Here is a 72,089-nt window from a genome sequence, read left to right on the forward strand (position 1 = left end):
GTGTATGTCTTATAAGACAGGAGTGCATTTCAAATTGTGCTGGGTCTACATCCAGCTTGTCTGCCATACATTTAAAGCTGAAATCACTCCAGAATTAGCTACAGCTCAAAAGGAGACACATAACTCACTTTACAAGGAAGCATACTTTGATATACTCTTTCTTAAGACAGCAGGGATAAATGACTTGTAGGAAGATACCATTTGCAGGATGGAAAAATTATGTTGCAGAGGCTAGAGATTTTCTAAAGCTTTATTATTGATGCAATGAATCAGTATTTGCTACTCAATGTAATCTTGGCAGCACGGCAATATGCTTTTTACTGTTTTGAAAAGAAATGGAAATGCAGAGTAGCTGTTTTATCTCAAAACAGCATCACGTCAATCAGTCTTTTCTTTGTTTGTTTTGAAGGAGGTGTATATGTAGGGCTGTTAGATGACAGGTCTCAAAATATATACCGAGTATTTTACCTTTGGAAGGTGACTGTTGCAGACCAGATTCTGCATACTACTGTTTTCATTAAAACAGCTGAATATGAAAAAGAAGAACCTGCTAATCTTGCTCTCATCCATTGGTTTACTCCACTCCTTTCCTTGTTCCCAATCCTAATAGATATTATCCCATGAGATCCCTCGTCACCTCTGTGTTGTTGACTGAATCCATCAGCTGAAAACATCTTCCTACCACTAGATGAAGAGAAAAAGAGTAGGAATTCTTGCTTGAGAATTACTAGAATTTACAAAAATCAACAGGATGATGACCTGCAGTGGGAATGATGCCACCCAAAGTGGAAGAAAAATGCTTCAGTCCTTTCTCACACAAGGTTTGCAGTGGTATCATTGAAAATTCTACTTTAGCAATAGCTTGTAGAACTGACACATAAAAAAAAATCCACGGAATATAAACTGAATTTATGACATAACAAATAATATTTAATATATAGCATTGAATGCATACACATCAATACCAGTGCCGTAACAACAAAACAGAACTTGTAAAATTAGCAGCAGTTTTTTGCAAGTACAAAAATACACATTTTTTTCAGAACATATATAATAGCAAAATTTAACAGGATATATTATACAAACTCAAAGCATTTAGATAATGCATTACTCCAATATATTATATGATGTAGGACACAGACAGTGAGACTGAGTGCACCCTCGGCAGGTTGGTAGGTGACAGGATGCTGAGAGGCGCAGTTGACACAACAGAAGGATGGGATGTCACCCAGAGGGACCTGGACAAACTTGAGAAGTGGGCCCATGAGAACCTCAGCAGGTTCAACAAGTCTAAGTGCAAGGTGCTGCACCTTGCCCTGGGTCAGGACAAGCCCAGATACAGGTAAAGACAGGGAGGACTCACTGAGAACAGCCCTGCCAAGGATTTGCAGGTGCTGGTGGGTGAGAGGCTGCCCATGAGCTGTCAGTATGCTCTCAAAGCCCAGAGAGCCAAACGTGTCCTGGGCTGCATCCAATGGTGGGCAGCAGGGCCAGGGAGGGGATTCTGCCCCTCTGCTCTGCTCAGACCCCTCCTGCAGGGCTGCATCAGCTCTGGGGTCCCAGCACAGGGAAGACAGGGACCTGCTGGAGTGAGTCCAGAGGAGGACCATAAAGAACATTAGAGGAATGGAAGAACTCTGTGAGAAAACATTGAGAGTTGGGATTGTTAAGCCTGGAGAAGAGGAGGCTTCAGGAAGACCTCACTTAGGCCTTCCAGTACCTTAAGGGGGCTTATAAAAAGAAGGGAGGTGACTTTTTATACAGGCAGATAGCAGCAGGACAAGGTTTTAAACTAAAAGAGAGCAGGATTAGATTAGGAAGAAATTCTGCTCAGAGAGTGGTGAAGCACTAGAACAGGTTGCCCCAAGAAGTTATGGATGCCCCATCCCTGGAAGTATTCAAAGCTGGGTTGGATGGGGCTCTGAACCTGGTCTAGTGGGAGGTATCCCTGTCTCTATGGTAGGAGGTTGGACAAGGATGCTCTTTAAGTTCCTTTCCAACCCAATCCATTCTGTGGTTTTATGTTTTAATGTTGCATAATAAAATTACATGTGTTCTGCTTGCAATAATACATAATGCCATTTACAGCCATGTTAAGAAACTATTCACAACTTAAACATGAACAGAACAGCCAACAAAGCACAATAAATGAAACATAGAGTTGCAAGGTGTTAGTTACAAGATTCAGCATTTCCCTTTACATATTTTTGGGCTTACTTTTTTCTTTCTTTTGCAGCGTGAAAGAAATAACTACACCTATTGAACATACTGTATAAACATACAGAAAACAACACACTCCTTGGAGGACAATGAAGGTCATATTTATCAGTTTAGAACAGTAGTATAATACCACAGTTATGGAAGCTATGCTGACTTTGCACGCTACACCAAAAGCACAAAGGACTGGGACTCACATCTGCAAGGCTCAACACTCGAGTGCTCAAGGAGAGAGGCCCGGCAGGCAGCCCGCTGCCCTCGCAGGGTCAGGGAACAGGACACTGGCCTTAGTTACCTCCTGGGTCCCTTCCAGATTCTCAGGAGATTTCTGTTTGCTTGCTTTTCAGCAATTTGTATTATTCCTGCAATGTTCCTGCAAAGCTTCATATTGGAACATTACTCAGTTTCCTAAAAAAAGAAAACCTGTGAGTCCAGGGACTGCTCAATTAAATTTGAACAATCTGGATGTTAAACTTAAAATGAACACACATCAACACCAAGGGCATTTTCTTTATGGTGTTTATTTTAAGCATTAAGATTCCTCTGCAAAAAGCTTTGGTCAGTCTCTTCAAACTTTGGATTGCTGTAATGCTTTTCTAGACCTCCTCTTTGATCATAAAGTCCGTCTCTCCCAGTGACTTTCAGAGGCAATGGCTGAAGGCCAGGCTTAATGAAACAGCCATCGACTCCATCAGTAGGTTTCAGGAGTGCTGACCTGCTGCTGGGCCCCACCAAGCCCCTGTCAGCCCCAGTGTCAGTAGGTTGTGGAGATGGTGGCACTGTGGAGGGTGGAAGAAAACAGTCATCAGCCACAGCAGCAGCAGCATCCTCGTGTTTCTTTAGCAACTGGAAAGTGCTATCGAAAGGGGAGGAGGTTTCACTGAAGGTAAACAGAGCCTGGTCTGAAAACTGGGAGAAAGCACTGTCCAGGGAGCAAATTGATGACACAGATGGAGATGTCCCAGAAGAAGACTGGCTAAAACAGCTAAATCCTGAGCAAGTATTTAATCCCTCTGGCGTTGGAGGCAGGAGACAATGAGACAGGTCTTTCCCTTCAATGTTTTTGTTTGTGTTGTCACTTTTACCGACCTCAATCCCTACAAGCAAGCTGTGATTGCCGAGCTTTTGCCTCTCCACCTGCAACGACCGGCGCTGGCAGAGACACTCTTCATCTTGGTGAGACAGGACGACGTCACAGCTGGCTTTGCGCGCTGCCTTCTCGCGCCCAGCATTGGCACGGCTGGAACTGGAGCTCTGGAGGCCAACTGCGGGCTCGGAGGAGCGCCGGTGCCTCCTCACAGTCTTGGGAGCACCCGAGGTAGCTGCGGAGGGGAAACCACTGGAGTAGGGAGACTCGTTTGAGTTTTCTTGCAAGGAAAACTTCGGGCGCACGTCGTCAGAAATTTCCAACTGCTTCAGTTTGGTTTGGCTTTGGATTTCATCCACCTCCGTCTGCTCCGAATCGCCGTCGCTCAGAGTGAAGACAGACTCCCTGCTTCTGTAATCCTGATCATGGGTTTTAATCCAGTCACTGGAGGAAGAGTCAGCTTCATCATTCGCCTCATTTTCCAGGCTGTCATAGGAGGAATCATTCTGATGGAGAGAAGCAACATCTGCAAGGACAAACCAAATGTTAACACATCAGTGACTGAACCGCTCTTTTGACAAGCAGCTTCTTTGTTTTCGCTTTTTTTCCTGGCAAGTATCCTTTAAGGAGCATTTGCCCTTTAAAGAATCTTCAAGCAAAAGTACTAATAATTTCATAAAAAATTACTCTCTTAATATTGAACTGGAGAAGCTAAAGTGAGTACTAAGCTACTGTTAAGTCAAGAAATATAGGATAAAGGCACAAATAAGGGTTGGGGGGTTTTTGTTGTGATTTTGCTTTGGTTTGGTTTTTTTAAGTGGATAGTAGCCAATCCAGCTGTAAACAATAATTTAAATAATGCATATATATATGGTAATTTATTTATTTTTGTTTTAATTATTGGACATTGAAAGCAACATTTAACCTTTCTTTCATTCTTTTAGACAAATGAAGAGAACGGGGTATACTTCTTACCTCTACTTCTTCCAGAAAATACAATATTTTTAATAGCAACACTGTGAAGTTTTAGGCTCACCTTAAACAGCCACCTCATTTGCACTGAGCAGTGCACACCTGGTCCCTATCCTGTACCTGCAATAATTGGAATTGCATTAAATTTCTTTTGCTCTGGGTTAGGCTAAGCTGCCTTATCTCACATTTGCAGCAGACACAGTTCATGCACGGGCAGTCACCATGCCTCAGTGCCTGCCTGACAGCTCGTTCAGTTGCTGTGACCTGTCACGGGGCTGAGCTCTCACTGCCAGCTCATCCCAGCACAGCAGATCCCACGTGCTTCACTCCTGGGGTGGGGGAATGGCCAAATTTCACCCAATCTCTCTGGAGGCAGAGCATGAGGAGTTTGAAACAGCCACATACAGTCGGTCAGACATGCTGACACAAGTGCCATTACCACTTTCGGTACAGGCCACCTGTGACAAAATTTATATTACAAAAATGCTGTTTTAGAAATACTTTAAGGAGAGAACAAAGCTCCAGTCAAAATCAGAGGGTTGGAGAGAAAAAAAGCATTAATTATAGTCTGGAAAACTCTGTCAACTAGTCTGCCAAACACTTCCAGTCACCAGTTCCATGATTTTTCTGTGCTAGCAACAAAATCTGGATGTCCCATTGAAACTCTGGAGATCTCTCTCTTTTGATAGTAAACAGACGCTTTCAACCCTAACATGATGGTGACACCTGTATTGCGACCATTGTCGATCACTGATCTCCTGATATTTTGAGAAAACACAGGCTAGATTTGAGAGGAAACCTTCACTCATTTTTATCTTTTTTTTATTTTCTTTGTTTCCCCTCCCTCCTTTTTTAACTGTAGTGGTTCAGATGACCGGTATAGGAGCAAGAGTCTTTGTGAAAACATTTTGTGATTTGATCCAGATCTATGGTAAGTTGAATCAGTGACTATGACCAATTCTTTGGGGAATTGAATGGAAAGAGAACAGAGGTATCTGGGAACACACCATGAAGAAAGAACAGCATTCTTCCATGGAATATACCAATCTTCTGCCTGCCTGAGTTTATCTGTCTTAATGGGATCAAAACATCAATCTGAATTACCTGAGCTGTTCTCTCTCTTGCATGTCATCAGTATTTCTCCAAAGAGGGAGGTAATTTCATCTCCAAAAATCCTGCAGCAATTCTCAATGAGGAACTGTACCAGACTAGAAATCTGCAACAAAGCAATGAGAGAGAGATATCAAATCTTCTATTACTCAACTCAGGACAAGCTCGCCATACAGATGAGGAACAGGAGCAAATTGTCATCCATGAAGGCAGCCAGGAACTACTCTCTCGGTCTCCTGGGCCCGATAAACTGTCCTGGTACACATCCTTATAAACATCTTTTCCATTCTACTCTGTCCTGTTTTGAGGTCACCACAACCAGAGACCTTGATGAGAGAAGCATTTTGCTGGACATTGCTTTATGACCTCTCTCCCCTTCTTCCAGGAAGGTTATGAGAATGGATTGATGAATGTTGCTGGAGCCCTGATAAGAGGACAAGTCCTGATTTGAAGAGGTACTGAGTGTTCTCATGTTTGCAACCACCAGCCTGGTTGAATGGGATGAAGGTTGGTTGGGTTTTCTGCTACACTGAAGTGTTTCTCACCTTTTTAATAAATTCACTTTCTATATCAGGAGTGGAGGACACAGGAGGCCAGAGCAGGCTGGGTGCAATACAGACAGCTAGATTAAAGGCATTCATCTGGTTCTCTTCAGATCGCATTTCTATCCCATGCAGTACTCCAAAGATGTAACGCAAGAGAACAACATTAGCTCTGGGGAGATGCTCTAGTAACCTGAAAGCATATAAAACCAGAATTCTTCACATTAGTGACCACTTTCCATAGATACACACAAGTCAAAATAATGGAAAGGTCAGAAATGTTACCATGCAGAAACAGGGTAACATGGTCCACTAATTAAACCAGGAAGGGCATCAAAGAGATTGTTCTTGTTAAAAAAAATTGCAACTTGAATATTTGTGATCCTGCATTCTGGAATACACATTTATAGGAAAAGAATGTAGAGAATATAAATAACTACCTTTGGATGCTTTTTATCTTCTCTTCATTATTTCCTTGATCCAGCACAGAGACCCACTTATCACACAGCTGGGATGATAAAATACTGCCTGGGATGTTGCGAAGAAAATCCTTATCAAGAGAAAAGAAGAACAAAACACGTGAGCAGCTGTTCTGGGGCATGTGAGGGAATAGGAATAAGATACAAAGATACAAGAGGATGTACCAATAGGACAGCACTTGCTGGCAAGTATATTGTTACATACAACCACCAAAACCAGAAGAAAATCATCTGAGATAAAGGCACTAAGGATTATGCTTGAAGTGATTATTTTCCAGCCTTTCTCTACCTTTTCATGTCAAAATAGAGGTATTTGAATGTTTCATCTGATATTGCTGAACTAGAAAATCTGCAGTGAGACCAGTTATTTTGATGTTGCATAATGTGTGTCTTTACCTATGACTTCACTTCATCCGTAGTCCCTGTTTCTTCTCCTCATCTGACAAGCTCAAATACCTCCAGACTATAAGCACTCCAAGGCATCACTACCTTCCTTCCCCTAATCAATGGAGTACTCAAACTAGTCATTGATAGTCCTGCTATTCCTAACACTTCAACCATGAGCATGGAAATTGTTGCAGTTTAGGAAGAAGGCCAAATCCTAGCTTCCCAAAATAGCTAGGGTGAGGGAAGCTATGATGCTTTTTTTGCACAAAGAACATTGGTTTTGACATACAAGACTGTAAAATGCATGGAAAAAAGAATCCAAATATTTATGGCAACACTATAAACTCACTAGGATCTGCAGTGTAGGGTAGTACTGATATGTAAGGAGACTGGTCTGCAAACATGCCTTTTAGTATTTCATTTGCAGAGAGTAACAGGACCAGGCTGTAGCAGAGACCTCAGGAAAGCTGTCAGCAAAACAAGCTGGCTACTCCTCTTCCTCATCCTAATTCAGTGGTAGCCTCCTGTGGAGATCCTCACCAGGTTAATGTGCCAGCCCATTTTTGTTAATTCAGTCCACCAATTCCTCTTTGGGCCTGTCCCTGGAGAAAAGCCCCCCCTGGTTGAGCACAGGATCTGTGCTGCTCTCACCCAAAAAGGGAGACAGGAACATTCTTCACCATACCTTAAACAAAGATGCTGTCACAAATATGGATTCACGGGCCAGGTCCACTTCAGTGCCTGAATCAAGCTTCTCCTTCAGCTCTTTGAATGTTTTTGCACTTCCAGAGCGTCTGAAAATACCCTTGGTGGAAGGCCCCTCTTGGTAAAGGAGGGAAAGCATGTCCTAAAAAAATTAAAAAGGCAAAAAGGATTTCCCATAAATATATTTTATTGTCCAGTGCCAATAAAATGTAGTTTTGCCATTTTTTTGCCACAGCTGAAAAGCTTTTAGTCCTAAAAACTATCAGAAATCAAACACAAGTCAAGGCTCACTCTCCAAATCTTGCCAAACTGCACAGCAAAGCTGTGATTTGGGGCTCTCCTTACAGAAAACATCCCCTCAGAAATACTGTGCGGCCACTGCTGAGCACTAACTTTCTTCATGACCTTCCAGGACCTGTGCAAGTTTCAGCCAAGTCATTTAAACATACAAATGCTGTGGTATGGGAAAAGGAGAGTGATTTATCGAATTCAAAGCTTTGCATTTGACAGCAGCCTCGGCCAGACACTGCTTTGCAGAAAGATATGAGACCCTCACTGCTCATCACTGTAGTTAATATTATCACCAATCACAGATAGAATTCTGTTTCACTGTTGATATCTGAAAAAAGGAGAGATTTTTATCTAAACTAGAAAGTGCTTTGTTTGTTAATATATATCTGCACTTCTACAGCAGACCAGAGTCAGGTTTTTACCCCTTTGCTGCTTGTGAGCAGTATCAGACTCTGCAAGCAGCTCAGGGCTGTCAGCAGAACCAGCTCTGAGGCGAGGTGCTCCTGCTTGGGAGGTCACTCCAAGGGGGATAAAGCTCAGCTTGTGGCTCCCTTGAAGCCAGTGAGGCTGCATAGGATTAAACAAGCAGACAGTTTAGTACAGAGAAGGGAAAACAAGCAGATTCCAGCCTAGCTTTTAAAATAACAGGAGGGACTGATATTTTCTGTTAAATAAGAAGAGGAAAACAAGGAGAAAAAGAAATGCTAAAACTTCTGAGACAACATGTTCAGGATATTTGCCAGATGCTTAGTTCTCTGCAGTCTCCTGAGGGCCATCTCTCAGACATGCAGGTCAACTCTTGCAGGCCTGCTCCATGCAATGTAGAATCTGTCATGGTTATCTCTTTGAAAGGGGAAACACGTGCAGACAGTCTCTGGGATTATCTGTACGCACACAGTGGCCTGAGGACCAAGTTATCAAAAACGATGGCAAGAAAAGGGACACGGAGGGGGGGTCCTGGGACACTGCTCCATCATCATTAAACTGAATTAGTGAACAGTAATGGATAAGGAATGGAGCTTGGGGACTTTCCTAGTCTGGGCTATAAGGTGGTTCTTCCGGCCACACAGCAGAGCAAGTAAGTCTAATGGAAGATATTACTTTTGCTTTTATTCTTTCATGTTTCTTTCTCACTCTTGCAGAAGTCCAAGATCAAGAATTAATGGAAGTGCAGATGCTTTGGAGGAGCACCTTCATGGCAGCAGGACTCATGTCAGCATTTTCATTCTCTTTGCAGGAATTTAGAGCTCTTCCTCCAAAGCAGGCTGAGTCCCACAAGAACAAACCCTTTCAAAATACATTTTGAACAAAATATTCACAAGATAAAAATGGGAAGCCCCTATTAAACTAACAAACCCAGATGAAGTTGCATGAGTGAAGCTATGGTGCAAGACAATTCAGTGACGCAATGGCTAAAAGAGAGCCCTTCAGCTGTGAAAGCAAGCTGCAAGCTCTGAAGCAGTTATCCAGCATGCCTGCAGCATTCATCCCTGCTATTTTTTCTTTTGTAGGTAAATCCCATTCAGCTCCCCAGTATTCTATTCTCCAGAGATGCTGCATGAATTCAGAGGTTCTGTTTTGTGGTATAAGCACAATGTTTAAAATTCAAAGCATGAAGTCTACCAAGCTGTGATTCTATGCTTAGTAACTTTGGAGATTGTTTTCAAATAAAAATTTACTATTATTTATGTTTTAGAGAAATTTCTGAGATGCAGCATTGGCTCATCTCTTAAACAGAGAGAAGGAGAGATCAGGTGATCATAGCCATACAGAGTCCATCTCTGGAAGGCTTATTAAATAACCTAAATAATGAAAATGCACACTTCTCTTTCAAAAGAAAACACTATTAAAAGACCTGAAACGTCCTGGTATGATTCACTATTCAGGCAGTGATAAAGCAGAACATCAAGCACCAGCTCAAGAGACAGAACACCTCCTCCTGTAAACTGGTGTGACCCCACTGATTTCAGTGGGGTTCTGGCAATTTCTTCCAGCCAGAAGTCAGGCTGTTAGGATGAAGGACCCAATCCTGCAGGGCTCATTCCCACTTTGTAAATATAAATACTTCATCTGCTGTACTGACAACAGGGCCTTCAAATGACCAAAAAACATGCCTAAATTGTGCCTAGGAATGGGCTCTAGGACAACCTTTTTATTGGTCCTAGGCTGGTTTTGAGAGCACCCACAGCACCAGAGCTCCCTCAAGATGGGATGAAAAGATGCTACTGCAGCCTCCAGATCCCCACCTATTTTTATAGGGGTGCTGTCAGACCAAAAATGAGGACTCAGGAGTGCTTGCCTGCCCTGGAATGACTTCAAGAAAGGCTCTGAAATTACCTAGTTATGGGCAGGTGGCATTTTTATGCATGCGTGGGCTGCCTATATGGGACAGCGGATGAGACATTTATGGATGTGGGGATTTTACAGAGATCCTGGGAGTGGTTTAAAAAGTGTGTGCGAATGTGGCGTTTATTTACACTGTGTGAGTGAGGATTAGGGAACCAGCCTTATAGCGTGGGCTAAAAAGGAGAAATAGCCCAGAGCAGCAGACTGATCACATGCATTTCTCAAGCTGTTATTAACTGGGCCTGACCACAGTCTATGTAAAAAACCAAAATTCTTGCTGGGAATCACAAATGAGGTTTCCCTATGGAAACCCTTCTGGTTTCTTTGCTTGGGTAATTTCAATGTCCCATTTACAAACATATCCTCATTTACTACACAGAGAAATTCCACCACTCTTAAGACCCAACCCTGAGCCTGGGACTCACCAAGAGGGGTTTGGGCAGGTTGTCATCCTCACAGATGGTTGTTAGTAAGAGGCCAAAGAGCTTCCCAGGAGCAGCAGATGTTGAGGAGAGGGGTGCATTGTCCAAGTGAGTGCCTGGGCCACGCCAAAAAGCCCAATTTATGATAGATCTTTTCCTTTTAAATGACTTTTGGCTTAAGTCTGGGGAAAGAGAAAGGTGTTTATTACGAGAAATGCATTTCAATTCTAGTGCCAGTATTTGGGTTTTGGTGGTTGCTATGGTTTCAAAGGAAAAAATGTCATGAACTCAACAAACTCCTTGCAGCCAGCTAAGCCTAACCCACCATGTACATACCTCTGTCTGTGTGTTTGTGTGTGTGTGTGTGTGTGTGTGTAGAATGTGCTGCCTCACTCATGCCCTGAAGGAGATCACCAGGATCTGCCCTGCACTGCTGGAGCAATGTCAGCACTCTCCACCAAGTGCAGGATGGCAAACCTCAGCCTGCTGACTTCACACACAGCTGCACTCTGCTAAATAACTCATTTTCCACCCACAGGCACAAATCCACTGCCCTCACCCCAGCATGCTGTCCAGGGCCATCCTAGCTCTCCTGACAATGCAGGAGACTCTCCCCACAAATACCACCAGAGAATCAGCTAATGGGATAGGGCATTTTCAGACCAGAAAAAGCCACTGCCATTGCTCTCTTCTCCACAACGCAGGAGTGTTCTCAGTGTCCTCACTCCAAGCATTTGCTGACTGTGGCCCAGGGATGGTGGCTGCCCTTTAATCACTGCCTTCCAGATGGCATTGCAGCACGCTGCCAGCACACTGATGGGCTCTGCTTGTCCCCATTCTAACATAACTCATCAGACACCGACACAGGTGTACCAACTGAAACTCCTGTCTGAGGGTGGAGAGAAGGAAATACTGGTATTGGGACACAAAAATGGGGGTTTCTATAAGTCCTTTCTCAACATCAGCCACTGTAAAGTCTTCTTAACAGCATGGGTTACTGCTAAAGGGAAAAGGAGTGTGGACTGTTTATGACAGAAGTGCCAACTGGGAAAAACTTATTCTGATATATTTTTTCTTTCTGAGATGTTTTCAAAGCCAATTAGCATTGATTTAGTTGCTTGCCTACCCCATACATATTTTAATTAGCTAGTTCTGCCAAACATTTTACTTTCTGCTGTTGTGGAGGCCAGAACCAAGTCCTGCAGAATTAAGGATTGTGGTACAATACCAGATTTTTCTCTCCAATACTTTATTATCTCCTATATTTTATTAGAATTTGGTTTTTAGCTCAAAGAGTGATTTTCATTATAGGTCATTCCATTCCAGACCATGCTCCCTTTGGGAATGGGTGGAAGTCTTTTCATTAGATGCTTACAGGATGAAAAGTTACAGTTTAACTGAAAATGTGAACATATGAATGTGAAAGCCTGAAGAAAAATGCTTTTCAAAAAAACTAATGAGGACATACATTTTAAGCAGTCCAAAGCTTCAAGAAATGTAAGTCTGGCAGTGTCTAAGGCTTTACTTGACACATCATGTTTTGGAAGAACGTAACTGACCTGTAACTTTCAAAATGACATTAAAATGACATTTTTTTCCTTCAGATGAGCTAGATATTGACCCCTGAATAAGGTTTCCTTCACAAATAAAGGTTTGCCAGTGTTCTAGTGACACAACAGCAAGTACATACTGGTGTTTTTTTCTGTAAACCCTGTAGGTCTCAGTAGAAGCAAAAATTAAGATGCTATTTTGAAGAACAAGGAATAGCAGAAGTGAAGAAAAAACAGAGTTTTAAAATTAGGAACTCTTTCAGTCTCTTACTGATTGTTCCCCCCTCCTTTAACAGCCCTGTCTCAAACTGAGAATGTGAAGAAGGGGTCATTGCAACGAACTGCAGCTCTCTCCTGGGGCAGGAAGGAAATCTTAGCCAGTTCTCTTCAGCACACCAGGCAGAAATCAACAACTGATGTGTGGCAATGAAATGCCCTGTCCCTTAAAAACTAACATTCACTGAAAAACAGGAAAATGCATCCTTTTAATACAACCATTTTAAGGGTGTTCACAAGTCTTAAGCTGAAGAGGAGATGAGAAGGGGCAGGTGTACACTTCCTTTCCTTGAACCTGTGCAAAGTTATAAAACTAGGAGAAGGCCAGACTCCTTTCAGCCAAGACCGATGCCAATTATTGCTCTGCAGAAGTACTTCCACACAAAGACCTCATGGTCTTGCTCTGGTGGATTATTCTAAGCCAGAATCAGAAAAAAGTAATACCAGTTTGTTGGAAAATTTTGATCAGAGCTCACAGCAGCCACCTCTTCTTGTTCATATTTTACATGAAGGGAATGTCTAGCCATAGTTAATGTCCTAGCCATGGAAATGGCATTTCCTCTCCTTGAAACTAATCAGAAACTTCTAAATAAATCTTCAGCTCTATTTAACAATGTGCTCACGCGCATAATTTAACGGCTATGTTTAACTGCTAGGTGAGCATTCCTGTTACATGCTGAAAGGCTACAGCAGAGGCAACAGAAACACCCCATTTCCTCCACACAGCAAACTCTCCTGTACTGTTTTAACCATCCTGCCAGGACAGTTGATGCAATTTCACCACCCCATTTGGTGTCCACACAGCCACTTACTTGACATGAGGGCCAGCTGTCTGTCATGCCTGCTTGTCAGCACCTACACTGCTGTCCCACCGTGGTGCTCACTGGTGGAGCTGGCAGCTGCTCCTTGCTGCCTCCAGCAGGGACAGCATGTCCAGCACTGTGGCATCCCACTGCAGGGAAGTGATGGCAGAGAGGACAGCACAGCATGTGGCAGTGAAGTGTGGGGTTACAGATATTGAATTTACTCTGTAAATTCACCCTGTATGTGGCAGTGTGCCCAGTGGGTACCCAACACAGATTTTGGCTTGCTGATTTGAAGCTCAAACGCCAGACCCTAGCCTTGGCTTGCATGCAGGTAATTTTTGCCATTTTCCAAACCCAAAACAGTCTGGAAAAGCACAAGGAACAGCGCTGTATGTGAGCTAACCTGCTTTGCAAGCAGTTACACCTATACATCACTTCAACAGGTTTTGTCTGATGAAAGAAGGAAAGGTGAATGGACTAAAGGCCTCTTTCTCTCATTCAACACAGTCCCTGTGCATGATGTGCAGGCTGCCCCAGGCTTCTGCTGCCCCAAGCCAGGCTCACTCCACTCCTGCAGCTTGCACAGCACTGATGATAACACATCTGCATTAGAACTCTACAGACCTGATTTGCATTTCTATTTTCTTTTGCCAGTCAACATCAGCTGCCAAAGCAGGGCCTGTAAACCTAATTACACCCCTTTGCTAGATTGCCTCATTCTTAAAGTATGCCATGAAGTAATATATGATACAAATTACTGGGAGGAGGGTGGATGAATGCATGTGGAAAGGAAATTAATTTATATAAAATATAATCAATTTCCAAAATAATTTGTAAGGGACTCTGGTATAGCTTCACTGTATTTAATTTCTAAAACCATTCCAAATGGATTCTATTCATATATTCATATATTGTGGGAGATCTTAAGTATTGGGGAGTGCCCAAGATAACAGTGTGGATGTTATTTTTTCTATGATATGGCTATTAATGGTGAAGTAGGGCAGAGTTCCTAATTGAGCTGAGAATGCTAGTGTGTTAAGAACAACAAAAACACACTATGGGATGTATCCTTGCCCTAAGTCTAATTTCCCAATCCTGTCACTATCTCCTTAGCTGTTTTATCATGAGCAGAGTGCAGTCATTGTGTCATTGACAACAGAGTGCAAAATGGAGAGCAGGAGCTCATATTTTTGCAGCATAAAGGCCAAAGGCAGAAGAAAATATTACCTTCTTTATTTTACTCTAAGAGCACTGAAATAAAGCTCTATTCACTCATCTAGGTACCCAAGTACCTGCCTAGACTTTGCCGCTTGAGGGTCCCAGTGAAGTAGAGTGTAGTCCTAAGTACCTTATGAGATGAAGGATGCTGCCAAATGTTGCATGGGAATTCTGTGCCAAAGCCTTGACTCTTGAACCATGAAACCACCCTGCCTTGTTACAGAGCACAGCAAGGGCTGCAGAGAGAAGCTCAGCTAACAGACTCACAAAAATTGCAGGGGAGAGATTCTGTCTTTCTTTTGCTGACTTTAGAACAATCACTTGACAGGCAGCTTGTCAAAATGTAACTTACAAAGATGACACATATACAACAGCACACTCAGATCAGTGAGAGCTACTCTGCAAAACCCCCCGAGCAGCTGGAAGATACACCTGCATGCTCCTCTGCGCTTCCCACTGCGTCCCCAGCCCGGCACATTTGCCTTCTGTAGCAGAGCCAGGTGGCCAGGCTGTGGGGACAGATCTGGTGTGAGAGGACAACGTACCGTTCAGCTGCTGGCACACGGCCACCTGGCTGGGCTTCAGCACAAACTGGCACTGCAGCTCCTGGGGCAGCTGCTCCGCCAAGAAAGGACCCTGAAGCTGCCTGGGGCAGGCACAGTGCTTTGATCCGTGGGGCATGGCGTCACGAATGTGGCTCATTGTAATTCCAAAGGGATATTCATGTCCTGTTCAAAGAGAAATCGTAATAATCTCGGTTGGATTGACTGGAGACTTGCAAAACTCCACCTGCCCTGGAGGAAAAGCAGATTTTGCTTGCTGGCCCGCAGCACTTTCTCAGTAATCTAAGAATTGTTGCTTTTCTCCATATTTGCACGGGCATAAATCACACACTGGCAGATAGGGAGTTACTGTGTTTGGTGTAGTTAAACAGATGTAAAAGTAAAATCGGATCTCTTACAGCTGTATCACATAAAAGCCCGTCAGAAAAAAATAAAAGGGACTATTTCTGAATTCAGTGTTGACTCTTTCTCCTGCTTTTATTGTGGCACTGAAAGTTTAGGTACTGCTTGCTCACATCATTCTGGAGAGAAATGAGATTTTGGAAGCAGTCACGTCAAATTTCCGCTGAGCATGCAAAACCAAAAAATCCAGTGCGGAAGCGATCTTCCCTCCCTTAGCATGTTAAGTCCAACAGCCATCAACTCAGTCAAATGAGACACAATTATGGTTCCTGTCTGAGGCTGAAACAGGAAGGAAACATTAATCACAGGGCTGATGCAAATGAGCTATGCTTGGCTTTAACCAGCATCTTAGGGGACTACATAGAGGCAATTCATTTCTGGAGGAGCTTTCACAAATGCCACCGGAAAGATGCTTTTCCGACTTGTCTAAAGACCTGGTGGATTAAATATATGAAATGTGGATGCAATGCTAAGATGTTTTAGTTAGCTTGCAGGTAGACTTGAACAATAAGAGAATGGAAGAGGAGTTATTTGAGATTATAGTATGAATTTATGGCACAATCAAACTCTGCTTCTGACATGCACCTGTAATGAAAGTTTGCCTTATCTAATAAACTTTTGCATAAGTATCAAGAACAGCATCACTTTCATGCCAGATTCTTCTTTCTCAAGGATTGCAACTTGAATTTGCAGTGAGAGTCAGTCAATTAGAAAGGCCTTTCCCATTTCTGAATTCTCTGGTTCTATGTTTAAAGCCATGGATGTGATTTGATCTGAAGAAGATACACAATAATGGTCAGAAACCCAAAGTCTGGTATGTTTCAAAGGCAAAACAGTTTGCACTCTCTATAAGGTGCACAAGTTAGACATTTTATAAATATTAATGTTGTCTGACTCCAGTGAAGCATTTGTAGCTAAGGTTACTTTGAGAAGGAATGCTAAGATTTGCTGGGATTAGATTTGCAGGAGAAAAAACCAGAATATCCACAAGTTCTTCTTGTTCTAATCATCTGCAAACTCATTCAGCACAAGTAATGCTGGGCTTCTACAGGGAAATGCTCTTACTAATGGAAAGGGATTTGTTCTTAGTGAATGATGGGCCAAAATCAAATCACTCCATCCAATCCCTTCTCAGATTTGTGTTGATTCCTGGTCCTGAAATGTTTAGAAAAGCATTTTAGAAAGTTAATAAGCACTAATTTGCTCCTAATCAGAGGGGAGCTGTCAGCCAGCATGAGAAATACAGGATTGGAAAGGCTTGAATCAGTTAACTTGAGTTGTAGAAAGAAAGAACATTTCTCAAAATTCTGCTGAGTTTTGCTGAGGAGGGGACAATGCTATGGAGGTGTAGGAAGAATTATGGGAAAACTGGACAACTGCCAGAAGAGGAGGTGACTGGAGAGGCCATCTCTGCAGAAACACTGGTGCTCATGCAGCAAAACTGGGGCAGAAATAAATTAATTTCTTCAACCTCTTAGTGACACAAGCAGCCAACAGCTCGAACAAAGGATCACTATTTCCCTAACTGCCCAGATAGGCAAACTCACGTGATAGGGAAGTAAAAGAAAATACAGGAAAAACAAAACAAAAGAGGAAACTGAACTTCAGTCTTCTCTCTATTTCTTGCTTCCTACAGCAGTAGTAACTGAGTGAATATTGAAAAACAAAACAATGTCAACAACTTACCAATAAGAGGGTAAGGAGCATGTTCTCTTCCTGAAATCACCCATAGCTTGTAGTCTTTTTCAGAGCCCTTTAAAACCAAAATTAAGAATCAGTTTGTCAGCCATTAAGGACAGGTTCTCACATAAAGTTTATCACAATATAACGATAATCTGCACCTTGCCAGCAGGGTCAAAGGAATCGCCTTTACTTTTGTAGTGCACAAGACTGCCACCAGCAAAATTCCTGCAGTGTGTCTGTCACGTGCAGTGTGGTTTATGTGACCTGTGTTCAGCTCTGAGCAGTGAGACGTGCTGGAGCCCATCATTTCTGAGGAAAAAGGGGGAGATTTGCCCCCAGTTCTTTCCCTCAGACTGGAGTGCCTCCTGGCAGCAGATGTCACAGCCTACTTCACTACTCTGCTCCACCCTCTCCACAGCTTTTCTACATCTCTAAGCAGGAGGAGCTCAGGCTGGTGAGCCAACAGCATCCTGTGACTGACGCTGGAGCACAGGGCAGGAGCACCTTCACCTGCCCACCCTAATGATGCCAAGGCAAGGATGGCAGCCCCAGGCTCCTGGCACTCAATGCTGCCCCAAAATCTTGTTGTAGGGTGTCTGTCAGCCTTTTTGCCCTTATGTATGGAAGGGCTTGGGACTGCTGGACGGTGTTTTAAGACTACTGAGCCCTCTTTTAAAGTGTACAGCAGAGAGGATAAATTTACATCAAAGGAGACAATGTTCAAAAGACTGGGGAATGTGAAATTTTTGGGAAAAGCTGTGAGAACTTCTGATTTAAATAAAATCAAATTAAAGCAAATTCTAAATATTGCCTTTAGCACAAATGTACAAAATAAAAAGTGGATAAATACACTGCTTTAACAGTGATCTATTTTACCTTAAATCCCTTTTTTGGTGACACTACTAAATCAGGATAGTTGAAGATCTAAAAGTTTTCTGGCTATAAAAAGTGATAAATACCTCATGACAGCATCTACTTAGATCCAAAGTTAATTCCTACTTCCTTTTAAACAGACTTGCCCACTATTCAGCATTTTCTGGACCTTCACCCATGTGTTCCTAAGGCTTTTGAGACTCTTCCTACTTGCTGCATGCACCTGATGTAATGCTGATACACCCAACAAAGCCTTTGCAGTTTGCTCTCTGACTAACAGAGCTTTCTGGCCCATATTAGCACTGCTGTTAAGTCAGCTAGCAGGGGGCAGAAGGAAAATAAATAGGCTTTGGAGACATCTCTGATGCCTTGGGGCAAGCAGCCAGGAGCAAATAAATACAGCTGAAGAGCACAAGAAAGGGTATTTGCTTTTCCTTTCACAGACATATATGAAAGGGTTCGTTGCTGTGAAGGGGAAGCAGGAAAAAGAAGGGCGAGTAAGCGTGGTTCCAGGAGGCAGACTGCTCATCTCTGACTGCAAATGCTGTCCTTTATGGCTTTATGAGGCCATTTGTCAGGATAAATGTGACCGTCCCAGAAAAGTCAGCAAGTGTACTTACAAAGCTGGGAAACCCAAGGCCCTTCCTTCTGCCCCACTTGATAATTTGGAACAGATGATCAATGCCATTTTGCACGAGCTAGCTGTCATTTTACCAGAGAAACCACAGAGGAAAAAACCCTGATGTGTTAAACCAGAGTGAACTCAGCCAAAGTAATAGCCCCATTAATCACACAATATGTGAAATGTAGTTTTTATAAGTGCCATTGAAAAGTCATGGAGCTCCTTTCAAGTGGTTCTCTGCGGACAGAAATAAAAAACCTTGATACAGCACATAAGGCAGAGCTTCCTTACAGCCAGAACAATCATACCAGTGGGCTTGATATGCAGGCTACAGCTTAATTTATTTAGCTTGTTTGATTTTATTGCTAATCTTATGATACGCCTCTAATGAAAAAAAAGGCTTTCTGCTATAAAGAAGCAGTAAAAAAATGTAGTATATTAGCTAGGCAAATAATTCTGCAGGAAAGATTTTACATCTTTCACATGGCTTTTGTTCTTTTTCTACTTGAAATAAAAACGTAAAGAAGAGGAAAAGGTTGATTGTGATACATACAAAAGAACACAATGCTGAAACCCAACCAGCTCCTTGTCCTGCTAATCTCAAAGTATTCTCTTTAAATATTACCATTTTCCTGTTTTTTCTGTACACAAAGTGAGGAATCGCAAATGACACCCGTAAAACGGCTAAAAATAAAACACATCACAGTAAAGACTTGCAGTTGTAATAGCACTTAGTCTCCTGATTTTTGGTGCAGAGCAGGGGAGACAATCTGCAATTAAAATCCTAATTTTAATTCACCTTTTATCCTTTTCACCTTGCGCTCCCTCTGTTGACTCCAGAGATTCCTTAATTAAATGGACTACTGGATTCTGAGCCAGGGCCCCAGCCCTGGTGTAAATGAGATGTCTGAGCCATAACAAGATGGGCAGACACAAATTGCTGTGCCTGGGAAATGCCAAGCTAGCAGAATAGACTCCTGCATTAAAAGCCTGTGTAAATTAGGGATAATGGATACTGGGGAAGGCAAATTCTGAGGTTATTCCCAACTTTTGCTGTGAGTCTCCAGAAGCCCCAGGGAAGCATAACAGTGGCATTTTGCTCATCATATTTGACTTTTCACACTCAGGGCTATGGTAAGGAAAGACTTGTCAGATTCCATGCAATGAGATCAACATATGCATCATGAGTGAAACATTTTAAAAAATCCTGCTACCCAAACAGTAAGCTGATAGACCAGTTAAAAAGCTGTCACCAGGAGCTTCTGTATGATCACTGGTACTGGCTGGAGCCACGCTGTGAAACACAGTGAGAGAGCCGGGATTCCTGTCCCTGGCACTGATCCACTACCACACCTGAGGCACTACCTAGTTTGGTTTAGGGCAAAGGAAGCCAGTTGAGGCAGGACTTCATCTAGCAGGGATCACTGCATCTATCTGGTACACTACCCTGCATTATCGTAAGTTCTGTAAAAGCCTTTTTCCAAAACAGTTTCAGGACACTGTTTAAATTGGGTGCATTCAGAGTCCACGCAATCACTTAAGTTACATTCATGTATCACATAACTCCAAAGGTCCATATTTAGAGTACCTGACTGGGACACTTGAGAGCAGTGCAGTCTGGGGACACAGCTGATCAGGCATGCCTGCACACTTTGAAACCAACTAACAGGCAGACCAGTAGGCTTTTTGTTCATACCGAAGCATGCAAAAGGAGCTCTATCAAACTCTCACTTCTTGTGTCAAGACATCTCCTCTTAGGCATCAGCAAAAGAGATTTAAAAGCAACTTGAAACATGACTGATCCCTTACAGGGATGAGAGGCTTACTCAAAACTTTTAAGGCACTTGATAATCCCTGGAGGTTTATATGTTAACAAGGCACTTCTGCTGCATTTCAACACTCTGGACTACTGTGTTAAAGGACTTAATTAATGTTCATATCCTAAAACTTGGAAAAAGTGCAAGGGAAGATCTCATTGTTAAAAGTAACTACAAAGAAAGACTCATTAAAACTGGTGCAAGGACTTACATTAATTCCCAGCTGCTGCAAGGCCATCAGAATTACATCATTTGCTGTATCAACATTGGTTACATTTAGAGTTTTTGACTGTGAACAGAAAAAAAGAGAAGAGGAAAGTGGCATTAAAAGTTTGGATTTGCAAAGAGTATCTGAACTGCAGTAGCTCTGCATAATTCATTGTTAGAAAAAAATAGAATATCCTGTTAAAATTTTACCTGATAAATAAATTATACTACATAGATAAAGGTCCAGCTGTCTGAGACCAAGGTTTGATTCCTCTGCTTCGTCATATACTTTCCGTATTTGCTTCCTGCTTCCCCAACAGCTCAATCAGAAGAGAGCATTACAATTACTGGGACATGACTTCCACATTAAAATACGCACGCAAGAAGTCAGAACCACTAACTGCACTTTTAGACACTGCATAAGGGAAACATAATGGTTTGATTAATTTAAAAGCAAGGAAGTTTCCTTTGAAAAATGAAATATTTCAGGGATTTTTTTTTCAGTGAAATATCAATTGTTAATTTCTGTCCTTTTCAACGGAAGATCTCTGTGGTAAGAAAGAATTCTACACAGGCTGTTCATCCCCATAAGCTTTCCCACATTCTATATAGATTTCTCAAAGCTAGATTTGGCTTAATACCAGAAGCACTTCCTCTTGGAAATGTTCCATCCAGTTAAAACACGACCTTTCCAGCATCCTCCAGAATCTGCTGATAGGCAGTTTGGAAAAGCACAGAGCAGCAGAGACCCCACTTTCTAACCAGCTACGGTGACCAGCACAAAGTGCCAAGCTTAGTGTCAGCCAAAGTGTCACTTTCCACAGCTGTCTTTCCAGAGGGAGATTTCAGCACCTGCTGCCTGGCACCAGTGTTGCTCCTGTCCTGCTGGGGAGTGCTCTGCACCTCAGCCCTGTGGGTTGCTCCAATGCTTGCAGCACCACACCCACCCTGGCCCGGCTTCCCAGCCAACTCCCACACACCAAGCACAGGCTACAGAGCCCCTCTTGGAGGCTGGCTTTGCTCTGCCACCAGGACTACACAGCTTGTGGACTGCAGCTGCTTCATGGCCAGACTAAAGCCTTGGCAGAACCAAGGCAAGCCCACTGCAACAAACCACCCAGGACCACCTTATAGAAGAAGGTAGCAGAGCTGGGATGTAGATGCTTACTGCCAGTCCCAAGGCAGTCTTCAATACCCTGACACCTTGTGTAGCACGTCAGTTTTATGCTGGCCGTAAGATGTTCAGGTGAAACAAACCCCTGACATTTTGCATTTAAAAAGATCTGAGCTGTACCTTTGTGTAAAACCCTGGCAGTAGCAAGCTGCCATGGCAATGAAAGGAAAGTAGTGAGAATCCTGTGTATCTTGCTTCAGGACAGATCTGAACGTTCATACCATAAAAAATTTAACATTTGCCTGAAGCACTGACATCTGGCTCTCAGGAGTAGGTCAGCATATTTGCATAAGTTTTGCTCCTGGCTAGAATATAGTTTGTGCCTTGTGTTCAGCCTTCCCTACTGTCCAAAAATGAAATAATTCTTGGGTGTCTCCAGCTGCTGTAGCACAGGAACCACAACACCATAAGAACTATGTGCATCACAAAATGTCCATCTGTTCCTCTACTGTTTTATTACTGATAATATCTAGACTACAGAGTGTCATTCCTAGGACTGTCAGTATCAAGAGACCATTTATGGCACAAGAGCTAATTACAGCTAAGGAGAAAAGACACTGCAGAAAGCCCAAACAAACCCCGGCACAAGACTGCAACACCTGAGTGGATGTATGATTTATAGACTTTTACACCTGAGCAGACCTTGATCTTCAGTCCTGCATTTAAACTGTCATAATTATTAGTATTGCTTATTAACTTTTGTCTTAGCAACCTGGCAATTCCGTCATTGTTTACCTTAATAATTATTTTCTGGGAGAAACAAAGAAAAAGACAGACTCCTTTATGCTTACATTTATGCAAATATATAATTCTAAGTGGAGAGTCATTATTGGGCAAAGACTTACAATGAAGTCTAACTTCTGTGAAAATATCTTATGCCCTTGCCCATGCTCCTTAGGATTCTGAGCTGGAAATACAGATGTCACAAGCACAGTAAGAAAGAAAAGACAAAAACCAGGAAGAATGGATTGATTATCACTGAATGCTAGTGTATCTCTATGGAACTGGATACATACAATAATTTAGCTTAATTAGGCTAAAAATACAGCCAAAAAGGTACAAATCACGCTATGGATGACCTCCCTTTACCATCTAAGCTTTGCCTATAAATTCACCACCATCAATTATTTGATGACTAACATGCTTAACGCAATTTCAGGATGTTCTTCTACACCGCTTTACTGACTTAAGATTGTTATAAACAATAAAGCAACTGCAACTTTGCAGAATTTCATGAAGGCAGCTGTGGGATTAGATAAGTTTTACAAGCAAAAGAAAAAAAAGGGAACGTTGTACTGACATTTCTGGAGATGCTTATGCATAAATTCTAGTAGAGGTGTTTCTTGTGACTTCATACTGTACAGTCTTTAACTCATGTGCATGAACGAGCCAAGCACACTGCCCTTAAAACAGAAATTGTGTACTACAGACAGGGAACAAACATTTCAGGGCTGTCTATGCCAAGACTTTTCAAGGGGCTGAATCCCTAAAGGAGATTGCAAATCAAAGGAAACCTCTCAATATCCAAAGGATTTGCTGGTGAACAGCACTCATAGGTGATGTGGATCGAGAGCCCTGTTTAGCTCAAGAACACTTACGTATGCACAAGTTCCCACGTCCTTTGCAATTATCGTCAGGCGAATGCTTTTAGGATTGTCTTTTTCCTTCTCTTCCCTTATTCGACTGACAAAACAAGAACAAAACAAGTAAATTTTTAATATTGCACACATAAATAGCAAGACATAGATTTATACAGCAATCAAGCAGTAACTTGGTAAGAAGGAGACCGTTTGCAGATGTACTGCAGTAGAAAGATCTCTGAGGACAAGAAAGCATCCAGCAGTATCTGGAAGGGAGGCTGACTGTGGCCCCCAGTTATGCCCTCTTGCACTGAAGCTCACTGCAGAAATCAGAGTAAGCAGCAAAGAAAGAAATGGAAAAAAATCAAGCTAAAACTACCCATCATTGTGATGCCTGAGTCTGTACTACAGACTCCAACTGGAATCAGTTCCATCAATACAGACTCATTCAAAGGACTGAACAGGAGAACGGTGAACTGGAAATCATCCCAGCAAGGATGATTCAAACAACCCAGGTACTCTGAAGAAGCAGGTAAAGGCACAAGCCTCAACCAGAAGAACTGGGCAACCAGAAAACAGAACCCTCCAGCACTGGGCATGTTTTTTCAGAACAAAATACAGCCAGCCTTAAGCAGCAGACAGGTTAGAGCAGAGGTTTCTGAGCAGGGCTTGCCTGAATGCCACCACCATGGAAAGAGCTCCAGGCTCAACTCGAGCCATGGTGGCAGAGGCTCCTGCTGCTGTGTTGGGAAGGAGCAATGTGGGACAGGAATTTTTCCAGTTTTCTGCTGAGCACAGAGAAGCAATTCCCTTCTTGCACAGGGATTGCTGCATAAAGCACACAATATCTTCTGAGGGAGAAGACATGAGATTTTTTTTTTCTTAATATTTGAAAGAGCTTATCTATCATGATGGTATAAGCATCACAGCTTGGGAATCACTGGTCTAGACCAGGACTCTTTCCACTGTCTTTACAGTCCATATAATAAAGTACCTTTGCAAAACAGACAGCCATGTTTCCTTTTGTTCTGCAGATCTGAAAGAATTCAAGGAAAAACAAGACAAATCAGCCATTATTCTAATACCAAAACAGTCCTACAAACCACAATGGAATGGATCTTGTCTTGGTTGCAATTTCATAAATACCTACAAAAATTAAAAGGTTTATCCAGATTTGAATGAAATGTCTGCTTCCCTGCAAAGTCAACTGAAAAGCCTACCAGGGAGATCAAAAGCCCCAGTTACCATTTTTGCCACAGAAGGTAAAGCTTCACCAGGTAATTTTGTAGGAAATGTGTTGAACTCTGAAAGTAATGTCTGAATAGAAGAGGAGAAGAGGAGGGCACTATTAAAAAAAAAAAAAAAAGCTTAATTCAAAAGTTTAAAGGTATTTCCTCAGGTAGACAGATTTCTTTCTACTCTAATTCTTATTTATTACTTGTTTTATCAGCACATCCCAAAGAACATAAAAGCCCACTGTACTTAGTAGGGTTTAACTTTGGACATTTCAAGGCTTATCTCTTTTATCTTTATCTCATGTGTATACTTGGAAGGATAAAAAGCAGTCCAGCAAAATATAGCTAATAATATGACAGTTCAAGGAATCTAACCTAATTTTGCTTCAACTCTCTTAATTTAAATACTAGCCCAGATGTAACTGCTATTCCCACTGCTGCTTTTGCAAAGCAAGTTTTCCAAATTTCCACAGCAGGCATTTAGGGAACTACAAACCTACTCGATGCTGTGAGTGAAATGCACTTTATAAATGTTAAAAAAATTATTCTGATTTGGTTGTTTCAGTTCTACTGGACAGACATCTAAGCACTCACACATGGCTCTTTAGATTTTTCTGTGTACCTCTAGACATCAAATAATTTCACTTCTGTAAAATCTCTAGCTGTTTTCAACTGAAGCTATTGCTTTCCTATTCAACTACTTTCAGTTATCTATAAAGGATCACATACTGTCTTTAGAGCAAAGCTCCTGAAATTCTGGCAAGATTTCAATTGAAAATCAACAGAAAATTTAATCTGTGTTTCGGGACTATTATGTGTAAAAAACATAAATAGCACAACCAGCTCAGGAGAGTGCAATTTGCAGACAACATTGTCCTTAGGTATGGACAATGGGACATAGAAATTAAGCCAGATACTCCAGCTTTTGCTCTGTGTTGATAAAGAAGGAAATGCAATTCCTAAGACTCAGGCAAAGCAGCTGGGATTTCAGGGGGATGGTGCCCTCCCTCATCCAAAGCGATGAAAGAGCCCTCCTGCTGAGACTAAAATTATCCTAATCACTGAAATTACCTCTACAGCCCGTATGTGTCTTACAGTCAATGCTGCAAAGACAGCCAAAATTTTTTTCTTGTTATTAAAATTCAGAGATTCTGCTTTAAGAGGAATTTTGACATTTTCTCCGGCACAATTAAATCAAAAAAGAGAAATAGGACAAAGGTTATTATTTCACTGTAAGTTTTCTGCTACTTCCAATACATGGCCTTCTGTTTAAAATTGTCATACAAGAGTGTCTTTGATCCTTTCATCAGCTTGGATGTTTAATATTTGTAGTTCATCTTATTAATTAGCCAAGGTGTTTGCCGAGTTATACCAAAAAAAAAGGTAATTTCCACTAAGCAAATTTGCAGCACAAAAAAGTGCTTTGCCAAATCATGTATTTTCTCAGTTTTTAAAATGGTGAGATGAAAGACGAGGTATGGAGGGCAACTTGCTCAGAGCAGTAGAAGGAATTGATTTGAGAATCAGCAAGTTCCTGCTCCCCACATTCACTGGTGCTGAAATGAATCTGCGATAGTCTCATGACCTGTCAGCCTAGAAACATTTACATAACTTGTTAAATAAAATATATCTCAATTCTTACCTGAAGTTTGCCACACAGTTTGTGGTGGGCCAGCCCAAAACAAAGGACCGGTCTGGGTCTGTGCTGCCTTCACACACTTCTTCTGTACAAAACGCTGTCCACATCTCACAGAGACGTGCTTGGCACTTCAGCTTGAAATGAGAGTGTGACCTGCAGGTGGAAATTCACAGGTGTGTCACACACATGAAAACACAGACAGCAGATTAAACAACTAGAGTTTTTGTGAGGCTTGCACTGGAGTTAACAGAAGAAGCACTTCTGCTTCAGTTAAAGAAAATGTTTCTTTATTGGGTTGCATATAAAAATATACTAATTTTTCATGTAAATTGGATCAACAAATCTCTTATTTGTGGGATAAACAGATTGCTTCTGGCATCCCTGGACATCCCCCTTCTTGGAGGAAAGCTGTCCATGTCCAGAGTTGCCCTCCAAATCTTGCTATGAGGCAAAGGTTGACACTTGTATTTGACTCTCCTTTCAGTGACTTTAATGCCACTGAGGAGTTCACAACACAGTTGTATTGCTTAGTCTCAGGGTCAAAAATGGTGATGAGTTCAAGTAGTGACAACTAGGACAGGGCAAATGAAGCAAAAACAAGCAGAAAATTGCCATTTGTCTTAACTACAGCACGGGTCACCACACAGCCTTCACAAACTTTCTACACGGTAGCTTTAAAAACACATCACTTGGAGCCAAGACCATGAGCATTCTCAAAATATTTACTCATCTACAAGGAAGAGACGTAATCTTCCCAATTTTTAAAAACTTGGCCCTTCCTATTTTTTATGCTACTAAACAATTGAGTAAAGGTCAAATGTACAGAATTTCACATTTTAACTTCAACTCATCCAATACATTTCTCGTTATAAGTGTCCTTTCTTTGTAGGATCAGTGAGTGCTAGTGCTATAGAAACAAATAAAAACTCCCGAAGTCAATCCAGCTCTGCAGCTCTGCTAGAGCCTCTCACTTCAAACCCTGCAGAATTACCTGAGCTATGGTTCTCCTGGGCCAGCGGGGAAAGGCTGGAGGAGAAACCTCCCTGAAACCAAGAGCACATCAGCTCACCACTGAGTGGCAAATGTGGATGGGGACAGTGCTGGGCACCATGGTGATTAGTGCTCTATAAATAAATATGCCAGGTGAGCAGTTTCTTAGGGCTTTGGCACACATGGACTGCCTTCTCTGAGATTAGCCTCATTTACAAGGTATTTCATTTGGGACAAACTGAACTAACACAGTCTGAAACATGAAAACACTTGAACCTTGTGGCTTTAAAGAGGACTTAGATGAACCTGGCTGGTCTGAGTTTTCCAGCTGACACTGTGGCTAACAGGTGTGGTGGGATAGAGCAGCACAATCAGAGGAAGGTCAAGAAAGAACCATCAGTACTTATCAAACCTAAGGCTATGGTGTCTCCTGATCAGCTGAACATTTCACCTGTCTTTATTATATCTTGCTACCCAAATAAAGAGAAACTTAAAGAACAGGAGCATATTTCAACACGCTTGTTAGCAAATGAGTTTATGATGCAACAAGTAAGGTCTGTCAAGAAAACAAAAATAACTGTAATCTGACTGACCACTGAATGAATTGTGAAAACACAGATTTACAAAAAAATACAGCTGTGAATTCTAATGTAGATGTTAATAAATGGATGTGTGGTCTGACTCCATCAAATCAGTCTGCTGACCCTCCCTTTCTCCTCAACTTCTTTTTGCCATTACCCAGTACATTGAACACTCTACATGCTGTTTTTATTTTTTAAATATTTACAGTCCATAAAGCCAGATCCCTACAGTGCCAGTAGCAGGTGTCAGCAGGGTGTTGGCAGAAACACAAGGATGTTCTCCAGTCATGCTTGATGTATATTCTTCCCTGTTTGCCATGCCTAGTCACACCTTTCAGCTGTTATCAGTATTCAAGTGGCCTGCTTTCCAGAGGTGCTGAAACAGTAGCCTCCATTAACATCTAAAGAGCCTGAAGTATAATTTTATCTCTATCTGCCATGTCCTTTATGCAACCCATGGCTTCTTAGCATTTGTGAAACATGTGTCTTCTAATGTGCACCTTCCAAAATGAATATATTGCTGACTAAGGAAGCAACATGACAGAACATTTAAAAAATGGGTACAGTAACAATCTAATGAGTATTGTATATTTTTAAGGATGTCCCCTAGCAAATGTCACTGTGAATATCAGGCAGATTCCAAATCAACTAAAATCAACAGAAAAATAATGAAGACCAATGCTGTAGATACTGGCACACCCCAAGTTAAGCCATCTCTGCAGAGTACACACAGTTCCTTTTGCTTACAATTGGATACCTTGCAGCCGATAACAGATGGGAGATTAATTTCTCTCCAGATTTGCTAATCTCCTTAACCGAATTCTCTGACAAAAGCATTTATGGATCTACGGTGAGACTGCTGCCATAATTCCATGTATGAACTCAGCATTCATTTCTATGTCCAGCCACTTCAGGAAAATACCCTTAAAAGGCACGTATATGAATGCAGGTGCACATTACAAAGGAGAAAAAGGAAACAATTTCTCTGCGTCTCCCATACAAAAACATATGTGAGACACCTTCATCACTGAACTAACAGATCCTTGAAATATTTACTCTGCCAAACAAAAACATACACTCTCTGTAAGAAATCTAATCAGTACATTTAAAAAGAGTATAACATTTTACGTACTTGACTTTGGTTTAGTTAGAAAAACTCTTTCAATAAATTCATTTGTGACTTAATCCCCACATGAAGGTAGTGAAGGACAGGGCAGCAGAGGAGCACAGCATGTGAGTATCATTCTTATTTTTTATAAACTAGTATAATGCATCATAGGAAACTGTAGCAGTTTGTATTTCAGATATTATTAGAAAGCAGCAAAAAAATGATCCGACAGGCCCCTTGTCCAAAGTTGTACATGGACCAGTTATGGAGAGGACTTATCCCTCACAAATTCCAATGGGAGCAATACCAATTTGTTGCCTTTAAGCAGGAGCTCAGTCCTGTACAAGCAGTTTACTCAGCAAGCTCAAAGGACACAAGATACTTGTTCTCTTTAACAAAAACTTGTACCCATTTGCTGGGCATACAAAGCTTGATTGTACATGAGTTTCATTTGTACAGTGGCTGGTCACCTGCAGCTGAGCTCCCACCTGCACAGGGCCCAGCTGGACTGAAGATACCTTAGGGGTTCATATGCCCCAAGCTGAAAAACTACTTAAGACTGAGTTATTCACAAGGAATAATTCTGAAGTTAATTCTGATTCAACTGTATCACTAATTCTGTGCTAGTCTTACTGCTTTGACTCTGTACCAGCTATTAAAAAAGTCAATAGCAATCAACAGTCACGGCCACATAGCAATACACACACACACTTGGGTTTTCCTTCTAGGAATCAGCATTGGCATTTTAGTGTGAGACAGCTTTAAAAATGCTGATTTTTAAGTAGTATTCATTAGTGACAGCTCTGATGCTTTAATTGCTGACAGGGCAGCTGTAGAGAGAACATCCCAATTAGTTCTTCAAAATACATGAAGTAAAATCACTCAAAATACTATTTTTACCATTTCTAGCAAAGACTTGCTCCCCCCTCCTTTTTCACATGCAAAAGCACAAATTGTTCTCTTCCACCTTTTTTAACATTGTTTCTCTTCACCACATTAAATCACATGCTGTAGAAGCTGTTATTACTCCCTGGGGACCAGATTTTTGTGTGGTTACACCCACCAGCGCTCTCCTATGCAAATAGTCCCACTGGGACCCAGCCAAACCTGCAGTAATGTGCAGCTCAGGGGCTGTAGCACAGCTCGTGCTCAGCAGGCTGACCAGGGAGGGGGGCTTTATCCCTCCTGACTGTACTCTTCTTCAATTAAGGAGCTGAGCTAGTGGATAATGCCCACTGAATAGCCAGTGGACAGAGAGAGAGACTCCCAAGAGCATGACTCCCCTCACCCACCATCAATGCTCTTTCAGCACAGGTGAGTTTGCCACTGGTTTTGCCTCAGGGACTGCAAGAGGAACCCAGAAACCTAAGTAAGTTGCAAGTATTTCACTTTACAGCTGAAATCAGGTGAGGAGAATTCCACCCTAAACCAGCAACAAACAAAAATCAATACAGTAACAATGCTGTTACTGCTGGTGCTGGTGGAACACCAAGATTTCCCCTAAACATCCTTATGTTCTCCACCCACCCATAGCGGAACATGTTTTGTGTAAAATATCCTCTGTGTTGTCACACCACATCAAGTGAGGGAGTTCAGCTGGGGGGCTTATGTTTACTATGTGTGATTCAAACAGACACAGCTCGGATCTCTACAGAAAACACAGACTTCTTCTGGCTTTTCCCAGAAGCCCCTGAAACAATTGCTTAAGCAAAACGACACATTGCAAAAGCCCAGGATTCACATTGAGACTGCCCACCCTGTGAAACCACAACACAGTGCCTAACAGAGAGAGAAGCTACATCAGGATCTCTTATTATTATTTCTCCATAACCCATAACAACAAGTGAAAGCACCCTCTAAAACTGCCTTAAACCACAAATGCCGCATGAAGCTGGCACGCTTGACACAGCTTGTAAATGTGATTTAATTGTGAATGGTAGAGTGAATAATCAGAGCTCAACAGCAAGCCTGATTACACATGAACACTACCCAGACTGCTCAGCATGGCTTCCCCTTCCCCATGCTCCTTCTGGCACAGGACAACCTACAGAGACAGACGCCACAGTGCCGCCTGCAATCTCTATTTTCATACAGCTGCTGATGCCTGGTGTGTATCAAAGCAGCTTCCAGGTAAGGGTTAAAACCTCTAATATCTCTACAACACAACCACTGGTGTTACCCAAACCCCACAGGACTGAAGATGAGCTGTCTAAAACAAGAAGTTGAAGGCAGCACATTGGACATAGCTGAGCGCCAGTGAGTCTTTTGTGACATTGCACTCCCAAAGTGGAGAAGATGACAGAAAACAAGAAATATATCAAAGACTATCTGATACTTCCTGAAATAATCTGCTGCATCCTCAAATTCCTCTATGGCTATGAGGCTTTCAAAGGTCCCTGGAGAGGTCAAAATAAAATGTTTCCTTATGATTTAGGGAAGATTTGCTACTATAAAAGCATTCTGGAAATCCATGCTATGTTCCACTGAAGGAAAGGTCTGCTCTGCAGGAGCAGTGCCTGAGGGGCCTTACTCACTTGGACTTGGCAACAACCAGAAGGTCTGTGAAGAGGAAAAGGTGTCGCTCCTGGGTTTGCAGACTCGTCTTCAGCTGCACGTGGCCGTCCAGGATGAGCATTCGGTTGTGGCATATGAAAGACTGCACAAGGGGCCATGACTCTGGGCTGATGGGGGACAAGCAGCCTTCCCTGCAAAAGGACATAAAATAAACACAATAAAGGAAAGCAAATCAGCTGCTTGCCTGAGAGTGAGAACCAGACAGCGACTTCCCACACCTGCTGCCAAAAAGTAATTTATTTGACCACATTTCAGTGAAAGGTGAGAGGCACTTACAGGATAATTCAGCAGTCAGATTCTGACACAAAATCTGTTAGGAACTGTCCTCACTGAACCTGTAGAGCCTAAGCTGTAAAAGCTGTAGCATTTGGCATGAGTAGCATTTAGCAAAGGACAGTAATATAGACACAGTCCTCCCCATTTTTGCTATTTGTATTTGTTTCCCTTTGTACTGAAGTCTTAGAGAAAATATTTCATCTCCTGTAGGCTCTCCAAATAGAGAGAGGACACATAATGAATGATGAACAGAGAACTGCACACTCACCTTGATCAGAAGAGGACTTTTAACTCAGGGTTAAAAGCCATTTATAGAAATTACTGAGAAACAATGACAAATATAAGGTGTTACTGAACCTTGCTAGAGACACACCACATACTAGACGAGACATGAGAAGGCTGCTCAGCCTTTCTCTCTCCCAGCACACAACCCGGGAGCACTGCATAAGCTCCTGCTACAGGGTTTGGTTGTGTGGCTGGAGCACTGCTATGCTGTGCTCATCTGAGGCTGCTGGGTAATCCAAACACCAGCTTGTGGGGGAAATACCAGGCTCTCTCCTAGAAAACACTGATCTCTTCTAAGGAGGTATTGAATAAGTTGCAGCACAGGGTTGAGACATGATTCTCTCAAACTCTCCTGATCTAACTGTTCTATATAAAGCAGCTGAATAGTTATTGAAGCAGAAATAGATTTTCTCTAGCATGATGGTCAGCTTACTCACCCAGCCAGGATATCCCTACTTTCTGAGCCTTGCTGTAACAAATGACCATTTATATTGAGCCAAACAAAATTAATATGAGGAGGACACTGCTTCTCTAGTGTTCCCTAGAAGCTTGTAGCAGGTCAGGCTGTCCCTTGGAAAGCCAGAGGCATGGCCTCAAGTTCTCACACTAAGCTGAGAGAACTGAACCTGAGTCTCCTATACCCTGGTGTACCTTAAATAATGAATTTCTGAATTAAATCCAGGTACCATCAGTATCTTTACTCATGATTTTAAAATCCAACTTTGCAATTGTTTGCTTTCCTAAGAGATGCCTCCAAATGAACCATTTCCCTCTAGCAAAACAAATCAGTTCAATTTTTATTCAAATATATTTACTTATATATATATAAGTAAATATATATTTATAAGTATATATTTACTTATATATACTTATATACTTTTTTTCTTGTTAAAAAATTAAGCTAACGCTTGGCAGGATCAGCTTGGCAAGGGCAGGCTGAAGTGAACAACTTTGCAATTCCAGTTTATTCCTGGTCCCACTGGAATGGATGACAAACACCTAATGAGTTTTCTGGGAGAAGAAATGGAGCTCATATGGGGCAAGTCACAAAACAAATGGGGGGAAATAAAAGAAAATAAGAGCAAGCACAGGAAACCTTCAAAGAAGGTCATAAACCTCATACCTCTCTTAGAGCCTGGATGACTCATGACCCTCCCCTCCTTGATACTTGTGGCTGGATTACGCAGAAAGTTATTTAGGAAATCCTGACAGCTGGGAGAGAAAGGATAAGCTCTAAGATTGGCCCACATTAGCAGGACACACTTTCACTGATGTATAAGGAGCTGGCAAGGATCCCTACCTGCTGGGAAGGGCCTTGGATTCCCCTTTATGGCTGGGAATCTTCAGTTTTTAAAAGAATTCCTCAACTTATTTTGTCTTAAACTGTGTCTTAATCTTGTCTTTCATTACCTACCCCTTCAAGTAAGAGAGAAAGACGAGGAATGACTTACAGAATGAATAATGCAAAACTAAGTTATTTGGCCATTCCTATGCAGAAGGGGTGTCCAGGAGTGTGAAGGTTAAAGCAGAGGGAGGAATTTTGGTCCAGCATAACAGGGATACACACTGTGTGGCCAGCAACAGGAGCCAGGAGAACAACAAGCACCTCTCCTACCCCGCCATCCCCATGGGACTGGAAATTGCCACCTCACCAGTTCATCAATGAGTGTTTGGTAACTGGACTCCAATTCATTAACTCCCTAGCAGCACTTGGCACAGAAACTCAAGCAGAATTCAGGAATGCTGATGAGCCCACCTGTGTGAAAGCCATGCAAGGCTTTTACCTCTAAGATTAAATCAGGAATACATTCACCTGTACCTGAACCCCATGACAACAAATGTTAGGAAAACCCTTTTCATGTTACACTGCTGTAAGCATTCTTACAGTCATAAGGTCTGGCTTTTATGTCTCCATAAAGGCAATTCTGTTTGATTATTCCTATTTGTATGTTTTCTACATCATGATTCATAAGCCCAGGAGACTCTCAAATTAAACGAATCAAAATCTTTGCCATGTTGGTACACAAATGAAGGTGTAGTAGGTTTAGTAATGTCAGAAGGGTCAAGAAAATTGAACTGTCTTTTGAGCCAGTGCCTTTCAAGCACATCTGTCAGCTGAACTCTAATAAGAAGTCTTACATATACTAATATTAGGCCTTACCTGATAAGCCTTATTAAAAAAAAAAAAAAAAAAAAAAAGAAGTGCCAATATTTTCTTCAAAGTGTAAAAAAAAAAAAAAAATCAAAGCCATTAATTTAGCCAGAATATTCTAATGCCCCAGGAACAAGGAACATGCAGGAAATTCATGTCAGCAGTGACAAAAATGTCTTTTGGAAAGCAGGCTTTTGATCCTCTCAATTAATGTTCCTTTGTTACAAGACATGAATGAAGCCCAAGTGTTGTTACATTGAAAATGCAGATCAGCAATATCCTCAGGCATAGGGATTTATATGAGAGAAGTATTTTTGCAGTCCAGTTTTTAATGGCTCAATGATTTTTCTGGCCATTAGATGGGTCTAATTCTGAAAAAGTGCTGAGTACGTAAATACTGATTCTTTGAAAATTCCTTCCAATAAAATTAGACAAAAGTCAGGTCAACAGGATTTCTGGTATAAATAAAAAATGCAAGTCAGTGATGTAGGGCTCTCTCTGCCTTTCCTGTGTTTCCTTAAAAATCACTTTATGATTAGCACACGTAAAAACCCACACAGTAACATCTTTCCATTTTGGAAGGAAAAAAAAAGCTGTCATCCAGGTTTGTTAAGAAGGAATTGTGAACTGATTCCTGAATGATGGGGTTAGGTGGGGATCCTGTAGAGCCAGCAACATTTGTGAGGAAGCAAGGCTGACACTGATGTTTCGATGGCATTGCCATTATAAAACTCTAGTCTTAAGCGGACAGTTTTTTCTAAGAGTACTATTTTGGGAGGTCTGAAATTTCCATGTGGGATTTTAACTAAGGAGAAAATTTTGGGAAAAGACTAAAATCACTGTGCTGGATGAAATTAGTGGAAAGATAATTGAAGATTTCTCTCTGGATGTTTCCAGAACATAAATTGTTATACCTCTTATTTTTCAAAGTAATCGAAATAGTCATTTTGTGCCTATTCAAAAGACACTATGATTTAAAAGACCACTGCAATTTTGTTTGTGAAACATATGAGGGTGAAATCTACAGTAGTCAGCCAAATACTGAAAAACACATCCTGGCTGCATTCGGTGTGAAAGCAAACATCAGAGCTCACTTCACTGATCCTGTATTTACCAGAAACCACAGAAACACAAAAAATATGTCTTCCCCTGAAGAGCTTCCTTGGGGTTTCCAATAAAGCTGAATAGCATTACCCACAAAATGTTTATTCTTGGTGTTAATGGAGATGTCAGCTTTATTCTCTGCTTATAGCGAAAACAATGAAAGAAAATATGTTTTGAAGGAGAGCTGAACAGTCCATGCTAAGTGGTTACTAAATCCATGATCCAAATGTCATTTATTCCAATAGGAAGCTTTCCCCTGACTTCAGCTGATGATTACTGCAGCCTATCATTGGTTTAGATTAAGCTCTAAGACGCCTCAGGGGAACAACCTGTTCCAAGGTAGCTAAGCTGGATTGATCTGCTGCAGGTATCTCAGCTATATGACATCCTTCTCACAGACTGCTCATGCTCCACCCTAAACCCCACTCCATTGTTTTGGTTATTGTCCTCTGCCAGAACTTTCCTCCACCAATGATCTCTCCGCAGCCACAGAAGTCGATTTCCTCTTACGATGCAGCACCAGTGCACTCTATGGAATATAAAATGCCATTTCTCTTTTTAACCTCTGAAGTCCCTCTCAAGATGTAGGTGAGAAATTCACCTTTTCATCAGCAGACCAGTTCAATGATAGCTGTTCAAAAGGCTGAAACCTGAACCAGCCCAGCCACGTGTGAGGCTGCACTTGGTGTGTCTAACACATACGTAATACCTTTCCAAATTCCTCTTACAGTGAACAACTCGGCCTACACTCATTTCACAAATATGTACTGTAGGTATAAATCCTGCATGCCTCCACTGGTGCTGAAGCTCAGCTAAGGACCAGAAGTTCTTTCCAGTTTTCATACAATCAATCACAGAAACATAGGTGGAAGGGACCCACAAGAGTCATTCAATCACAGATTCACAGAATAGTCTGGGTTGGAAGGAACATTTAAAGGTCATCTAGTCCAACACCCCTGCAAAGAGCAGGGACAACGTCCTCTACATCAGGTTGCTCAGAGCCCTGACCAACCTGACATTGAATCTTTCCAGGCATGGGGTATCTTAACACCCCTAGGGAAAACCTATCTTACAGGCCACCTTTAGGTACTGGAAGGCTGCCCTAAGGTCTCCACAGAGCTCTTCTCTAGGCTGAACAGTTCCAATTCTGTCAGCCTTTCCTCTTAGGAGAGGTGTTCCATCCTTCTAATAATCTTCATGGCTTTCCTCTCCTGGCTCAAATAGGTTCATGTTCTTTCTGTGCTGTGGACCCCAGAACTGGACACAGAACTCCAGGTGGGATCTCACCAGAGTGGAGTTGAGCAGGAGAATCCCCTTCCTTGACCTGCTGCCCACGCTGCTTTTGATGCACCCCAAGACATGCTTGGCCCTCCTGGCTGCCAGGGCACTGCTGACTCATATTCAACTTGTCATTGACCAGGACTCCCGGATCCCTTTCTCCTGGGCTGCTTTCCAGTGTCTCACTCCCTAGCCAGTCCATACATCCACAGTTGCCCCATCCCAGGTGCAGAATCCAGCGCTTGCCCACATTAAACTTCATGCAGTTGGTGACTGCCCATGTCTCTAATTTGCTTACATCTCTCTGCATGGCCTCTCTGCTTTCCAGGGTGGCAACAGTTCCTCCCAGTCTGGTGTCATAGCAAACTGATGTAAGTGTACCTTCAAGTCCAGTGTCCAAGTCATTTATGAAGACAGTGAAGAGGATCTGCCTACAGGCATAGAGCTTGCAGTCTGCAGCATAAATCTAACCTTGCTTTGGCTACAGGCTAGAGAAGCCACCAAGCAGAGCATCTGCTAACCGTCCTCGCAGTGTTCAGAGACATCAGACTTACTTTGTATACCTCAAAGGCCAGTGTTGCATGGCTCTAAAGAATAAGCAATTTATCCTTTAGGAATAATAAAGCAAATGAACATTCAACTTCAGTGTCTCTCAGTAAAGCCTTTACTTTACCATTGCTGAATCACAGCTTTGGGCTAGAGCAGCCCACTGAGAGAAGCAGGAGCTACCCACATTCTTTCAAGGCCAGTGAAAACAGCAGCTATCTGCACCCTAAGAAATGTCTACAGTTCAGCCCACATTATGGATTTTTGCCAAAATGGATTATCAGTCAGGGAAAACGTCATTTGTGACCAGCAAAAATACCCCCAAAAGCAAGCAAGATCTAAAGGGTAAGTTCCTCCACTTTCTTAATAAAGTTTATGCTGGAAATCTGGTAACAGTACTTGCACTTTTTTTCTGTGACTCTGACTCTGAACCTTAAGCTCCTAGTTAGTCCTATGAGAAGGAGCTTCAACAGGAGCTTAATAGATGGTTTCCTTGTTTTTTGCTAATGAGGCAGGACCTGCTAACTGGAGCTTGGAAGCCAAGATGGTTTACTGCTGGAAATCAGCTAACACTCAGACATGTTACCCATCCTGTAGCTAGAGGGTGTTCTGCATTCATGATAATTAACTTACAATGGTAGTGAGAACAATTCTTTAAGTAACCAAAAGCAAATAGGTCCAATTTGATGTGCAAGAGCTCACCAAATAAGGTGAGATAAGGTGGAACAAAAAACCCAAGCAAATCTGTAACCCAGCAGTGAGTACTGACTCACCTTGCAGCACTCCTTATAGTGCACCAAAGGGCAATGTTATCATTTCAGAACTTCAACACACATTGAATTTCATCATAAATTGCAATCTGGATGTGACTTGAACTGCATTACAGCCAACTTGAAAAAATTATCCCAGACTTTCCCAAAATAATCACACAAAACAGATCATTGTGTTCTGTATGCAAAAGGAGGAGAGTGAAAAACTAAATGAAACAAGAGTTTTTCTGGTACACTTGTACAACTGCCCATGCTTGGGCCTGAACACAGGACAATGGAGATAGTCCTGTTCATGCTTCTGATTAATTTAGTTTCTATCATGCTGGCAGCTTACTAAAGCATATGGCTTGAAGAATCACTCCTCAGGCTAGAACGGATGTGAAGAGAAAGGAGGCTACAGCTGCACTACACCCATTCGCAGACCTAGCTCCAAAATCTGTCAGCAAGAGGCTTTGTCTTTGAAAAACAGTTGAAGAACAAGCAAAGCCCTGTGTAAGTTCTTGATCATTCCCTCAAATGTTCTTGATCATTGAGCTGCAGATGGAAAGTTCTTGATCATTCCCAGCTGTAGATGGAAAAGGGAAGAAGCAGGGAGATACAACACGGTACTCTTCAACAATGCCATCTATCTGGAGATGTCCTTGTTACAGTTCTGGCTTAGCACAAACTATCTATAGATGGAGAAAGGAGCTGAAGACTGGGATGCCAACAGCCACGCCGATTTCCCACGACGTGCTCAGTCCAGCCTGCTCCATCTCCACTGCCTGTTCAGCACAACCACGCAAAACCCTGCTGGCCTCAGGGACGAGCATTCACAGCTCAATTTGCCATGAATGAGGTAACACAGACAAGGCTCACCCACACGGATCAATCTGCAGCTCAGAGCCCTACTTAGGCAGATATATATAGCTATAGATATATATAGAGATAGAGATATAAAATCCTCTGCATTTTTAAAGGTGCTAACTGCTCCTTTCTGTCACTGCCTCCAAACCACAACCAGTGCCCTCAGCGATCTGCCACGTGCTCAGGATCTGCCCACTTCATTCTTCATGATCCTGAATATGCACTTCATCTACATTTCTATGACACTTTATTGTAATAAATAATAATTATATCTGGAGGGCGAAAGAAAGCACAAAAACTATGAGCTTGGAGGGTGGAGTGTTTTCCAGGAAGGTGGTAGGTAAGATGTGGGCCAGCACAAAGCTAGTATGCAGTTGTAAACTTACACGGATTATTTATAGAAAGGACTTTAATAAACAAGCATGAAACTCTTAATCGCATGGGCTGCCAATCCATTTCTGAAAATCTGCTGTCAATTGATCCCTGCTATGCCAAGGGAGCTCCATTCTGAGGATGCTGGGCATGTTTGCATGCTGTTATCTTTGGTAAATTTTATGCAGTTGAAGCAGCACTTTGTGAAAACAGTGCAGCATTCCAGAAATAGCAAGTCTATTTTCTGCAGCACTCCTTTAAAGTCCCCTAGGCCATCACCGTTGTGGGTACAGTAGCTTTTGTACCATGAAACAAGTGAGATCTGCTTGGTTTTTCAAAGAGCATTAGTTGCTAAGTATCGCAATGCCTGATTCTACTTTACAAGTGTTCTTTACTGGTTGCAGCTTCTTTTTTATGAGTAATGCGTTTGAACAAATACAGGGCAGTCACCCCTCACCCCTGCCTCTTCCCTTACGGACTGTGCCTCTGGATCTCATAGGGAGTCCTCTGACCTGGAGCACATATCAGCCTCAGTTCACAGCCTCCAGCACAGGGCTGTCCTCATTCTATGCAGGCAAGCAGCTGGACCTCAGCAAATTATACCCAAGATCAAGCAGTGAGTCCCAGCAGGGTCACAAAGACTTCCCACCAAAATGTGCTGCAAACCACTCTCCAGCACTGGCAGGGCAAGCACAAGCCTGGACTATGGAAGGAAGATATATGTTAATTGAGACTGGGAGCAAGTTTTAGTCAGATAAATAGCCTAATTTACATTTTAGGACAGAAATCAAGGTTAAAACTTACATTTATGAAATTGAATATCACTCCTCTGCTTCTAAAACTCAGTGTGCACATTTTAATGCAATATATATTGAGAAAAAACAATCCAACTTAAATTATAATAGGATTCTAAAAATTGTCTTGTATCATCTCTGCATGATGTCAAAACTTTATGAAACATAATAAAAATGACTATAGAGAATAAGGTGGTGGTTTGCACTAAATGTTTCAGGTGCTGAGGCACATAACAGACTACTTTTCTGTAGTCTGGCAGTAAAATATCACATAGCTGTAGGGTAAAATGCATCATTAAAACAAAATTCTCACACTTTTCAGGATGGAAGCTTGGCAGCTTAACTGTAAACAAAGCTGCACTTAAGTAATTTTTACACAGCCAAAAGGACAGAATTCTCTGCAGACCAAGCATGCACTACAGCGTGGAGGCTGGAGACAGGAAACACACTTGTGGTTTGGTTTGCTTCCAAGGCTTTTTGTTTTATTTTAATAAACAGCTGCAAGGTGTTTACTCTGAAAATTTAACACAAGGGCAAAATTTTCTATTGGTATAAATTAGCACCACACGTTTTGGTCATATTTTGCCTATTTCCACCAGAAAACAATTTAGGGCAAGTGATGTAAATCCTGTTGAAAAGCTCTTGCAGTGTGGGTGTTCTCCAGTCAGTCAGCAAGTTCAAGGGGTTTTGGTCTACGGCCCCTTGAGCAAGGGAGATGTTTGGAAGAGGACACATTCACATGCAGAAGTCAATAAAAGCTTTTTGGCCTTTGGAAGAATCAATCCCCTGTTCCCCACTGCAGTTCCCATTCACTTTTACTGACCGACACACCAGCACCACCTTGAGTTACTCTCTTTTCCCAGTTGCACCAGGGAAATGCCATTCCAGGCACTGTCTACCCAAACAGAGCTCTTATTGTTCAGACCAAAGAAAAAAAGGTCACAAAAAAGTGACCTTTGGGGGGAAAAAAGATAATAAATAAAACAAAAAAGGAAAAAAAAAGTATGATGAACTGAGGGGAGAGAAAAGCCCAAAACCTAACACCCCAGCTCTACAGTTCTGCACCATGGATGTCTGGGCTGTTGGAGGTTCTCATGCCCTACAAGAAGCTTGGATGCACAAGCTACCTTTGCTACTACCAACCAAGCTTCTTCCTTCCCATTCTGAGGAAGCATACAGAGGAGCACTCTGGGATCTCAGTCCCTCTAGGAGATCCAGTATTATTTTAGTTGGCTGAGGAGATACAGTTTTTGTCCTACTTTAACTTTTTTTGAGAAGCAGTAATTGCAATTAGGAGAATTAATCCCGCTTAATCACAACTGGAACATTTAAAAGCCTGGCTCAACTCCATTGACTTTGACTTACCTTATGGATGAAACTGACTTTTTATTCAAAAGGTGTTTTCATACATCTTCTTGTAAAGTGTATTCCAAGAGTTCAGCACAGGTCATATAACAGCCAGGAATTCTGGGTTATCAAAAATAGCTAGGACATTCTGCAGATCTCTACAGAAACTGGAAATTTAAAGCTGATGTGCACATGAGGTAAAAAGACTGGTGTGGAAATCTTTAGAAACCCCTTCTGGACCATCAGTGAGCCTACATGTTTCTGCTGACCCTAACATCTCCAGCTCTATGTCACACAGGCTGCAGATTGGCAAGAGTGTGACCTGGTCCTTTCGACAGGGAAATGGCATTTTCTAGTTGACTGCCTGGGTTTACTGCCTGTCAGTCACCTCACTCAATCATTGGGAAATACCAGTGGGGCTGCTCATGGTCTCTCAGAGTTTCACTGCTCAACAGCCCTTCCCCTTTAGGCTCAAATTTTCCCATTATTGAAGAAGCATTTCAGATAGGTAGGTTTAGATTAGATTAGATTTTAGGAAGAATTCTATACTGTGATTGTGGTTAGGCACTAGCACAGGTTGTCCAGAGAAGTTGCAGATACCTCATCCCTGGCAGCATTCAAGGCCAGGCTGGATGGGGCCCTGAACAACCTGGTCTAGTGGAAGATGTCCCTGTCCATGGCAGGGAGCTTAGAACTAGATGATCATCAAGATCTCTTCCAACACAAGCCATCCTATGATGGCTACGAACTGTGGGACACAGTGGGGTGAACTCCATAGAGCCCCACCACAGACATGAAGAGAGGATCTGCTCAGCCCCTGTATTGGCTGCAGTTTTTAAGAACCACTTCTCTAAGAGAGATGACCAATATGGGTGCCAGCATGGAAGACAGGACTGTCACTTCACCTGTCCAGTTGTAACAGGAACAAATCTGGCTTTGCTTTGCCTCCAGGGCTTTGAATTATATTTTGATACTTGTATTACAGCACAGGAATTATCCTATTACGGTGAAGAGATTACTTATTATGCCTGCTACTGCCAGCTATGGCAAGTGTAGTGACCCAGATTCCTTATGAACATGCATGGAGCCACATGCACCTGTTTGCTCTCCCATAATTCACTGCCCACCGATTTATCCAACAAGTTTTTCACAGAGCTACTCAGGCAGATTAGTCAGAGGTTCCTACTCCACTGGTGATCTGAGCTGGGGAAAAGAGCTGTTAGAGGATCACCCACATCTCTATGCCTTTTGATGATAATTACCTGTTCACTGCTGCCAACAGTTATGCTGTGCTGGCATGTGCAAAAGCAAAACTCCAGGTGTTTGGTAAGCTGTCTGGTCAGCAGGACAGTGTCTAAACAACAGAGGCACTTGAGAGGTCAGGAAGCCTCTGAGATGATGTCTTTCTGTCATGGGTTTAGAGTCTTGCCCCTGAGGCTTATTATCCTTTATTGGATCTAGCCCCCAGTACCCAAACAATAAAGAGCTGGCACAGAAGATACCTAAATACAGATTGTTACTCCCACAATGTGATTAAAACCCCTCACCAGCAGCTTTGTGCACCACGAGGATGCAGCTGGACCAGGAGAAGCAATGCCATGGAGAGCCCAATGGGTATTTAATGCTGGCCCTTGTCTGAGGTGGGAGCACCAGAGGCTGCACATCAGCCTGCACATCATTAGAACCTTTCTGCTTGTTTACACAAGATAAATGATCACAAAGCAGACTGAGCAAGTTGGTCTGTGATTTCCTCAGGTATGCTGTTGCCCAAACTGCTTGGCCAGACTGTCACTTGGCAGAGATTTTATTGTCTAAAATCAGCAATACACAATGGCTGGACAACAGCAGCGTTCTGCCAGACCTCAAGACCTAATCCAAAAAGTCCTTAAATGGGCTGCAGCCAAAAGCACATGTGGACACTGAGACATCTGGACAAGCAGAGCCCTGTACTCGTCCTGATGAGCACTGCCCCTCTCTGTCTTCATACTGCCAGAATTCTCTCCAAAAGGGAATCAGCTTAAGGCGCTGGTGTTAAACTATTAGTCATTTATTGTAAAATTAATCCCTTATTTAAACTCCAATCCCTCCAAAACCCTGCTTCCAAGCCTTCCTTCTTACCTCTAGTCCTTTCCTTTTAATAAAAAAGCAGCATATCTCCGAAAGCCGCCGCTCATTTAGATCTCCAGATGTACAAACATCACTAAAAGCCAGTTTGTAGGTCGTAAATGAAGAACTGAGGGGTTTTATCAAAAACAAACATATGCACACATACACTCACACAAAACAAAACAGAAAAAGCACAGCAGAGGGGCAAGATTGCCAATCTCCGAGTTAAAAGGCCATCTGAGGCCTCAGAAAGTTCACCTTGTTAACAGTTAATAAAATTTTATCCTCAGCTATTATTATGTAAAAGTAACTTTTGTGTTCAAACACATAGTTTAAGGAAGCAATACTCCAGTGTTATAATTAGCTTTAATCAAGCTACACTAGAAACTGACAACTTGTAGAATATCATCACAAGTTGTTTTAATTATAATTCCGTTAAAAAGGAAGAGCATTAAATACAAAATAGCAATTTTTAAAAAATTACTATTTTTCTACAAATTCATATATGTTTACCTTACATAGGGAAACATGACATATTGAGGGGAGAAATCCAGGGCAGTTCTCACACAGAGATTTCTGCCTATTCTGATTAGGCACAAAATGTTCATCAAAACTTTTCCTGAAATAAAAGACCTCAGAAAAAATCCTGATCAAGTTTTTCAAGGACAAATTAAACCTAAGATTTAGATGCAGAAGCTAAGGCACCTTCATTTGCTTTGGTGACTGAGTCTCTAGGAATAGGATTTTCCCTCCTTTTAGACGACTAGCTGGAGCCAGCCGGGATCCTACCTGTCCATGCCAGCTCCCGCTCTGCTTCTGAGCCCAGCTCTCCCTGCTGGCGGCGTGCAGCTGCTCCAGAGGCAAATCCCCACTGACCACATGTGGAAGGCACACCTGGAAACTGGCAGGCACACATAGCATGGCCTTTGCCCCTCACAGCTCTGCAAACTCCCTGGCGAGGCACCGCCTGTCCCACGCCACCCCAGGGCTGACCCGAAGCCGTGCCCCCGCCAGCAGCGGCACCATCGGCCGGCCAGGCCATGGCGGCCCTGGCCCAGGGCGCCGCTCCTCTGCCTGGCGTGGGCGGCCTCTGCCAGGCAGGTGCCATCCACAGCCCACGCTCCAGAAAATGCTGCCATGGTGCCTGGGGGCTCTGCAAGAGCAACACCCACCTCTGCACGGGCAGGCAGGAGAGCGGGCAGGAGAGCTGCTGCATCAGGGCCTCATCCTGTGCCAGCAGGTAAAAACGGCCGTGGCGCACGGCCCAGGGGCCCGCGCTCCCCCTCCATTGCCTCAGCAGCCAAACACACCTCACACAGATCACTCTGCAAGGCAAAGTTATTCACCAGCACGGAAATGACTGAAAAACGAGGAAAAATTATCACAGCTGAAAGATCTATATAACAAGCTCGTTATTTGCAATGAACTTTCGTCCCCTTCGTCCCTGCCATCGGTTTTGCCTGAAACACCAACTACTCATCATCCCTGTGAAAAAGAGACAGTTACAGCCTTCTGCCAATTTACATTTATTAAAAGTCTCTATTTTTGTCTTCTTCTAGTCCCATCGCTTGGATCATCCACATTTCTTCTGACTAAAACCCTGAAAACACAATGTCCAAGACTCCGGGAACACTCTGTATTTGACTCGCACCAAGAGGAATGTATTACTAGATTACACATATGATCTTCGTTATCTGGGATATTTAGCCTTTGGCACAGGACCCCTAGAAGATGACATGCCAGAATCACTTACTGTGCACTGGAAGAAGGAAGAACAGCCTCTCTGTGAATGGCATAACATTACTTCTATGTAAACAAAGGGAGGAAACACCTTGGAAACTCGTCGAATCTCCAGTTTTTACCTTCCACTTCTCCAACCATAAAAGCCACATAATAAAATTGAGTAGAAGCAACATTTTAGGAACTTCCTTTTCAGGTTCTTTAGGGATTTATTAATAAAACTTTCTAAAAAATATTCTTTGGGATTTTTTTAACAGCCTGTGCTTCCAGCTTACACCAAAATAATATCATAAAAACTCTTCATACTGTAAAAAAGAGTTGTTACATTTTCAGTATTTTAACACCTTTAATGTGCAGAGACACAGATCTATAAATGGTCTTCCAGACTTAGAAATTGTGAGATTACATTACTTGGTTTCAGCATATAAAAATATCACCTTCAAAGATCTGTTGAGGTGTGCAATAGGAAAGGGGAAGCTGCTGGCAGCTGCAGCACAGAGTTTGGCTGTCCCTGTGAAATATTAGAGATGCAAGCAGAAGACCACCAATGTGGAGCAAAAACTTGGGTTTTGTCACATGTGGAAATTGTTTTGAGCCACAGCAGAACAAAAGATTAAAATTTTACTTGAAACAAGTCTTTCTTATTCTGTGTCAGTTATTTGAGATGACAGTACCCAATGCTTTAAATCCAAGCCTCAGACATTTCTGTTTCGAGCATGTAATTTGTATTGCATTGAACTGTATCATTAAATTGTGCAGGTTTCACTAAAAGACACCGAGAAAAGTAAGAGGAAGATTACAGCTGTGGAGCAAGTCCGTGGACAATTTTAACTAACCCAAATCCTTTGCTGATTTCATACATATTAACAGAGTTAACAATCAAATTTATTTTTTCTGTACCTGAATATGAGCCAAGAAAAATACCAAAAGCTTACTTTTCCAATGTATTTCTACAATAGCCTTGCTCAAAGTGCTTCTGAAGAGTACATCTGATGGCGGGAAGAGTCTTTACATGGCTATTCATCACAATTTTGTGATGAAAAAGAAGCTGTACAGGGAAAAAAGGAAGAGATACAAGAACAATGTGTCAACAGTGGCCTGCATATCTTCATCTCTTGGATGTAAGGGCCCAAATTCCATTATAATATCTGTACTATTTACTATGTTTCTCTTCTGCTACAGCAAGGTTTCCCTTCTGTGCACCACCATGCCATGCAGACATTCCAGAATTCTTCTATAGGCCGAGTATCGTGTGACTCCTTCTGAATGATTGACAAGGCAAGGAAAGATTTGCAATGAAAGCTGAATGTTCATTAAACCCAATGATACAGCTGGAGAAAAAGATGACAAGCTTTTAAGCACACAAGACTTTCAGACTTGCTTCTCTTTCAGGACTGGATAAGAGGACAATGGCACAATCAAACACTGTTTTTTCCAGCTAGATCATCTTGTCTTGCTCACATCCGTGTGTCATCACAGCTACCATAACACTACCATCGAAAACCTTAGTCCTCTGAATGCTAAATAGCCATCTCCAGATGTCACAATGGTTTCTTTGAATAAATAGCATTAATAAACTTTAAAATGCCCCAGAGTAAGTCGGTCCAAAGTGCCACTACGTTTTATGAAAGTGCCCTGTATATAAACCAGGGACACCTGACATATAAAGTGGTGTAAAAATACAAACTGACTCGGCTTCTAAGTATTTCCTGCCCTTTTAAACTTTGCACTTGTTCATTAATTTCAACAAATATTGAGGTGAGCCAGCTGCTGAGGTGAGAGTATTCAAATAAATCCCTCACAGATGTTTGTTAACTTCAGATAGGAGCTTTATTATCTACAAATCATTAATCAACCATTAACAAGTAAGTGTTATGGAGTCCTAGTATTAAGGTTCACTGCCAGAGAAGAATGATAGATTTTGCAGGCTGGCTGTGTCTACAAGAACTAAGAGCAGAGATAGGTCTGAGGTAAAACATTTGGAGGAGATTAGAAAACATGAGAAGTCATTTTGTTGCTCTTCAGCTCTCTTTCAGAGAAAGCACTTCACCAGAGCTCAGCATTTACACAACAAACCGAGTGGAAAGATCAAACTCATCCATCAGTTTGGTGATGAAGAGGAATGTGCTTTGCACGGCCAAACAAGGAAGTCAGGCACAGGTGAGAATTGCTGCTCCTGTGAACAATAATAAACACCACCCAAAGTGTCACACTCTAAACTGAAAGACTCTGAAGCAACAAAATCGCCTGCTCTGACTTCAGAGTTCCTCAGACTTCACCCAATACCTCTCACAAAGGCCACAGACTTCTGTTGAAAACAAGCCACAGGCAGAGGACAGGCATGACTGAGGCAGCATCCATCAGTTGTTTAGTGGGATAAGCATTGCTTACTGCAAAACAAGGAAATGCATTCCCCTCTTTGGTCCTCTCCACCACACAGCTTCTGCCAACTGGCCTTACGAAAGAATCCTTCACACACTAGTTTTGGAAAGAATTCTGATCTGGGCTATACAAGCAAGACACTTCAGAAAGCATAAAATTCTTAGGTGAAAATGTCGTGTGCAATACACTCGGTGTCTCTTCAGCCATTTCTGATACTCATGGAGCAGGCAATAAAGTAAATTTTAAAAGCAGAATTGAAGAAAAGTATTGTCTGAATACCAGCAGGTAAATGAATTTTGACTTTCCTATTTTGCAACTGATTTTCCCACAGAACACTTTCACAGGTTTCTGAAATACTGTGGAATTTTAAATTATGTCAAACCAGATATTAATTAGATCAAAGACAAAAAACTTTCCAAAGCTCACGTACTGATTACGTGATTAATGCACCACAGAGTAAGAAAAAATATTCCTCACAAAGCCATACTTTTATTTCCTTCAATAACATTTCTTCATAAAGAGCAATACACAGCTGGAAGCATTAACAGCCGACCAGATGGTTCACTTCTCGATAAACACGTTTTGTAAGTTTAAAGTCTAATGAACTGCAGTGCAGGGAGAAAAAAGTTATGTATGCAGAGTGGTTCAAATGGCAGGTCAGGGCTGGGGCTGGACAGGGGACTAGCTCCACAGAAACTTCGATTTCTAGGACAGCTTTACATTGGAGGAGGGTGGGAGGGAGGGAGGATGGCTGATTCTGGCAGAAGACAAGGACAAAAAAGGCTGAATGCTTAACATCCACAAATTCAACCTCAAAAGTGCTAATATTGGACAGGGGAGGGCTGTGATCACCAGATCCTGGCCCACAGCATTGTCCTGAATCAGCAGGTGCTTCCAGAGCCCTGGAGAGCCTGTACCATGCAGCAGGCAATGACAGAAGAAACTTAGCTCAAATTAAATTGTTCAATTCTACAGTGAACAATCCTGAGTTACACCTGACATTGGGGAAGTGTTCAAGGCAGCAAGCATTCATCTTCTTCTGCCCATGCCATCTCCACAGGATGCAATCACAATCCGTCACAAACTGTTCACAGCTGAGCAGCCCAAATGTCACATGCCTGCTTACAAACTGCAGAGCAGCCCTGCCCACCCAGCCAGGTATAAAGAGCTCAGGGGGGCAGCACTGGGGAAACCCCTTCTAGGAGATCACCAGTTGCCTGGGCTGGTTCTATCACATCTTTCAGCAGCCTTTATAGCTGTGCAGCTACCGAGGAGCCTGAATTGTGTTCAACAACCTGATGGAGACAATAATTTGAAAATATTTCAAGTTTTGGGCTGAGAAACTGCAAAACAGTACAGCCAGCAAAAGTCACTGACTCACCTGGAGGCCGATCTAGATCTGCTGAGTGCTTTGACAAAGATCAAAGATGGTGCAGACTGGCGTCTTTGGGCCAAGCTCTTCATCTTCTGATTGGAAAGAGAAACAAAATGAAATCACAGGTGAGATTTGGAACAGTAACTGCGCGCATACACACTGGGCACAGCCAGACTCCAATTTCAGGCCATGGGAAAAAGGCTGTTATCGCCCTCAGCAATCCTGGAGGGGGAAAACATCACAGGGAAATTCCCCCTGCAGGGGGAAAATATGGTAAGAAAAGCAGGAGCATTACCAGAAAGCCAGTGTAAGGAAAAGCTGAAAAGTAGTGTCTGTACACAGATAGTTGAGGTACCCTGCACACATGAAATAAATGCCTAGAGCTGGTCCTCAAACACTTTTTTTGTCCCTTAGTAATGTATTGTACTTTAAATTTATCAAATATCCAGGTGGTGGTTTAAATTTCAAATGCTTCATACATTTCTGTGTCACATCTGACATCTACCATAATTTAAAGTTTGGATTCTACCTGCCTGACCTTACACATTTTATTAAGCTACCCTTTTTTAACAAATCTTTAGAGATGAGAGCATTTTCCTTCCCTACTACTCACTCTGGAGCATATCTTGCCCTCAGTAGTCAACAATGATATTTTTTTCATTGCTGATTATGTATGAGAAAAATAAAATAGGGAGAGGCAGGACAGAGAAAGAGAAAAAGGAGACACTCAGAGAACACTGCAGGGGGAAAAAAAAAGAAAGCACAAGGAAGAGATGAAAATGTCAGTAGCTAACAAGAGAGCATGGATTTCCAGTCAGTGAAGTTGAACACTACAATAAAAATACCAAGCAAATAAATACCACCGTTTTCCCCAGAGGTAGAAATTTTCAAAAGCACCCACAGGAGACAAAAATACACATTTTCCTGAAAGCAAATGTATTCACCACAATGCATTCAGTCTCCCTCCTGCAGCCAGAAGCAGGACTGAGCAGTGCTGGCCCTAACCCTGGAGGGCTGTCTTGAACCGGTTGCGCAGCCTGCTGCCAAGGTGCATGACCTCTCCTCTCACTGACCCTCCACCAAAAGGGTGACTGTTACCTTATTTAGCTCAAATACTTTTCAGAATAAACTGGTCAACAAAAGAACCAGGGTCAAACTCCTCCCGAGACCCTGACAGAAGAATATCCAATGCTGCAGTGGTACCTTACACTGCCCTGGCCACCACTGAGAGCCCACAAACAGGTGAACCTCTGACAGCCATGAAATCCCCGCTCTCAGCTAATCACAAAGCATGACTCCCTTCCTTCGTACCAAAAATAACCACTGACTACCAGGGCAAATATGTCAGGACAGTCAGAACAACTGATTCTTCTGCCAATGTATGTGCTGGACATGGCATGCATTCTGTTTGGGCAGGTGCACAGTGTGCTCCCCTTGGAGAAACTGAACTCTGCGTATTTTACTCGCTTGTGACAAGTGCATTTATTTTACTCGCTGCAGTCCATCTGTTATTGTGTCATTTTTTTTTGGTTCTCTCTTTATTGATGTAGAGCATGCTTGTTTGTTTTGTCACCCAGTTACAGCTATTGTGCAGCAATTGTTATAAATTCAACTGTGTAATTTCAATTTGCCTTTAAAAATTATCCCCTCCTCCCTATTTTATCAAAAAATAACCTTCTCAAGATTGATAAATTAAGTCTTGGAGCATTTAGCTGTCTCCAATTGGACTATAACTGGATAATAAAAGACTACTAATAAAAGAGATGCCCATTTTTTAATAGTTTTTTAAGTAAATAAGATAAAATCGTTCTAGTGGGTTAAATCTGTTTATCTTACTGCTAGCTAATCTGAAAAAGCTGTTAGAGGTTTTAAAAGTAGCACACCTGCAAATACGAAGACAAAAAGAGATCTGTGTAACAATGCAGTGTAAAATGCCACGGAATACCAGCCACCTATGTCACACAACAGGCAGATTTCAGGAGTTAATATAAAGCATCATCTCCCAGTGGGAAATTTACTGCAATTTACACATTACTGGGCAGGTGGCTTTTGTGGGGCTAAAAACTGGAGCGTCTCAGCTCCTGCAAATGCAGTGGAAGTTTGGTTACATTTTCAAAGAGATCTTCAGGTCTGAAAAAAAAGCCACTGGGAAAAAAACCTGCAGTATTTTAAAATCAACGGCAATTACAGCATTATTTGTCATGCTTGGGTTAGCAGCGCTGAATAGCACCTGTGCCAGCGAGATTCTAGTCTTGACTCAAATGTCTGAAGACCAAAGTGAAGTCTAGACTACAGCAAATTTAGTAAGAGCTCAAATAACTGGCAGAGATAATCCTGGTCGGAGGGGATCCCAGCAGGTCTGTGACCCAGCCTTTCTGAACCTGCTGACAGCAAAACCCATTCAAGCAGGTCACTCTGGGCCACCTCCAGTGCACGTCTGTGTTACCTCCAAGGACGAGATTCCACAGCCTCTGTGGGCAAACTCTTAGCAAAGCTACTAAGCATATCTTAACAGAAAAAAAAATAGCCTCAAAACATAAAAAGATCACTGATGAGAAAAGGAAAATTTTCACAGCACTCAAGTGAGTCAGGTCGGCTGTATGCAAATAAACACATTCCACAGAAACATTGATTACAGACAGAAAGGGATGTTTTTATTTTGCTACGTACAGAGTTTGGGAAGAGAAAATAAGTGACCATCATGACAATTTGAATTGATTCACTTTGAGAAGGTAGAGGATAAATTCATTTTTCCTTAAGTTGGATTGGGTTGCCTGCTATCCTCAGTTTTATTGTTTTTATTATGTGCAAGGATGGCAATGTGGAGAAGAGGAGATATATCCTGAACAGCTGTTGCGAGAGCAGATGTTTGGGAGGAAAAGGAGATGCACTGACCAATTATCTAAGCATGGGACGCAGAAAAGCATTTCTCAACATGTGTCCCACATCATTACCTCCCATTTTTTCATGTAAATATTAGAAAGGTCAACCAACACAGACAGAAATTCTCATACTTGCTGGCTGAGTCACACCCATGTGAAATGTATCATAAAATCAGTATCTATAATGAATGTTTACAGTGTGCCAGATGCAAAGATGATAATCTTGTGTCAGTCAGGACAAACTAGAGTTACTTCTGTCTTCCTCACATCCAAAGCTGGAGTTGCTGCCCCTTCCCCTTCGATTCAGGTTTAACTTCATACTTTCTGCATTTCTGGTTGTGGTTGTCTTGACTTCTTAACAGAAACAAAAAGGTTTTGCAATTTCAGTTGTTGGACTGGTGGTAGTATTTGGCCAGTTTCTCATCTGGTATAAAAAAGTCACAGGCCTGTAGACTGGAGAAGAATGAATTTACACCAGATATCGATCAGACCTACAATCTGACACACTGTTTTGTAAACTGTGATGGTAGGCGGTTTATGAGCAGGCCAGCCCACCATCCTGAGGACAGAAAGCTTGCAAAACATCACTGAAAATATGCTGTCCCTCCTCAGAAATCAGAACCCCTATGGATTACAGTAAAACTTGCACAAGTATCTCACAAGTCATCAGCTGGAGAAAAAATCTATTCCTGGATGCCAGTATTCAACTAATTCTGCCTTGCAGTTGAAGTGGATGATGGCACAATTTGAAATTTATATAAATTAATATATTGCCAAGTTAAAATATTGATTTCCACTGTGGAAAAGGTAACACATGGTAAGATCAAAAAAACTGGAACTGCACTTTACGCCTATCACTTTACTATATCACGCTTCTAAAGAGAGGGGCAGAGTGTGAATTAAATAAAGAATGTATGAAAAAAAAATTATTGGTACTTACTATTTATTTTCTGATGACAAGTAACTTAAGTAATGCATATAGAGTGTTTATAATATTTTCAAGTGTCTAGAGAAGTTAAAAATCAATGCACTAAGTGGATACCCTGCTGCAGCTACTGGTCAGAGCAGGCAGGCTAAGCCAGGGACTGTGTGCAGTGATTCCCCAGGAGCACGCTGCCCACATGCCAGGTTGTGCTGCCTGACCCATGCCATGGTCAGACACATGCAGGAAGATTCCTCTCCCCAGCCTCTGACACACACACCTGAACTGTCTGTCCTGTGCTCCTTTTATAGCTGACAGAGAGAAAAGGGAAATTTAGGGCACGGCTCATCTTGTCTGAAGAAGTTTTCCTCCACTGACTGTAAAAGAAAAGTAAGGTGACCAAGAAAATAGAGTTAATCATCATCAATCCTCCCCTTGCTATCTGAGCAAAGGACAGGGAACAGAAAAACATATATGCTCAGTAACACAGGGAAAAACTGTCTTCTTGCAGTGGTTTGAGCTTAGGATGAGAAAATGTTGCTTCATGTCTGTTTAAGAACAGCCACACAAAACAGTTGAAAAATTTACTTACTTCCTGAGTGACAGGTAAACACAGCAGAAATGTCTCCTCAGCAATGTGCAGATAACCTTTTTTAAGCCTCCCCAGACACTGAAGGATTTCAGGATCCTGATTTACCAGCTCACTCCAGAAATGGGTCAAGGCTGGGACATCTGCCTGGGTCATTTAACTGGGTGACAGGGACAACCCTCAGATGTGCCAATGCCTCGAGCTGAGGATTGCTTTCAAGTGGCTAAGCTCTCCCTTTCACTGCTTTATTCTTCTCATGAAAGGAAGTCTGATTTTAACAAATCCTACTCTCTAAATGTATTTAACTTAATAACTGCAAGGGATTTCACCCGTACAAACTCTGCTCTTGTTGTCTGAGCAACAAAACATATCTGTGGCACACACTCCTGGTTTAGCTAGATATGAACCAAAGCACTGACAACAAATCCTTACCAGAAACTGTGAGGCAAAGTTCAGCTAAATGCCTGAAAATCAGAAAAATCACAACAACCCTCAGCATATAGGGTTCAACCCTCAGCAATATGTTCTAATTTTGCAGAACAAGTGGGCATCACTCTTACCTCTGTATCACTGGGCCACTTATGAGAGGCAATAGATTATATTTTCCTACATACTATAATCCAGTATTTGTTAGACTTACAGACTAGAGTTGTCAACAAGTACAAAATAAATAAAGAATAACAAGAATTCTTATCCTTTATTAAAGCAAGAAATGGACCTATACTGACCTATAACATTCTTGAGCCCTCAAAAACAGGGTGAGAAGATGACTGCATTTGAACTGCTGGCTCAAGCAGCAGAGATGTAGATCCCACAGAGACCATTTACCATAAAGACAGAGCAGGTGACAGAACTATGTGCTTTTGTTTATGCTAGCAGAATACTTTTACTTACAAGGACCTTCCTAGAAAGAAAGCCATTTTTGGATGGATAATTGTGGAGAAAACAATTGCAGGGGCACAAGAGAAAAGAGCTATCAACACAGTGGAACCAAAAGCACATCATCATGGAACAGCAGCTGCTAGAGAGCACTGCAAAGACTGAAGACCATCTCAGAGTAGAAAGAAAAATGGATAAAAGAAGCTAGGAGCAAAACATGTTTCATCATACTTCCCAAAGGATACAAATCTTTGGAAGAGCTGACGTGGACATCTTCAAAAGATTCCACTCATCTACATCACAAGATGAAGATGTGAAAGATTAGTAAACACCTCATAGAGGAGGGGAACATTGTGGGTCCTACAGTGAGTCAGGGCACTGCCCAGACCAGTGACTCTGTTTGTGGTGGTCTTGTTGAAGCCCAGAGTTTCTTTTCAAGCTTGCCACAAAGCGTGAAGGTTAACAACACATGGATAAAATTCTGCCCCAGTTTCTGTACTTACAGACTTTCTCAGAAGCAGTTTAGAGATAACAGAGAGAGGAGTTCCCCCCCCCCCCCCCCATTTCGCATCCATACTTCAAGCAACATTAAGTAAAGAAGCAATAATTTTTTATTTGTGGTTCTTGGGTGTTACATCCACGTGACCTATCATGCCCCTCTCTTTCCTACTGCCACCAGGAGGGGCAAACAAAAATCCCAGGAACAGGAGATCAAAGAACTAGAACATACTGTTTTCTGCATAATTTTCAGTTTCTCTCATGGATAGAGAAATGAAGGATTGCTAACACTAGTTGGTAATTAAATCAGCACCAGGAGGCACATCACCACAGGAAGTTACCACAAGCTAGCACAGCCCACCAAGGTGACTTTAACCTAATGACCCACTTTGCAGGTGATTTCATTAAAGTAGGGGCTTTTTCAGTCCTCATCAGAGACAAAATAGCTACAGGATATATCTGCAGTATGATGGGAATTGTTCATCACTCCACTAAATAGTGCTAGAAGTGTTCCCTATGTGACTGAAATTTCCAGCACTACCAGGTGTGATTTTAGAAACAGCCAAATCCTCAGCCAGGACCATAGTAAACAGGACAGAATCTTGCAGGAAGAAGAAATCCCTGCTTATCTTTTTTTAAAATAAATCTCTTGGCATGAGATCAAGGTATCATACAATATAATGGCAAATACATACTTGATTTGTCTTTTCAGAGTAAAACAAGGGATTAAGATTACGTATGATTACTCTTCCAATGCCATTAATTTGCTTGAATTTATCCATTTAATACACTGTTGAGGAACATTATAACTCCCTTTTCCCTGCCAGTAAACTGTTGCTGCATTCATGATCCGACTAACAAAGAAACTCATATTTATGGTGATGGAATTGCCAGATTTCAAGTCTCAAACCATAAATGCTACTTTGATTAGTATCCAAAATAGTTAATTTTTTGCACACTTTATGGGTGTAAATATTAAAAATTGCTGAGCCTCCAAAACATTTTAAGCAGTTACTTGAATTCTTCAAGGACGCAGCAAAAATCCTAGGACTGACCCCTTGTGCTACCAGATATTGTTTTGCATAAAATATTCAGGGTTGGTTGGAATCTAGTCCCTCTGAGAAGAGAGAATTGAAACACCAGGAACTTATAAATATGGTTAAATGACCCGGCTGCTACTGCTGACACAGTTACATGGGCATAAAAGACATCTCTGCTGCACAGTTTGTTTGGACAAATTTGTAGAAATAAGCTCTATCAGTATAATCACTTTTACTCATGCTACTGCAATCCACCTCAGAGTTGCACCAATTTACTGGTATTGGTTACTAAGCTAAACAGTCAATACAAAACTTCTCTGCAGGTCAATCACACATAGTGACTCCAGCGACTCCAGTAAGTCCAGTAAAGGAGGGAAGCTGACCCAGAATTTTCCAAAAGCATTAACTAAAACACTGCACTTCAATGTCACCTTTTAGCAGAGTGCTGTAAGCATTTAACAGAGAGAACCTCCCACAGACTGTGAGGTAGGTTAGCAGTGCAAATTATTTTGCATGCCAAGAATAGGCACAGTAATGTTTCCAGGATATTAGTTTAAATGGTCACATAAAATACATTAAAAAAGCCCTAGACATTTTCTGTCCCTATTCTGGTTCTGTGGTGTGATCAAGCACGTGATCCTTCAGCTTGGTTTTGACAGCCAAGTGGAAGATGAAGTAGGAGTTCAGAAAACCACAGAACAATGCAGCAAATCTCAGCTAATTTGAGAAAACACAGTAACGATAATAAAAAGGGAGAAAGGTTCAGGGGTCGTCTAGCATCACATATTTCTGGGTAGCTTTTGCCACAAAGCAAAACAGTTGATGTTAAATACATATTTGCAGCAATATTGTTTAACTTGACATGCTGTGTCACCAGCATCAAAACTGATTTCTTGCCAACACATTCTTCCATTTCACTGTATGCAACCAATACAAACAAGGTAAGCTCCCTGTTACCAAAAAAGACTTTCCGTATTGTCAAAAAATGATGCTTTGGCACTGAGTAGAAGACAGCACAGAGGTATATATAGAGTCCAAAGGACCCAAATAGTAAAACATATATTTGAACTGTCACTGAGATCCATCTTCAGGCAAAATTAGGAATACTCCTTTCCTGTACATGGATAAAGGCAGGAATCTTCTTCCCCAGAGAGACATAAGGAGGTGACATGCTAGCAGTCTCAAGGAAGCACCACAACTGTGGACAAGCAGCTGAGCTGCTGGCTGGATGTTGGTGGCTGCCTGTGTTGGTTGTGCATGGTGTACAAAGCTGCCATATGCTGCAGGGCCCAGCCAGGGTCTCAAGCTGCTTCTCCACAGGAGGATCTCCATCTGTACCCCCGTTGCATGTGCCTCCACGCTGAGGAATTCCAAAAGGGCTGCCAAGATCCGTAAAAAGTAATATCCCTGCTCTCTTGTCAGCGTTGGCAAAAACAAGGTCTGCATTCCTTCGACTGTGGGCTCTTTGGAGCAGGAATAGGAAACACAAGTGCTACCATTAATATCTGTCCTCAGAATGCTGAATAGTGAAGTGGAACTTGAACGATAAAAACGTTCATCTCTGCAGTACTCAAACATAACTTCTCATTTCAGGTGGGTGCCTAGCATCAGGGCTCTGCCAGGTCAGAAGATATATCGTATTCGGTCTTCAGCAAAAATGAAATAAATGTTTGATAAAAATCAAAGCTGCACATGTAGCCATCTGAAATTAGATCACAGCACTTGGAAAGGTGAGCATCTACTCCCTCATTTTGCCCAGCTGGGCAGCAGAAGGTACTCCACCACCTTGTGTAGGTGTATCACATGCCCAGTTCAGAAACCAATCAGGTATAAACTGCAGTTCTTTAAGTGTAGTAGAAATCTTGGCAAAATTCTCTCCAGGCAACCATTCCACCATTGACAGCAGCTGCCATAAGAAGAGGTCCCCAGGGCTGCAGTCAGGCTGGAGCACTATGTGGCTTGGTGGGACACAGCACACACGGACACAACCCATGGAAACACACAGCATCCATCACCTCCCAGCCCGAAGAGACACATCAGCACTGCTGTGCCACAGCCAGCAAAATCCCGGGGACTGCTTAGCCACAGGATTGGGCACAAGCTCAGACTTTACTACCATCCTAAATTGTCACCAGGTGGACAGATTTACTAAGGGACACTGAAACCTGGCCAGTCATTCTAATCCTGCCAGCCTATTTGGCAGTCGTCTGAAGTGCACCTCTAAAGACAAGGCAGTGAAAAGATTTAAATGCCATTGTGAAGCAAAATCTGCAAGGCAGCAAGGTACCAGCTCTACTTCGGATAGAAAAACACTTCAGCACTTGCTAAACCCAAGAGAAAAAAAGAATTCCTGTTTCATACAGCAGGAAGAATCTGGTTATCACAGCTCGCTTGTTACAGCTAAGTAAAAGGCAGAAACAAGTGTTTGGCTGTATGCAGAAGAGAGCATTTTGCACTTGATTGTGTCAAATGCTGAAAAGCAATCTGAGACATCAAACAGATTTTTTGCAACCAGTTTTGAAGATGGGATGAGGTTCCTCTGCTATCAATTGTATACACTTTGCACAAGGTGCTTCTTCAGGGAGCTTCTTATATTCCTCTTGCACAAAGCACGTGCGAGAGCAGCCACCAAACACCCTCATCTCTACCAAACCCTTCCCTCGCTCTCTCCAGGCACACATGCAGCAGATCCCTCTTCGATCCCCTGGATAAACGCTCTGCAAACCGTTCTCCAGCTCCCTCCGATACCCACCGAGCAAAACCTCTACAAACCCATCCAGCAAAACGTCCTTTAGGTTTCCCCACGAAATCCATGTAGCAAACCCTCTTATAGGTCTAGCACATCCATGCAGCAACACCCTCCGCGCCAGATCACGGGGAAATCCATGCAGCAGAGCCCTGTGCCCGCACCGAACAGCACCCAACAAGCCCTTCCCGAGCTGCCCGGGACAGCAGGGCAGCGACGCTCCTTACCTACCCCGGGCACCCAGGCAGCAGCCTCCCTGCGCTCCCGCGACATGCGTGCAGCCACTCCGCCGAGGCGCCCGGGTTATCCACCCGTCAGAAGCCCCTCGGCCGCACCGGGCACCGCCGCACTCCCGGCTCCCCGGGGAGCCCGTGCAGGAACCCTTCCCGCCGACAGCCCCGGCTCCGCCAGCGGCTCCCCCGACCCCGGTTCCGACGGCGGCGTGCGGGACCCAGGGAGACGGCGCGGCAGAGCGCGCGGTGGGGCCGCGCTGACCCGCGGTGCCCGCCGCGGGAAGCTCCGGGACACACGGACGAGGACCGGGGGGCGCTTTCCCGTGTGGTCTCCGGGGGCGGCCTCACCTTCTTGCTGTCGGCGGCGGCGAAGCCCCTGCTCTCGCCGCTCACCGAGGACGAGCGGCCCGGGCCGAGGTGCTCCTGTTGCGGGGACATCACGTCCATACAGCCCCGCGCCGCCGCGCTCCCGCCGCGGGGACACCCGCGCCGCCGCCCGCACCATGGACAGGGCGCGCCGCGCCGCGCCACGCCCCCCCGCGCGGGACACGCCCCCGCGGGACACGCCCTCCGATGCCACGCCCCCCCGCCGCGCCGGGCCCGCTCCGGCCAGGGGGGGTCCCGCAGCGGGAGGGCGGCGGCGCGCATGCGCGGCCTCCGGGGGGCGCGCGGGGACGGGGACGACGGTGGGCGGCGGTGCGCGCGCTCGCGTCCCGCGCCTGCGCGCGCTGCGGGGTCGGGGGCGCGCGGGGACGGCGGGATCCCGGGAATGGGACGGGTGTGACAGGGGCAGAGCCCGCGGGGCGCGACTGGGGGGTTCACAGCGCTGGGTGCGTGTTGCAGGGTCCCAGAAGTGGCGCGGATGTCGTGGGCGCAGGGCGCTGTGGTGGGTGCTGCAGGGACAGAGCGCCGGGAGCTGCTGTGGGGTCCCGGGGGTGGGGCGGGTGCTGCGCTGTGCCAGAACGGCGGTGCCCCGTATGTCCCTGCAGAGCCAGTTCTGCACCAGCCGTGGCTCTCCCCAGAGCCCTCCCGCCAGAGGGTGCCCGTCTGAGGGGCGAGCAGTGGGTTGGGTTGGGTGTGGGGGTCCCTGGTGCGGAGGAGAAGCCACCATGGCACCACGGGCTGCCGGTGCTCTGGGGGAGGCCGAGGGGATGCCACCGTGCTCCGGAAAGCTGTGAGCAGTAAGGAGGAGGAACCACTAGTTCCCCTAATAGATGGTGTTGGCTCAAGAACAAATGGTTGTAAGCAGGCTATAAATAAATCTCAGCTGGAGGAGGGAAGAAAGCGTTCTGATCGTACTGATCCTCAGAGGAGAAGGATCCCTGCCAGCCAGGAGCAGAAGGTGTAGCACTCCAAATGGTGGTGGTTTGATACAGCTGTCGTGTTGGTACATTATTGAATACCTTCATACCTTAAACGTGGTGTCTTCAACAGAGAGGGACTACTCCTGATCACCCAGGAGGTTCTTTCTAACCCTTCCTACATGTTGAGAGGGCTATTTTTATCTCCAGCCTTTCTATCTGTTACAGACTCTACATGCATTTTCTCCCACGTTGATCACAAAAGAAAAAGCAGAGAGACCCTACCATCTCGTGTGCAGCTTTTCAAAACCACCGCTTTCCTTCTGCAAGATGAGTTTTTACATCCCTGTGGTGAATTGTATTGGGAAGAGATTCAGCTTTAACAAGATTATTTTACATCCTTTGTGCTCCTCCTGGAAGCACAAATGGATGTGCTGCTTCTGCAGCTTGCTGGCAGTGGCTCTTGCCATGTATGACTGAAACAGTAGTAAGTGATGAATTTGGTTCCATGTTATGTAGCTACCCTGGATGCATTATTTAGGCTCAGCATGTCCATGTAATAGTGCTTCAGTGATCTCTTTGTTGAGATTGATGTGGGCATCTGCCCTCTCCTTGCACCCTCATTTTCGTGAGTCAGTGGAATCATGTAAGTAAGGAAAGATTAAATATTTAAGTCCAGAATGCAGTATGAGTTCTTCTGCCTCCTCAGAAGCACTGGGGTTTTGTGGATCTGACCTGGCTTTTTCTCCCTATTGCATGACTGACCAATAAAAAGAAAATCATAGATACCTGTGACCACCAGGAAATAGCTCTTGGATGACACTGTCTGATTTCAGAAAGCCCAGCAGGCTGCCCCTGATATCTTTGGGAAAGCAGTGGATGGGTAGGGCAGAGGTTTGTATGCAGTGTGTGTGCTAATGTGTCATGAGTTGCACCATTTCCTCTTCGTTGCATGTGTAAGGTCTTTTAGCTGAAGTGTAAAACCCTCTAAGTGATGCCTTCTTGGTATCTGTACTAATTTACAGACAGATGGCCAGTCATCACTGAGGCAAAGTAGTGTATTCAGAAAGCCTTCTGAATTTTTAAAGCATGAGTCTCTGAAAACCATGATGTCAGCTGATTTCTGCACCCCTGGGCCTTGGTGCAGGCCAGCGTCAGGCCGGCTGTGAGCACCCATCCCCGCGCAGTGCAGACCTTGTGCTGCTGCTCTCAGCTTCTCCCGCCCTTCCACTCCTACCCCTTCCGTCATGTGCCTGCTTCTCCTCCTTCCATCCTCTTCCACCGTGCCAGTCCTGCGAGGGGTTGGCAGCAGGGGGGACACAAGCAGGGTCATCGGCTTCCCCTGGCACAGCGCCCAGCTCCACAACGTGGGGACAAGCACCCAACCCAGCGAGATGCCATCCCCAGGCAGGTTTTTGAGTTTCTGTGGGAGGGCTAAGAAAAGATTTATCAAGGTAGAAAGGAAATAGTACAAAATGCCTATTCAAGGCACAGAATATATTTAGCAATTTGGCAACCTCCTTTCCAAAAAACATTTGCAAGTGATATTCTCAGTGACATTTTGGAAACAGGCCTGTATGTATCTGTTTATTTGAAAAGGAAATGTTGCATAAGCTTTCCTAAATGCTTGCACGTGCACAGAGGTGTTCTTTTATCTACTACCATGAGCACATTTCCCACACTCTCCATTGAATACTGACTCTTTCATCTACTCACAGAGGCAAATAGATCAAAATCTTGCTGTTTTGTGACCAAGATGGAGAAGCTTTCTTCGAAGCACAAGTATGTTTACAGATGCAAACATACAGCCAACATGTTTTTGTTAGCTTCAGTTCTTCTGTGGATCCAACGTTTCCATACCTTTTCTTAACCTCCTCTGCAAGAAAAGTGGACAGAAGTTTGGTGCAGGAGGTGTGAACTGGCAGGAGCGACTGGGAGGGAGCAGGGTTTTGCAAACCTCCCTTCCCCTTGCTGGAGCAGAAATGACCAGGAGGAAGCATGCAGAGTACAGGAGCAATCTACAGGCAGCCTGCAGCACCTTGCCTGGTGTGACATGAGCAGCGAGTGGGTCTGTGCCTTACTGTGATTAATCTCTAAGGGTAAAAATAAATGAACCCCCTAAGAACTGCCAAAAATGTGAAACAGGAAAAATAGGATTTCCCGAAAGACTATTCAGAGTTTAACCAACAGTTTCCTTCTGGCAGATCAGGACTCTTTTGGTTTTCATTTGGATTTTGAGAGAACTTTGAAAACTTGGTGGCGTGATCAAGGTTTGGGACAGGATGCAATTGCAGCCTGTGCAGAATTCCCAGAACTGCCTCTGCCTGATGGTTAACCTGCCTCTGTGCAGAGATTCCAGTGGGAAAATAACCCAGCTCTCCCTCAGTGTTTGTCCAAGGATGAAGAAAATCTCACATGGGTTGCTGTGAGGCCAGGCAGGAGGACAGGGCTGTTGCTGCCTAAGCCACCCCGGTGCCTGCCACCCCACAGCACAAAGCAGGCACACTGTGACATTGCCCAGGCTGTGGGGCACCTACTGAGTGCTGTTTCTCGTGCTAGCAAGGTTTTAAAATCAGCCTGGGTATTTCTGGCCTGAGTTGGTCTGAACAATGAAAATACAAGGTGTAAAGTTGCACCAAATCAGCCTTAAACTGCACCATCATCACCACCAGCTAAAATTCTGCTTGAGCCCTACCCCCCTCAAAAAAGACATAGAAGGCTCAGAAAATAACATGCATGTTAATAAAAAGATTTTCTTTCTGTTGCCTTGACCACAGTGTGGTGTGAAGAAAAATACCAGAGAGACAGGGGGAGAATTGGGACAGAGAAATATATGGGTGTTGTAGGAAAATCACGTTTGTACACAAGACGGGAGAATTATTCATGGGCAAACTCATCCAGGTGGAAATATGACCCCTGTAAATCTGCCACATCAGAGAAACCCACAGTGAACTGTTAGCAAATGCAAGATACACAGGCTGCTGCTACCTCTGGGTTTTATGAGGTTTCCAAGCACATTAGCACTAGCAGACATTCCCTTCCAAGAAAATTATGATATCTGAGGAACTATGTGAGACTATAAATGAATGAACAGTACTTAAACTGCACTAAAACTCCACGGTTCTATCAAATCTGCCCCAAAAGGGCACAGTTGCCTGAACACTAATTTTATGAACCATACAAGTGCCCCATGCAATTAAAGACACGTAGTTGATCTGAATTGGAAACTCCAGGGGCAGTTGTGTTTCAAGGAGATCTGATGTAATGACTTTCTGTTTTAATATCCCAGTACCTAGAATCTTATGCTGCTCGTGCATTGTGAACAGCTAAAAATAGGACCATATCCTGGACAGATTGGAGCTACTCAGATGGAGAAAAGCTGAGCTGAAATGAAAACTTGGAGAAGAACCCAGGATGAATGAAATGGATGCTGGAACTCAGCACGAGAGCTTTTAGAGGTGGGTATTTGCCCTACAGTGTGAATCCTTCATTGCTCATCTTCATGATGTTTACTGCTGCTCCTTTCCCAAAAAGTTGTGGTAAGCAGAGAGCATCCTCTGTGCTCTGGTCTTAAAGGGTTTGGGTAGAAGGTGGCCCAGGTACCAAGTCCTGCTCTTCTGTTTTGATAGCAAACTGCTAATAAAACTGCTAAATGCTATGTGAGTAGCTGCTAAGTGGAATTCATGAACATCCTGGGATTCAGGCCACTGCAGTTATTAATGCTTTGTGCAGATAGTATCACGTTAACAGGAAGCACCCCATTCTGTCCCTTCCCAAGCAGTAAAGTTTACAGGGCCTTTTGTGCCAGATGCTCTGCCTCAACGGTCCTTAAGGGCTGGGAAACACCTCGCTTGGGCTGTTCTGCCAAAGCTTGTCAAATAAACAGAGACCTCCCCTCTCTCTCTACCCCAGAAATACACGTGATCCCACATGAATGTGGAGTCCAGGTTTGAGGCACCTGGTGTGTTTCCAGCAGCAGGGATGAGTGTGGAGCTGAATGGAGAGCCCAGCTGACAGCTGGGAACAGCTGTAGGAACAGGCAGAGCACAGTACAGGGAGAGTCTGAGTGCTGGATGCTCCACATGGGGTCACCACTGTGGCCATCTAGGGGCATCCTCCAATGGCTACACCTAGGGACCAGATACCAGGGAAGACTTTTATGTCCCAGCCTTATGGACGAACCAGCCAATGATTCTACCAATTCTTAATATTCCCTTCAGCCTTATGCTCTGTGAAATTCAGTCCAGCACATCAAAGGGAAGTTTGCCTTTGAATGGCTGCATGCTTCCTGCATGCAAACATTGCTCTGATTTAATTAAGTTTGATTTTTTTAAATCAGTGTAGTTAAACCAGTACTATGCTTGTGAGCAAATGTGGCTGGCATAAATATCTCAATGTGTGTATGGCCCAATATCAACATCTCCCAGAAACAAGTGACATTTTAATTTTCCAACCATGCACATTTTCCCTGCTTTTCCTATATCTTTCTTCTCATTTTTATGCCTTATTTCTTTCATTCACACTAATACACTCATAAGATTGTTTATTTTTGGTTTCTCTGCACCGAAGATTTTCTTACTGTCCTTTTCCAGTGTTCAGTCTTTCAATTGCAAATTGCGAGGCTAAGTTGAAAGTCAGTAACGGGATATACATCACAAGGACCTCAGGAGGACCTAAGTATCAGACATGAAAGGATAGCATTTCATTCAAGATAAGGCCTAATCTCTTCCCTTTGTGTGCAACATTTCCAAACTTAATCTGAGCACTTGCGCCTGGAGCCATTTAACTTTGCTCTCAGTTAGGTGGATAGTGGTGGGAACACACAGAACCAGAACTACAGCTTAATCCTGAGTACTAAAGGTAGGTGCCATTAAGACAAAAGAGGCCGACCTTAGGAAACATCTACTAAGTGTTCAGATATGGGCAGAACACACATCTCTTCAGTATAAGCTTGAGCCTTATTGAATCTCGGTGTACCCATTACACTACCTGAGTCCTGGAAAACCCACGGTCCTCAGCAGCCACAGTGATACTCAGCATCAGGGTTTGTTTCTATTCATATTCAACACATTCTTGAGAAAATACATTCTGTCACCTAAACTTTGCTGGGGGAGGGTGTTTTCAGATGCTTGTCCCAAAATTACAGTTGAGAAACATGGTTATCAGCATACAGGTCATAAATAACCTGCACTGTTTTTTGTGTTACAGCCAGGTGTTGCCAACAGACTCCCTGGAGCTCCACAAAGCACTGGCCACATAGACAGCCAAATCCTCACTTCAGTGGTTTGAGGCACAGAGTGATAAATTAGGTAACATGAGTCAGGTTGGCATACAAGGGACTGGTGAGAATTATACATTCGTAACAGAAACATTTATAGTGTCTAGAATGGGAAGTTACTGGGGTTGCACTAAGAATAGGGCATCTTTGTTTGATGGCTGATGGGACTTAAATTTATTGGCTCTTTAGGAAACATGAAGGAAGCTCCCATGGACAGGGGACCCTTTCGAGTGTAACATACACTCATCCATAAAAATTGTCACGTTATCTTCCTTGCTCTGTATCCATTTCAGGCATCACTTTCTCTGTCTCTCTAATTCACAACCCAGACAGTTTTTACGGAGAGTGTGTTCAAGAACCCTGAGGGCCATATTTTTTGTCAGTTTGTGTTTTTAACATGCTGATGAATTGTATTGTACTTCTGATCCCACCCTGGATTTACTATTTTCCATTCACCACAGAGGACTCCCTTTTCCTAATAGATTGTGGGACTGTCAAGCTGAGAATGACAGACATTAAAAAAAAAAAAACAAAAAAAACTAAAACAAAACAAAAGGTGGACAAGATTTTTAGGTGTCCTTTCATAACACACTGCAAAATGTTTCACTGCAAGACAAGGATGCTTTCAAAAGTGATTCAGATGAATAAAAAATGAACTAGACATCCTCCCACCCACTTGGGGTTCAAAAGGAAACAGTTCTATTTTTCTTAAAGAGTGTTGAATTACTCCATATAAGCTGATGTACATATCTTCAGCCTCTGTAAGCCAAGGTGGGAGCCCAGACTTCACTGCATTCCATTGACCAGGGTCTTGGCTCTCCTGCCTGTCTCGGCCATAAGAGCACCCCCAGCATTTTAGAGATTAAATGGTCTGTTATATGAGTGGGGTGGGTTGACCCTGGTTGGATGCTAAGTGCTTACAAAGCCACTCCACTGGTCTTCTCTGTCACTGATGGGCTCCTCCTTGGCCAGTGGTGGTTCTGTCTCGGAGCTAGCTGGCACTGGTTCTGTTGGAAACGGGGGAAACTTCTGGCGACTTCTCACAGAGGCCACCCCCAGAGCCTCCACGCACACAATACCAAAACCTTGCCACACAAACCAGATACAGTGAGGGCTGAAATTCCTGTATCTTCTGTCTGATATGGACAATGAGGGCTGTCGACCTCCAAATGGAGTTTGACTTTTACTGCAGTGTAAGAGGGTGTAATTTCTAGAAAAGGGAGTCCAGCAGGAGCAAGGCAGAGGAATGCTCAAAATATCTGCCAGGCTCCTACCACACTCACTCTGCCTCACAACTGCTACTTAGAGCATTCTAAGGTTTTAAGGAAAAAAAACAATGGTTTTGGAGGGTATCCAAGCTTCTCCCAACTCCAACATGGTAATTGTAAGAAGCAGATTTAGGAATGACTGAAGAAGATCACTGAACCTCATCATCAGGCAGCTTTCCCTCTGTCTTTCCTCAATTACTTGTTCTTAGAAATGAAGGGTGATGGGGATGTGCAGCCTCCCTCGTGAGCCTGTCTCTTCATTGTCACCTCAGCTGGGAACTATTTTCCCTAATGAAACCATCTCCTCCTCAGTTAAGCCTATGAATACATGTCCTAACCCCAGGGGATATGAACAGGGTTTATTCTTTCTTCCGTAGAGCTACCTTCTACATATTTGGACACTATGTCCCCACAACCCTTATTTCTAGACTAAACAATACCAAATCCTTCAGCTTTCCTTGCAGTCCATGATTCCTGATCCTCCGATCCACCTTGTTTTCTGAATTCTTTCCATTTTGGTACATTTCCTTTCTAAATCATCATTTCCAAAGCAGGATGTGTTTTGTTTGTAAGGATGATGTGCACACGTTTCTCTTCCTTTCACACCCCACTTCCAACCCAAATGTTTCCCTGCCTTTTTTATTAACTGAAGACAGGTGTACTCTGGGGAGAGGTATGGGGAGGTTGGCAGTCCGTCCTTAAATTTTTGCAAAATTCTTTTCTTATTCTCCGTGATATGGAAAGCCATTTAGCAAAGCAAAATACATTCATTTTACATTTCTTAAGTGACATTATAACTGTTGAACTCAGAAAATATCCACAAAGCTATTAAAATATTTGGATACTTCAAGTTTAGATGAGATTCCAGCAGATATTCCTATCACACTTATTTCTCAGTTAATGAAAGCTGTGACCCAGCATTTCTCCTGAATCAGCAGGATATGGGCCCTGGTTATCAAGCAAAGCTAAATGGTTATTGCTTTTAAATTAACAGAAAGGTTAATTTAATCGCTACTGAGGTGCACACATTTGGGTGGAAAGCTAAGCTGCAGGACAATAGTGGGCTTGAATTATTTTAGGATTCCAGCTTGAGGAAAAAGAAAGGGTTGTCACTGTTATTGTAGAACCATAGAATGGTTTGAGCTGGGAGAGACCCTAAAGGTCATTGGGTTTCAATGTCTCTGCCATAAATGCCAGATCCTTCAAAACAAAAGACTGTTTCATAAACTTTGTTAAAAATTAAACTTAGAGTAGGATAACCAAAATATGAAAAAATGGTTAACACATTTTGGAAGAAAGATTCCTTCAGATAGCTGGAAGAGTGAAAATGTTCATTGCCGTGAATGCAGAGGATTTGGGCCAGAGTAACAGCAGAGAGGACTGGAAGGGGTGGAAGGAGATGGGGAGGCAGAAGAGGCTCAGAGCTGGCAGCCGCAGAGTCAAGAAATGCCACATGCAGCAAGAAGGGGACATGGAGGCATCAGGGGTGTTGCATTTTCAAATTACTTCACTGAAAGCTGTGATTTTTCTTAAAGGAGCATGACCTTTTTTTCCCCCTGACTCTTTTTAAATGTTGCACTTAGACGATCTAGTTCTCATAGGGAGTTTTCTCTCAAGGGAGCTCTCTGACATAGGGCAGCATCAGCATCAGCAATGCAGCAGTGCCACACATTACAATATTTTGCCCACAACTTCAATACAGAAACACCTTATAATTATTTTAGTGTAACTGGGATACAAACTAATGTCATTCCTGAGAAATAAAGCATGTAGCACAGACAATCACTGTTAGGTGCTCCTGGACCATCTTCATGGAACATGGGCAACATGGCAAGCCTACCAGCTTCACATCTTATGTATTTGCAGTTGTCAAAACAGAGTTGCCTGTGGGGATGTGTACTTGGTCATGAAAATAAAAAATAAATTAAAAAAAACAGCTTAAAATTTTTTGTGAAGGAGAGTACTGGCATTTATTAAAAAGAAATCTGAAGTAGTTATCACAGGACTATCATTTTGATTCTGTTGCTGTTCAAGGTTCACAGATTAGTTTCTGCACTGAAGAGATTTGCTCTTGGTTCGAAGACTTACAGGTCAGTGGAAACTGTTGATCCTGAGAGGTCTGTCAAGAAAAATTAGTGAATTATGGGGTTTGGCTGAGTCTTGTGCTTGCCAGACCAATTTCAGTAACCAAGGCAGCAAAAAATCTGTTTCAACTGAACTGAAATTAAAATGTGTAAAAATGTACACTCTAGGTTTCACAGGATTTCCAGTGTTTTGCAGTATGACATAATGACACATATTTTTATGTTCCCAGGACAATTCTGCTGGTTTCAAAAGGTTGAGATGACATTGATGTCACATGATCCACTTATTCTACAATATATTCTGGCTTTGTGCTTTTTATAATGCTTTGCAATTTTCGCTGGATACCATAATTTTACAGTTACCTCACTGGATTGGTGAAGAAAAGTAAAAAGCTGCTAGAGGAAGGCTATTTCACCCACAAATTCATCAACATTCCAAGCCTTTTCTAGCTTACCTTTCCTCCTCCTGCACCTGAATGCAAACCCATTAAAAACAGTCCAGGAAACCTCCACCTCTGCATTCACACTCAAGATGCTCGTAAATCATATTTCTTTAACAAGGGTTCATAATCTGATGTTAATGAAACTCTGGGGTAGCACCGTGTCTGAGAAGGAGCTGGTGCTGTAAAGGAGGTGGATAAGTAGTTGCAAATCATCAATGTTATCAGTGGAAACCCTTGGAATTACATCAGTGCAAGAGCTCTCCCTTTCTCTTTATTTCAGAAGTTTCCATTGGCAGAAAAATAAAAGTCCCGCATCGCACCTCCTGCATAGTTTACATTACAAATTCCGGAGCCCTGGCTGCTCCACCACGTGGATCCCAAAGCACCACAGCCCTGCTGCTTCCCATCTGCTGCCAGCCCCTGCAGACCACCCCAGCAGAGTGAAAGGCTCTGTACTCCCCCTGAAAGATGCCTTTCATTTAAGACCCCTTCCCAGAGCTGGGCCGGGGGAGGAGGCCAGCACTCAGACGCAAAGCTGTGCTACAGCCTTGCAGGACTTTGCTGGGAAATGTGGTGAGTGCTTTGTGAAGTGGTGGGGTGGCACACAGGGCACAGGAGCTGCCCCTGTGCCTCCTAGTTCTGGACCTGAAGGCATAATGTCAGCTCTTGAGGTTGTGACATAAAAACCAATCTCTTAAACCACAGCCCCTCACACTGTCCAGCAGATTGATGTCATTTGCAGAATCATTAACCTGACAGAGATATTCCAGAATATTGCAGCTGCCTGTCTCTTCCTCTTTCAAACCCTCTGAAAACAGAGCACTGCTGGTGGTATTTCAGCCCACCAGGCAGCCCTGGTTAACATCAGCACGCTCCATCCTTGTCTCCCCTTGCATCCATCCCCTCTACTCTGGGATGGCTACCCTGTGTTTCTCACTATAGAGCGAATGGCACTCAGCAAAGAGGATGAGTGTTTTCAGCTCTGCCTCCAGCTACTACTTACCCCAACCCAAAAAAGTATATCTTCAAGCTCCCTGTCTTAAAGACTGCGGGAAATAAGGTGAGCTTGACTGTGGCTTTGGCTGCTTTATTGCCTAGAGGGCATACATGGATTGAAGTGTTATCGTCATATGAGCGTTAGGTAATGAGCTATGAGCGTGGCAATGGGGATAACAAATGATTTGCTCTTCCAGAGAGTCACACCAGAAAGCTAACAGTCATCACTAAGAGCTCCTTTTACTCAGGGCTTTGAATACTATAAAATCTGTCAGTAGAATAAATACCATGTTAGGGAATAATAATACCCTGCTGCTAAATTAATATCTAAATCACATTATGGAAGGATTTTCATTGTAAAATTTATTTTCTTTCTTGCCTATATATTGATCAAGTTGGAGTGAATATCATTTTGTCTACTAGCTGTTGCTGTTCTCAAGTGGGAATTAATCTGAACCAGGAGCTTTCTTGGCCCACAAGCCACTCAGGTCTCTGCATAAAGCACTGTAATTCTACACAGTCCCTGTAAACTGGAGCATTATATCAGCTGTGGTCAGCATTTTCATATGATGCTTACCAGTAAACTTGTAATGTTCATTTATGAGTGGGACCATAGAATTACTGGAGCATAATATTCCCACAATACCGTAGAAAATTTCACAGGATGGCAATAAAAGTAAAATGAGAATTGAAGTGCAGCTCAGACGAGCAATTGTGGCTGATAAAAAGTCATTGGTGTCTAAGCTTCCCTGCTTGAGGGGTGACAAGGATGGTGGTATCCAGAAACCTCCAAGAACTCTTCATTTGTCTGATCTTAAAGTTTAAATTTTCTTGCCACAATATTACTTCTCCCCCTTTGCTTTCTACAGTTACCTACAGCAAGGAATATTTTCCCAGGCATAAACCAAATTGTTTTCCTTTGTTTCACCCTTAATTGTTGTTTGTTCGTCTTTCTGAGTAACTGCTAGCATTAGTCATTTGTTCTCACTGGTGCTCACATGCTGCTTGTGTCTGGAGGACTTTGAGGCTAGCTGGCAGCAGAAAGCAGGCTGTAGGCCAGAGACTTTGTTCTGTGCTGTACATCGCCCTGACCTGCAGGTTGGCTACCACTGATCCTGGCTGTTAGCCTGTCCTGCTTCTCTGCAAAATGAATTGAAGGTCGGCCGATCATGAGGCTTCTCTACTAAATGTTTTGTTATGCCTCGCAGCTCTGTGTTTGTAGCTTTCCAGCCAGTTTTTAATCCATGTGACAATGTTCATTTCCAGGCCAGTTTTGATTATTATTCTTTGGTGTGAGATACCCTATCATTTGCTTCCCTAAAATCCCAGAATATTTCCTTTACATCATTGCTTTTGTCCAGTAATAGTAAAACGCCATCATGAAATGTAATCAAGACTGTTTGGCAAGATCTTTCATTTAGAAACACATGTGGCTTATTGCACACAATTCCTCTGTTCTGTTGATGTTTCATGATCATATTTTCAATCTTAATGTTGTATAAATGTGGAGAGAAGGGAGGGACACACACACATTTGTTTCATATCTGACCAATAATTTTTTTTATGCATTTACACTTCCTAGAATGAAGAGCACATATGCAAGGGAGCTATGTTATTTTTCCATGTGGTTTAGGCTGTTTGTTTATTTTGTCATTAGTTCTCAGTGAGAAGGTTGTCCTTTCCCCCAGATCTTTACTACTTTCCCAACCAAAGAAGATTTCTCTCATAACTTGCATTGCAGACCTAATACTTGTAAAATGCATGAACGATGCCAACACAGTAATGGTTTCAAGAACTTTCTATACACAGAGCTGGCTTACCACCACGCCATGGCTCATCCCAGTTTAGGGGAGAGGCGTAGCTTTTAATTAGTAAACCAAGTCTTGGCCAATTTGAAAACACAATGCATGGGATGTGAGAAGGGGGGATGTGTGAGAGATTTGGGAGAGATTTGATGCACTGATTTCTCTCCATTTTCCCATTTACTTCCATTATTTTAGTGATTTTCACATATTCCCTACAAGAAGGAAAAAAGGATGACAAGCAGGAAACATTTGGATGTTGACACATTGGAAAAGACTAATCCAAATTTGATAACTCT

The 72,089-nt window shown here is 42.9% G+C and overlaps 1 protein-coding gene across 2 annotated transcripts; it reads right to left on the reverse strand.

Annotated features, from left to right (window-relative positions):
- Window positions 1-904: 904 nt before the first annotated feature.
- Window positions 905-59,181, reverse strand: ARHGAP20 (Rho GTPase activating protein 20). Of its 2 annotated transcripts, none has more exons than XM_038143062.1 (15): window positions 58,967-59,181; window positions 48,836-48,918; window positions 31,417-31,587; window positions 26,207-26,356; window positions 24,324-24,365; window positions 23,348-23,432; window positions 20,580-20,657; window positions 17,060-17,126; window positions 14,954-15,136; window positions 10,562-10,740; window positions 7,480-7,641; window positions 6,369-6,478; window positions 5,932-6,121; window positions 5,381-5,492; window positions 905-3,830 (listed from the first exon to the last, which is right to left on the reverse strand). In XM_038143062.1, the coding sequence occupies exons 1-15, from the start codon at window positions 59,063-59,065 to the stop codon at window positions 2,743-2,745; spliced, it is 2,799 nt and encodes a 932-aa protein (XP_037998990.1). In that variant the 5' UTR covers window positions 59,066-59,181; the 3' UTR covers window positions 905-2,742. The 2 variants fall into 2 exon arrangements, with proteins under 2 accessions (XP_037998990.1, XP_037998979.1); XM_038143051.1 differs by having other exon boundaries at window positions 48,836-48,921.
- Between the last annotated feature and the right edge of the window lie 12,908 nt (window positions 59,182-72,089).

Source organism: Motacilla alba, chromosome 1, assembly GCF_015832195.1.
Source record: "Motacilla alba alba isolate MOTALB_02 chromosome 1, Motacilla_alba_V1.0_pri, whole genome shotgun sequence".
Classification (NCBI taxonomy): domain Eukaryota; kingdom Metazoa; phylum Chordata; class Aves; order Passeriformes; family Motacillidae; genus Motacilla; species Motacilla alba.

Excerpts from the sequence above, each read along its gene's own strand:
- ARHGAP20 (XM_038143051.1), bottom strand. The coding sequence starts at position 59,065 with ATGGACGTGATGTCCCCGCAACAGGAGCACCTCGGCCCGGGCCGCTCG. Across the intron at positions 20,658-23,347 it reads ACGTGGGAACTTGTGCATAC|TCAAAAACTCTAAATGTAAC; the intron begins GTAAGTGTTCTT and ends TTCTGTTCACAG. Across the intron at positions 6,122-6,368 it reads AAGATAAAAAGCATCCAAAG|GTTACTAGAGCATCTCCCCA; the intron begins GTAGTTATTTAT and ends ATATGCTTTCAG.